At 32.3% G+C, this 72,089-nt stretch overlaps 1 protein-coding gene and 2 long non-coding RNA genes across 4 annotated transcripts; 1 reads left to right on the forward strand and 2 right to left on the reverse strand.

The window, feature by feature from the left end:
- Nucleotides 1-24,479: 24,479 nt before the first annotated feature.
- On the reverse strand, nucleotides 24,480-26,122 carry LOC128032405 (uncharacterized). The gene is made up of 3 exons (XR_008188502.1): nucleotides 26,051-26,122; nucleotides 25,496-25,582; nucleotides 24,480-24,705 (listed from the first exon to the last, which is right to left on the reverse strand). It is a non-coding gene; the product is annotated as an uncharacterized LOC128032405 (long non-coding RNA).
- A 7,507-nt stretch (nucleotides 26,123-33,629) lies between these two features.
- On the forward strand, nucleotides 33,630-42,315 carry LOC105798703 (uncharacterized). 2 transcript variants are annotated; one of them, XM_012628869.2, is made up of 14 exons: nucleotides 33,630-34,026; nucleotides 35,024-35,114; nucleotides 35,264-35,348; nucleotides 35,823-35,907; nucleotides 37,393-37,462; nucleotides 38,323-38,392; nucleotides 39,443-39,488; nucleotides 39,617-39,866; nucleotides 39,942-40,147; nucleotides 40,231-40,305; nucleotides 41,176-41,265; nucleotides 41,476-41,556; nucleotides 41,691-41,770; nucleotides 41,896-42,315. In XM_012628869.2, exons 1-14 carry the CDS (start codon nucleotides 33,905-33,907, stop codon nucleotides 42,000-42,002), a joined length of 1,458 nt encoding a protein of 485 aa, XP_012484323.1. In that variant the 5' UTR covers nucleotides 33,630-33,904; the 3' UTR covers nucleotides 42,003-42,315. The 2 variants fall into 2 exon arrangements, with proteins under 2 accessions (XP_012484323.1, XP_012484325.1); XM_012628871.2 differs by having other exon boundaries at nucleotides 33,632-34,026; nucleotides 41,176-41,245.
- Nucleotides 42,316-43,917: 1,602 nt separating this feature from the next.
- Nucleotides 43,918-45,999, reverse strand: LOC128032441 (uncharacterized). Its single transcript, XR_008188589.1, has 2 exons — nucleotides 45,775-45,999; nucleotides 43,918-44,222 (listed from the first exon to the last, which is right to left on the reverse strand). It is a non-coding gene; the product is annotated as an uncharacterized LOC128032441 (long non-coding RNA).
- Between the last annotated feature and the right edge of the window lie 26,090 nt (nucleotides 46,000-72,089).

Here is a 72,089-nt window from a genome sequence, read left to right on the forward strand (position 1 = left end):
AATACCCATAGGTGAAATATGTTTATTTTGATGTTTTATGGTAGAATATGAAGCTAGAAATTATGTTAAACAACTTTTGCTAGTCGATTTTAAGTGAAAACGAGTATATTGACATAATCGGCAAAAATACATAATGTTCATAAGTAAGTGTTAGAGTAAGAATTTGATGTTGTCATAGAAGGAAAAAATGTTTAGCATGTTATAAAAAGAATTTTACCGTAATTTTGTCAAAGTTAGAGTTGAGGACTGTTTTGATGAATGTGGGTATTAAATAAGCTAAATTTGCAATTATAGATCATGAAGAATGAAATCTGGAGCTAGACCGGGGAAAGAAAAAGATTGAGGACTAAAGTGCTAGATTTGATCACATTTTTGTACTGAGGTAAGTTTACGGTAAATAAGTGCAATATTTTGATAATTATTATTAATGCTGTAATTTTTCAGCAATTATGTATTTATTTCATGAAAATATCTAATGTTGACTTAAGTATGAGATGATAGAGAATCAGTGATAAAAGCCCCGTTGAAACATTAAGAATGTATCAGATACAAATGTCATGACATTTGGGTAAAGAGATCCCATGTAAGACCATGTCTGGGACATGGCATTGGCATCATTGAGATTATGAGAAGTCCCGTGTAAGACCATGTCTGGGACATGGCGTTGGCACCGAGATGAGAGGTCCCATGTAAGACCATGTCTGGGACATAGCGTTGGCACCAAAATGAGAGGTCCCCCGTAAGATTATGTCTGGGACATGACATGGGCACCGATATGTAATTCCCATGTAAGACCATATCTGGGATATGGCATTGGCAGTACAAGAAACATTCCATGTAAGACCATGTCTGGGATATGGCTTTGGCATGTTATTATCAGAAAAGAGACCCAAGTATCCTTATTATTCCAATGTGGCTCAAAGGGCTAGTAAACAAATTATGTTCCATGAAAGTTCAAGTAAAAGCATAAATAGCAAATTTAGGTGAGTTATAAGAGTTAAGAACATATTATGTTATCAATTGAGAACCAACATTTCAGCAAGAGAAGAGTAAGTTATAATCCTGAGTTATCTAAGTAAACAAGTAAGTGAACGAGTAAGAGATTAAGTAAAGAGGAAATTAGAGATCATGACACTTGAGTATATTTATTTGTGTTAAATGTTGTTATTTATTTGCTTGTAAACTTACTAAGCTTTATGCTTACTTCCTTTATTTTCCTTCTTTTATATTATTTCAAAGCTAATTCGGGGATCTTAAAGACGTCGGAGAACGCTCACACTATCAACAACAACTCGGTATTTTATGATGATCAATGTTTGAGCTATGGCATGTGTAGGGACTTAGTCATTTTGAATGTATGTCCTTATGATATTGCTAAAGGATGATGTGTAAATATTTGATAATGTTTAGCTATTAAAATGGCTAAGTAAGAATATGTTTGGTATTATGAATGCCTAGGTGATAGTTTATACCTAGAAATTATGAAAGAGTAAAAATTTGCAATGAAACAGTTTTGGGACAGCAGCAGTGACGTGACTTTGAAAAATCACCAAGGATAGTATAAAATGAATTAAAGAGTGAATGATATATATAATTAAATCTTATCGAGTCTATTTTCATAGAAAAATAACGGTGTGGGTAAAGGAATTTTATATTCTGAGATATTTGAATTTTAGTGAGACAGGGTCAGAATGGATTCTGAAGTCCCCTGTTCTGACTTTAGAAAATCATTAAAACTTGTAAAAAAAATAGTTATGAGTTGTAATTTATATGTCTAGATTCTTTATTGAGTCTATTTTCTGTAGAAACAAGTGAGAACACTATATGAAGTCTGTACAATGAGATAATTGAATTTTAGTGATGAGAGGTCAGGACAGTCGATCAGTGAAACAGGGGAGACTTTAACTAATAAACTGTACTAATTGGCTAAACCAAAAATTCTGAAAATTTTATGGTAAAAAGATATATGAGTCTAGTTTCAGGAAAAAATTACAGATCTAAATTTCAAGTTTCGTAGCTCGAGTTATAATTAATTTAGTAACTACTGCACAAGTGGACAGCCTTATTATGAACAGTGAAATAACTTTTAAAAGTAAATTTTTATGCCCCGAACTTTTAAGTTAAGTCAAGTAACGCCTCATGCTTGACTCTGGCAACGGCCTCGGGTAAGGGGTGTTACAATTATTATACCTTATATAGACACCAAACTTTGATAGAGAGACTGTTTTGCTCACTCATCTAATGCAATACATGGTATAGTATAGATTTTTTTTTTTTGCCCAAAGTATAATATAAGGAGTTTTGTGGTATTTTTATTTAGATATTTCATACATCCTACAAAGAATTTTGACAATGGTGCATGCCTCTGCTTCGTCCTTAGCTTTTCTAAAGCCCAAAACCCGTTTCGGATTGTTGTTCTCTAGAATCTTTATGCTTAAGTAACAAATCGTATCTATATTATTTATAAAGTCCTTTATCGAGTTTGTGCCACCCATTAACCAAGTCTCAATTCAGTCCAAAGTTTTATTTTAAATATTTTTATACATTTTAATTTTATTATGTACGTTTTATTACCCCCATCAATTAAACATAAATTTTTGTTGTAAATACGTAGTTTCCACATGTATACGAGTGTGATAGAGTTTCTTATTAATAATGTTGTTGATTGAGATGGTGCCACAAATTAACTCGGCACCAGCTTAGGATCAATGACAACATCATGATAAATAATTGTATTCATTTAGTAATCGTAATATGATGTATTCATCTGTTTAAATTTAGTTTTACTTACAATTTATTCTAATTTTCTATTTTAATATCGTACATCTTTCATGTATTATTATTATTATTATATTTTATTATTTATTGTATGCTATTTTTAAACACATATTTTGTATTCTAAATACGTGGTTTTCACTCGCATATGTGTGTGATAGAGTTTCTATTATTTATAATTTTATAATATTCAAAGTTAAATTTATAAATCTATTTTAAAATTTGATTATGTTTATTATTAGTATTAAAGTTATATTACTATCCAAATTCAAATAAAAGAACATTTGATTTTAACAAGTAAAAGAATTTAAATTAAAAAATTAAAAGAAGTTGACTGAGTTTTAATTTAGTTGGTATCGACATTGTTGCCAATGCAGGAGAATATGTGTTTAAACGCACTGAAACATGTTTATTATTCTATTTAAGGGTTGAAAAAGAGTTATGAGTAATTCACTAATTCTAAACATTGTATCAAAAACTTTTAAAAAGTAAAATTTATGGGACGTGGATTTAAATATCCACCTTCCATTACCATCTTGACACCCATCAACTAACTATTAAATATTCTGAATTTTAGAAAAAAAATTGCATTTTAATAATAATAAAATATTATTAAAATAAAAAATATATATACTTATTAATCAATTAGCCAACAATCAATTAATGTATAATATGTTAGTAAAATTGTGCAGATACATAGGGGTGTTCAAATTTCGGTTAAAATTGAATTAACCGACTGAACGGATCTAATTCGGTTAATCGGTCAGTTAATCGATTTAATTAGGTCAAAGGTCGGTTAATGATTTTTTAGAAGTTCGATTATCAGTTAATTCGGTTTAAAATATGGTAATTAACCGAAATAATCAAACTTAATAATTAATAATACAAATTGTATGTAGTTTTAATTCGATTAATTCAGTTAATTCGGTCAAATGAACATTATCATTTCTTTTATATGTTTTATACTTGTTTTAACCAAAAAACAAAAACATATAAATTTCGGTTAATTCTATTAACCGACCGAATTAATTGAAATATTTAAGTTTGGTTACTTTTTAAAAAAATTTAGTTCAGTTAACAATTAAAAATTAAAAATTCTATTAATTTAATTAATACTAGTTCAATTTGATTAACCCAATAATTAACCATTTTAATACCTTTATATATACATATAAATCTTTCAGTGCCAAGCCACGATATTTTCAATCTCCACTTAATGTGGCCAATACAGATAATGGTCATAAAAGGTATTTTGAAATATGATTTTTTTCCTCTTCTTTTATTATCAATACCATTTGGATGCTTATAGAAAAGAGGAAACAAAAATATCTCTCATCATGCTATTTAGTGTTATAAAACACAAATCCATCTGTAAAGATACACTAAATTCTTTATAAGATATTGTTTCAACTTTGAAGAAGGAAAGAAGATTTCCTTATCCTAAGAAAAGATATTTTTCCCTTTTGTTTTGAAAAGATTGTTATTTGAATAATAATTAAAAGTCACTAAACTATTACTAAATTTACATTTTGATCATTCTATTTTAAACAGTTATAAAATAGTCATTGAACTATTTAAAAGTTTTTATTTAAGTCATTGGGTTGTCAAAATCGTTATTGTATGGTCTTCTCTGCTTATACCGTTTGCATCAATTGAAAGCTCTTTTCTTCCTCTTTTATAGTTTAATTTTTTTCATGAAACAATTTTCTTCTCCGAAACTAACTATCAGATCGACTTGGAACTAAGTTATGTTTTTCTACTCATCAATGAGTACTGATCCACTATATCAATCGTCGATTGTTGCTTGGAGCTTGTTAGTCAGACTTTTAAAAAAAAAACTTAACAACCTAGTGATTTAAATAAAAATTTCGAATAGTTCAATGACTTTAATAAAAACTTTTGAATAATTCAATGACCATTTTGTAAATTTTTTAAGTTGAGTGATCAAAATGTAAATTTACTAATTAATTTAGGGATCTTAAGTATAATTTACCCTATATACATATAAGAAATAAATGGAGGGACAAATATTGAATCAAATGATTAATTGATTATCAAGTGGGAACTGTTTGACTTTGACTTTGGGTGACGTGTTCAAACTTCAAATAATTTGGAATCCAAAATACCATTCTAATTAAGGTCTAAACTTTTTTTACTTTTATATATTAAAAGTATACAACTAAAATATATTTTATTGAATGTTTGTAATATTAAATATTATTTTAAGGAGTTTATACAAACACAACATAAATATAAATGCATATTTGAGTAATTATAATTAAAATGAAGTCAAAATAAAGTATAATTGAATTGAAATCGAAAATATATTTAGACAATGTATATAATAATAAACTTAAACCTAGAGTAATTTTAAAAAACCATAAATAATGATAGCGTAATGTTAAATTTAAATTTTAATATTTACATATTTTGTCAATTTAATTTTCAACCTTTTAAAAAAGTCAAATTTAATCATCAATTTGTTGTTTTTAACGAAAATTTTGACTAAAACATTAAATTTTAAATTTAACAGCCATATAGCAAAACCACATGTATGTCATGCTATTTTTGAAACTTTTTTATAATTTTATAATATATATTGAATATTTTATAATTTTAAATTATTTATTAATGTGACATAAGATGAATAATATTATTTCAGTAAAATACATGTGGACTGGCACACAAGATAATTAAAAAAACTGATGTTTTTGTCTGCATCTCTATTTAAAAAGGTAATTTGACATTTTTAAAAAAATTGAAGTCAAATTTAGCTCAAAAAAGGAAAAAGTTAAATTGACAAAATAAGTAAATGTTGAGTGCTAAATTTAACATCATGCCAATAATAATTAGGGGAAACTACACCATAGGTACCCAACTATGGGTCATTTTCTTTTTTTTGGTCACCCAACTATGATTTTTTTAAATTGATCACCCAACTATAATTTTTTGTAAATTGGTCACTTAACTAATCGATATTTTTGTTTCCATTTTCGTTAATTGCACTAACGGGAGGGTGACATGTTAGTTAAAAAATCGATATAATAACAAATTTAGCCCTCAAATTTAATATTATATATTTTCTTGAAAATATTTATGTATTTTATATTTTTTAATTTTTAGAATAAAGATCAAATTGAGATTATTTATAAATTTTGAGGATTAATTTTTTAATTGCTAAATTGATAAAATACGTAAAATTGAGGACTGAATTTGTTATTATACCAATTCTTTAATTATCACATCAACCCTCTCATTAGACATTTAACAACAATTAACAAAAATAGGAAAAAACTCAATTAATTAAGTGATTAATTTTAAAAATCATAATTAAAAATATATTTAATAATTAAATTATATCTGGTGTAATTTAATGAGACTACAAACGCAATGCCTCAATATTGTCAACATATTATTTATTTTAAATGGAATTATAGATGTGGACAAGAATAGTGCCTCTCGTTCGGTTCAACTACCTTCTGCCTACTTGCCAACTTGTCTTGGAATTTTATTTTGGAGCAAATAGTGCTTTTGGATTCCATAGAAAAATCACTTCAATAATTTTCTTTTATGAAAAAAATATTGAATATCATGCATTCCATTAATTTTATTTTAAAAAAAATGTTTTAAATTATTAGCTAATCTTATTTCAAAACTTCAATTATGTGTTTATCTCTTACAAAAATTTAGTCAATTTGTATTTAAAATAGATTTACATATATTAATACTAAATTACAATTTGCAATTACTTGATTTACAAGTTTTATTAAATTTTTTATTCCAAACACTTTAGAATGTTTGAACCCACATTCTCCTGTACTAACAACAATATTGATATTAACCAAGCTAAAAGTGAGGTTTCTTTTGTTAATTTTTTATCTCACCCCAATCTTTAAATAAAAAGGATAACGCGCTTTAGAGTGTTCGAACCCACATTTTTCTCGTACTAACAATAATATTGATATTAACCAAGCTAAAAGTTAGGTATTCTTCAATAACCCATTGTAAAAATTAAATCAACTAAAATTAATAGTTCCAGTGATTAAATATATTAAAGCATGTTTGGTAATTCAAAATAAAAACAAATTATAAAATTTTTTCAATGAAAAGTGTGGAAAATGACAAGTAGATAATGACCTACTTATCACTTAATGTGGAAAATTTTCAATTCTTTTATTTTATTTTATATTTTAATTATTTTACCTTTAAAATTTTAAAAATTACATTTATCAAACAATCTAATCATATTCTGCATTTCATTTTAATAAATATACCAAACAAATTTTATAAATTAAATTCAAGACTTAATATTTCAATTTATCAAACAACACCTTAGTCGGTTTTATTAGATTTTCTTATACAATAATAAGAGTAAGAGATGAGAGTAATATGATTTGAACCGCGTCAAACATGTTTCGAACAAAAACTTTAACCACCGCTTCATACAAAAGATCAATTTTTATTAGATTTAGTTATATGTTATTTTTTCAAAATAAATAGGGAATTTATTTGGTCTGCTACAAGTGTTTTCAGAAAACTCCACAAGCAGGTGAAATAATGTCATGTGTTCCAAAAAAATATTTTAAAAATAAAATAGACACTAAGCCATAGTTATTATTCATTGAGTTTATGATTAGCATTTAGTGCGTGAGGGGCAGGGCCGCCCAGGTGCTTGATTCGGGCAAATTACCAAAAAAAGCTATTTTTTTCAAAATTTACCGAAATAGGCCGATTTTTTTATTATTTACCGGAATGGTCCATTTTCTGGAAAATCGCGTCCACGTCAGCGCGATGTCAGGGTACATGTCAGGACATCGCACCTACGTCAGCGTGACCTGCTGACGTAGAAGGAGATCGCACCCTCAAGGACGTGATCTCCTTCCACGTCAGCAGGTCGCGCTGACGTGGGCGCGATGTCCTGCCACGTAGCGCGTTCCTGGGGACGCGATTTTGACGTATTTTTCACGTTTGGTTTTTTTGGCTTTTAGGGTTTAGGGTTCAGGCTTTTTAGGGTTTTTAGGTCCCGGAATAAATTATTTCGAGTTGACGTTTCTGGTCAAATTGTATAAAATCGCTTCTACCAGGATGCTATTTGAGAAGAAATTGTGAAATCGTGCCCTCGTGGACGCGATTTTGCTACAGTAGGTCATGTAACAAATAATTTTTTTGACGTTTCTGAGCAAATAGTATAAAATTGCTTCTACGAGGATGCTATTTGAGTAGAAATTGTCAAATCGTGCCCTCGTGGATGCAATTTTGCTACAGTAGGTCATGTAAGAAATAATTTTTTTGACATTTTTGAGCAAATAGTATAAAATCGCTTCTACCAGGATGCTATTTAAGAAGAAATTGTGAAATCGCGCCCTCGTGGACGCGATTTTGCTACAGTAGCAAGTTTGGGCTGAGGCTATAAATTAGGTAGAAAATGTTCTTAGAATGCATAAGTCATAGCAGAAACAATTTAGAGAGGCTAAGAAAGTTAGAGTTTCAAAATGAGTGAACGTATTAGTGCTGTTATTTACTACGATTGTGAGGTTTGCCACACCGAGAATGGTGTTGTTTTTTTGTCGGAGAATACGGTGCGACTGTCATTTAACCAAAACATAGATTTGACAGAACTTCGTAAAAGAATTAGGCGTAAAATCTTCGAAACGACGCCAATGAAAGTTCTGTCAATCACGTATCGATTTTGTTCTTGTGTTGATCCGGTGACATATGACTCGTTCGACATAAAAGGTGCTCGTAGCTTGGAGGCAATGATGCAGACTCACCTTGCTAGTGGAGTAACTTATATTGAGTTATATGTACAATTTACGTCGCCAACTGATGTACTTCCGTCCGGTGTTCGAGATGTATACACGACCCCTGGCCGACACTCGGTTAGCGGGTTACAAAATACGGAACAGCCCATGTTCGGTAGCAGTGTTGAATGCACATCCCCCGCAAGACACTCTGTCGGTGGATGGGACATGTACGTCGGTGGCTCGACGTTTGATGCTAGAAATACGTAATGAGGAACTGCATCAAGTTTTAGTGGATGGCAATCTACATCCAATTGGGGACGTTATCAAATAACCAGAAGAAGGGATGACGTACTACCTACGACGTCAACCGGTGAGGGGACGTCGTACGCTGCAGATGATTGTGGGTTAGAAGATGACTCCGATGTGGATCCACCTCGAGAACCCGGGCCGGATGGTGCAGAAGTGGGATTATTTTCTAAACTGGAGCCTATTCCAACAGAAGGTGAAGATGCTGAAAGGAGTCCAGATGATGAAGAAAATCCACGATTTAGAGCATACTCACCTCCAGCCACATGCATAATGTCGATCTGTCAACAGATGATGCGTTAGAGTTTCCAAATCTACCACACTGGTTGTGCGATCGTACAAGTTCGGGGGTAGATTTCGGTGAACTTGAAGTTGGTAATCAATTTACCAATAAGGATAGTTTTATTGGTGCTTTGAAACAGCACATCATAAAAAATAGCGTTAATTACCACGTCGTTAAATCAAAATCTAATAAGTTTGAGGCGAAGTGTGCGGTGCAAGACGGCACATGTTCATGGAAAATTGTCGCCTCGTTAAGGAAAAGGACAGGGTTGTGGGAGATAAAAAAGTACAAAGGTCCACATACATGTGCTGCGGGTACATGATTGAATTTATCTGAATAATAATTTTATTTTGCAATGTTGCATTATTTAATGTACTCCCTCTGTAGGTGTTTCACAAGATCATCCCAAAATGGATTCAGCTATGTTAGCTAGCTTGATACTGCCCATGATAAAAACAGATCCTAGGACTTCAGTGCCGGTGATAATTTCCAATATCCGTAGCCAAATGGGGTACACGCCCTCTTACCGCAAGGCTTGGATAGCTAAGCAAAAGACGTTGGAGAAGATGCATAGTGGGTGGGACGCCTCATATAATGAAATATGGCAGTGGTGTCAGGTGCTAGAGAGATACGTCCCAGGTGCCATCACAGACCTTGAAACGGAACATGTGTACTACAACGGCCGATTGTTACATGGATGTCAAGTGTTCAAACGCCTATTTTAGACCTTTAAGCAATACCGAGACGTATTTCCATACTGCAAGCCGTTGGTACAAATTGACGGTACCTTCATGTTCGGTAGGTATACTCATCGGCTATTGGTTGCAGTGGCACGGGACGACGGTGGGAGAATTCTTCCAATTGCATTTGCAATAACACCGGAGAAGTCGTCTGATGACTGGGATTTCTTTCTCTCTAGGTTAAGGAGGCATGTCTGCCCCCAACCTGATATCTGTGTTATTTCAGATCGGGGCGTCGGTATACTAGCTGCATTTGATCGAGAGAGAAGCTTGTGGCAGCGCACACACCATAGATATTGCCTAAGACACGTTGTTTCGAACTACTACAGGCAATATCCATCTAAGAGCGAACGACGACAAGTGACCAACATGGGTATTTAGTTTATAACTGTATTATTTTATTTGTCAATTTGAATTAGTTTTATTGGTAGAAGTGGTATAAAATTTTTTCTATTATCTTATATTAGCAGGGTATGAAATAAATAAAGATCATTTTCAGGAGATGTTTGCAATTTTACGATCCCAAAACGGAGAAGGGGCGGACTACCTTTGTAACATACGCTTCGAACAGTGGACACAAGCATACGACGGAGGCCTACGATATGGCCATATGATGTCGAACCTGGCTGAATGTATAAATTCTGTTCTGAAAGGAACGCGCCATCTACCGATAACATCGGTTGTGCGAGAGACATATTTCCGTTTGGCGGCGCTATTTCCAAAGTGAGCAGCAACTTATGCAGGCCAGATGCAGGGTGGCCATGTATGGTGCAGTAAGGTAGTTCAAGAAATTAACAAGGCGAAGGCGAGGGCAAACATCATGCACGCAATGTGTCACGATCGAGACAATTTATGATTTCGCATGACGGAGTTTGACAGACCGCACCAATGTGTTGTTGGCGGGCAGTATCGTGTACACTTGCGAAACAAGACTTGTGACTGTGGGAAGTTTGACGCACTTCATTATCCATGCGCTCATGTTATTGTAGCTTGTTAGAAACTCCGGCTGGATCCGATGAGTTATGTGGACGAAGTGTATAAACTAGAAAACATGTACAACGTATGGAGACACGTTTTCCCACCGGTCCCAGATGAACGTAAGTGGTCACCCGTATCTCTTGCTCCTTTTAAGCTATTACCGGATAGAGAATTGCGTCGCAAACCAAAGGGTCGACCTTGCTCCACTAGAATACGGAACAATATGGATATCCGAGAAACAGCCAGTCAACAGAAGTTGTGCGGATGGTGTAGGAACCCAGGCCATACAAGTCGATCATGCCCTAATCGCAATAGCTGAATGTAATTTTAGAAAAAATAATATTTTCTTCAATTATTAATTGATAATTGTATTAATTGTTAGTAAAATTATCAAATTATGTAAAATTATTTAATTGCTAGTTCCAGACAAAACATTTTACCAAATCTAACATTATGTAAAAGTATGTAAAATTATTAAGCCAAAACATTTTACCAAATCTAACATTATGTAAAAGTATGTAAAATTATTAAGCCAAAACATTTTACCAAATCTAACATTATGTAAAAGTATGTAAAATTATTAAGCCAAAAATTTTTGTTAATGGTTAGTAATTATATTATCAAAATATGTAAAATTATTTAATTGTTAGTTCGGACAAAACATTTTACCAAATCTAACATTATGTAAAATTATGTAAAATTATTAAGCCAAAAATTTTTGTTAATGGTTAGTAATATTATCAAAATATGTAAAATTATTAAGTCCTAAAATTGTGTTAATGGTTAGTAAAATTATCAAATTATGTAAAATTATTAAGTCCAAAAATTGTGTTAATGGTTAGGGTTTTAATTAAATTAGTTTAGGGTTAGGGTTTTTAATTAAGTTAGTTTAGGGTTAGGGTTTTAATTAAATTAGGCTAGGTTAGGGTTTTTAATTAAGTTAGTTAATTGTTAGTAAAATTAAATTAGGGTTTTTAATTAAATTAGTTTAGGGTTAGGGTTTTAATTAAATTAGGTTAGGTTTAGGGTTTTAATTAAATTAGGTTAGGGTTAGGGGTTTTAATTAAATTAGGTTGGGTTAGAGTTTTTAATTAAATTAGGTTAGGTTAGGTTTTTAATTAAATTAGGTTAGGGTTAGGGTTTTTAATTAAGTTAGTTAATTGTTAGTAAGATTAAATTAGGGTTTTAATTAAATTAGTTTAGGATTAGGGTTTTAATTAAATTAGGTTAAGGTTAGGGTTTTAATTAAATTAGGTTAGGGTTAGGGTTTTTAATTAAATTAGGTTAGGTTAGGGTTTTTAATTAAGTTAGTTAATTGTTAGTAAAATTAAATTAGGGTTTTAATTAAATTAGGTTAGGGTTAGGGTTAGGGTTTTAATTAAATAATTAGGTTAGGGTAGGGTTTTAATTAAATTAGGTTAGGGTTAGGGTTTTTAATTAAATTAGTTAATTGTTAGTAAAATTAAATTAGAGTTTTAATTAAATTAGTTTAGGGTTAGGGTTTTAATTAACTTAGGTTAGGGTTAGGGTTTTTAATTAAGTTAGTTAATTGTTAGTAAAATTAAATTAGGGTTTTTATGACATCAAATAGAACTTCTCTTTTATTATATAAAATAATATCAAAATAACTCGAGAAAATTTATATACCTATTATATCAATGTCATGGTCGGGATTGATTTTGCATTGTATCGCCACGTGATTCTGCTACCGGATTCCTCCTTCCTCTAGCTTCTGGCGGCGGTTGTTCTTCCTCCGGTGGTGATTGTGGTTCTTCCGGTTCGGCATCTGGTTGTCGGACTTGGGACGATGATCCACCTTCAAAGAATAGTGTATGTGGAGGTGTTTGCATCATGAACAGCGACGGTGTTTGAAAGCTATACGTTGCTGGTGATTGGTAAAAATGAGAGCTCCCCGAAGGCATGTGCGATCCCTCCTGCGCCGCTGGCCTAGATATCGACGGTCCGCTCGGCATCACAGGAAATGGTCCTGAACCGAGCATTTGGCTCCAACCTGCCATAGTATTTGGAAAAGGATACATGTAAGGGTTAAGGTACATATAAGGGCTAGGAAACACACCTGACATCATAGGGAAAGTCAGTTGCGTGGGTATCATCTATTGAATTGCTGCGTCAGGTGACTGCGTCGGTGCTCTCTCGTTGGGGCCGTTGATTGCATGGCCGCTGATGATGAGCCGGGTGACCGTCTAGGCCTCGTTGAGGGGCTGCCTTCGTAGTCTTCTCGTCTTGGATTTAGAGGCCCGCGCCTTTCCCTTCCGACACGTATTTACCGCTGCATCTCCTCTGGCGTAAGTAAATACGGCTTGCCATGGATCCTAAACCATGACATGTATTCTGGAATGCACGCTAACTCCAGAACGATGATTTGTTCCCGAGTAGGTAGATATTAATGCTGATTTTCCCACATTTCCATGTACTCGGACCAGTATCTAGGCCAATCCGTACCTAATAGCCGAAGGTCAATTTTGTGGTGCTCGTCAAACTCCTCAGGGTCCGCAGGAATCGGTTGTCTACATCCAAACTATCGTAGCACTCTGTCTGTCTGGTGGGGCTCCACGGTTGCATAGTTGATCAACACCACTTTCACGTGCCAAATGTTCGGATTTTGTAAAAACTCTTCCGGGATTACTGTCCGAATTGCCGGATCCTCGTATGGTGTCCATTGAAACTATATGAACATGATAGAAATATTAGTTATATACATAATACTAAATACTAAATACTAAATACTAAATATCAATCGACTAGCGAATGTATGGAAATATCTATTTGCAATAATACTAACTTCTGCTTCCGACCGTTGGTCCAATAGAAGTCGTATATCTTCAAGTTCAGACGATAATCCACGATAACTTGCTGGATAGTTCCACCTAATTAAATAAATTTTTAGCAAACTTTTATTCTTACAAAATCTACATAATAATTCCAAAATGTAATATAAAATTTACCTCGTTACGAGTGGGAATGTATATGGGTGGTTCACTCGAGGACGTAAAAATGGAAAGCGAAACCGTGCCCATGATTACAGTAGTGACAGGCAACCTCCGATGTTTGCTCTCCTCGGTCGCGTCGCCCCGCACATCTCCCGATATAATGTTGCCAAGACGGCAGACCCCCAACTAAATTCATCGGCTCTTCTAAAATCAACTAGTTTTAGCAGCCACCTTAGATGTACACGGCTCCGTGACGTGTCGGGCATCAGATAACCTCTAATTACTTGAAGAATATATGATCGAGCATATCGAATTCTTTTAATTTCGGTTGAATTTACATTCAGATCGGGGAAGGTGGCACATAACCAGCCCATCTCGACCTTACCTCCATCAAATTTTTTCCGGAATAGCACCCAATAGCTCGTAGCACACCGCCTCCCGATTGCTAGATTGGGCAGACCCGGTGACTGGGTCCCCGTCCACTGGCAATCCCAACTGCATGCTGACATCTTCTAGAGTGATAGTGCACTCTCCACATGGAAGATGAAATGTGTGCGTCTCGGGTCTCCACCTCTCGATCAACGCACTAATCAGTTTTGGGTCCAACTTGCATCCCCGGCCTACCGTCGCCACTGCCAAAAACCCGCTTCCCGCAGGTAGTTCTCTACTAACGGTGATGGAGGAGCATGCATATTCCGGATATTGCATTCCAATACCCGATCTTCAGACTTTTATAACAAATAATAAATTAATAATTATCTAAAAATACATAAATAAAAAAATCTTAAATAATAATTAAAAATTAAATTTAATACTTACCATTTTCATTTGCTCCATCGATATGTGATTTCTATCAAGACGAATCAATGATTCGGCCATTGATGAAAATATAAAAAAAATTAAAATTATTTTAAAAAAATATAAAAAAATTTAAAATTATTTTAAAAAATGAAATTGAGGGAAATTGAAATTAAATATGGATTTGAGAGAATTTTAAAAGAAAATTGAGAGGAAATTGAAATTAAATATGGGTTTCAGAGAATTTTGGAAGGAAATTGAGAGGATTAGAGAGGAAATATTAGATAGGGTTTGTTTGTGAAAAAAATAAAGGGGTGGGGGTATTTATAGTTTGTTTTTGACCGTTGGGGGGCAACGGTCAAATTTTTGACCGTTGGGGTACTGTTCACGCGCGGAGGACTTCGCGGACGCGATTTCCTTCCACGTCAGCAGGTCGCGCTGACGTGGACGCGATGTCCTGACATCGCGCTGACGTGGACGCGATTTCCCGAAAAATAGACCGTTCTGGTAAATAATCAAAAAATCGACCCATTTCGGTAAATTTTAAAAAAAATAAGCTTTTATTGGTAATTTCCCCGCTTCATTCCTTTTAAGGAAATTAATTTTTTAACATTTTACACTTAAGACTAATAATAAAAAATAGAAAAGAAGAGTCGTTTCTCCATAATGGGTTTTTTATTCCTGATTTTTGTTCAAAATATTATCAAATTATATTTCAAGTCTTAAATTCTTTTTGTACGACTTAGTTTGAACCAAAAACTAAGATATTGATTGAAAAAATCAAGAAATTCCAATCCAACGGCCGTGTTTGGTCCTTGGTTGACACCTGACGGAAATCTAACTCAATTGTTCCTTTTCTGACAGCTCTGTGACTTTCATCAATAAGTAACCACTCTCTCTGCGCCACGTATTTACGGAAAAACATATAGCAATACTGCGTTGCACATGCACTTTCCTAAAACAGCTCACAACTATAATAACCGAATTAACAATTGACACATCTCTTTTTCCAACCTTGTCCTTGTCCTGGAATTTCATTGTCGCGAGTAATTTCGTAAATACGTGTAATTTGTAGCTATTATTTTAATACTGAAATGTTATAAGTGTAATTATTTATAATTACATAAATGTAACATTTTGAGAAATTATTATAATTGACGGGTCTCATCAAATTTGGTGTAATTAGAATACCTCAATTACACTTTTCAATTATTAAGAGAGAAAAAATTGAAGAAAATACACCCAAATCTAATTTTAAAAATTATTTCTATACAAGTTATAAAAATTATATTATGAGCATAAACACACGAGTGTTTATTATGGTTATGACCAAAATTTTCTTATATTATAAATCCTAAAAAATATTTTTTGATGAAGTTATAACAAAATTTATATATTATTTAAATCTTAAAAATTTGACCAAAAATTTTACTATAAAAATAATTTACATGTTATAAAAGTATTATAATATACTTATTTATAAAAATTTGTGTCCAATAACTATTAATATAACTTTTATGTCTCCATTGTATATATTATAAAAATAATATATTTATTCATAAGAAAGATATTATAGTTTTTTATCATAATTTATTTATAAAAATAATTTTTAAAGTTATGGAAAATTATCTTATTTATAAGATGTTTTATGAAAGTTATTAGACAATTTACTTATCATAGAAATGGTTATAACCAGGCATAAGTCTTTCTCTAAATTAAGTTTATTTAAATTTTTAATAATAAAAGCTACATACCCTTTCGACTGTGAACTCAAATATTATAAGGTCGACACTAATTATGTAAATACAAAATATTTTCATGCATCATATCATAGAGGTATGATACAAATTGAAAGAATGGCGACAGTTACAAGCACAATAAATAGCTCACAAACTTTTTAATTAAATATATTCAAGATTTTGAAATGTGGTTGAAAAGACACTCGTTGTTCTAAAAAGTATTGCCTATATTAACAACATCACCTTAGTATAGCATAAAAAGTAAGGTTGAATTGTATTAGCATGTTGCATATTTCATAACTTTAATATTGGTGAAATTGAGACGATACATTCTTCAAGAGTACATGGAAGAAATAGATTTTGATAATTTTAACGATGCAGATTTAAATTCAGATGATGATGTCAAGGACCAACAGATGATGATAATGAGCATATGTTAAATATTAAAATGAAATAACCTAATAAATGTGCACTTAAAGCAGTTAGATAAAATTGCATATGATGTTTCTTTTCTTGTTATTTTTATTAGTAATTATATTATCAACTTTTTAGACTAACATAATATATACGATTATTTGAATTTAATTTTGTTAGTTGTTTAGAAAATATTATTATCATACTAATAATTTTTATAGTAATTAATGTTTTAAAATATATAAATTATGTAATTGTGTAATTACAATTTGTACTACCAAACATAACATGAGAAATTACTATGTAACTACAACTCGTTAATCAAACACGCCTAGAAAATTACAATTCTTTGTAATTACAATAGAATGTAATCACTACCCTATTAATTAATTACACTTTCATTTAATTACTTTGTACTATCAAAATGCAACCTTAATCTTTTCTCATTAAAAAAACTCAAATATAAAACTTCGCTCAAGTTATACCACTTTCTTCACTTAGGTATTTAAAAGTTTTTTTGGGTAAAATTTGAATTATAATTAAACCCATTAAAAGGACTTTCATTAATTACAACGACGAACTAAGAAATTTATTAGGAGCCAAAATTGAATTATAATTTTTTAAGATGTCAAATATAAAATTTATCATATATCAATTTATTATATATTTTTAAAGAACTAAATAGATTTTTCACTTTTTAAGAGCTAAAGTGTATTTTTCCCTATATTAATTTATAATTTGATAAATTATTAGGGACTATAATTGTAATTTTCAATTTGGGGAACCAATACCCTTGCTTGCCCTCTTTAATTAATGCTTAAATCTCAAGTAAAATTTTAAAGTTGAAATCTACTTTAAGAATTATTGTACTCTTCGTGCATTTGAAATTAATTTTTTATTTTCAAAATTTTAATCTCTTTATTTTCTAGATTTGAAAATACAAACTCAACTGCTAAAACAATTAAATTTCTTGTTAAATTTAGATCTATTACAATATTTTTTGTTACATAACTATCAAGTGATTTTTTTCATTTTAAAATGTCACATCAATAAATTTAATAGAAAGAATTTAACAAGTATTAATAATTAGACTTGAATCTCAAAATCTGAAAAGTATTAAGATTAAATTCTTAAAAATAAAAAACTTAAATTCTAAAAAGTATGAAAAGTAGAATAAGTTAGAGTAGATTTTAATTAATAACCCAACACATCAGCAAGTAGGTTTTCTCTTAGCAATTTTTTTAATTATTTATTTTACCACCGAACCCTTAAGAAAAAAATAGTTGATGGTCGTTTATAGTTGTCTATATGGTATACATTGATTTGGTTGATTATAAAGTGTAAAATTGGTTTAGATATTTAAAAATCATATGAATATGGATATGATTGAGACATACATGTCGATCTATTATTCTGTTATTATATATATAAATAAATTTGTCCTAAGGCTTAAAGTTAATCTCGTACTTTTCGCAAGTTAATTAAGAACGACAAAAGTAAGAAGCCATGCGAGAAAAGTATACAACAAAACAGTTTACACATTATAGAGTAATAAATATATTATTTTAATACAAAATTTTCAAATTTAAATTGTTTTTGAGACAAAATCCTAATAACAACGCAACAAACGCAACTTGAATTCAAGGTCACACTTGGAACAATTAATACTTTAACCATCAAGCCAAAACACAATGTTCTTTTTGTATATTACTTTGAATCTTTATATATATACACTTATATTTTCTTTTCTTAGAATAATAATATATATAATTGATATAGTCTTGGTTTAATGGTAATATTAAAGTTTAGGAATTGTGTGATCTCATGTTTGAGTCTCACATTCTATAACTCATGTGTGAGTTTTAGTCCATATTTAAAAGTTTCATAATATGTTGGTCTTATCTGAATTTATTATGGTTTATTTTAGTTATCAATCTGGTTTTGCTTTCTATGCAAGATTTTAGCCTGAACTTATAGGTCAAAATAAGTCTAAAATTAAATCACAACTTAAGGTGATTGATCATAGCCTATTTTAAAGTGATTAAGTTATTACTTTAATAGCAATTAAATCTTCATTCAATTACTTGAAGGACATTACCAATTAAAAGTTGATAATATATAAGTTGTTTAAGAGTTAGGTGTAACACAAGGAAAATGTCAAGAGAAATCTATCTATTGTGATATTTTTCTTTGATGATTCCAATGAAAATTATATTATTCTAAAGATCCTATAATTATTATTCATGATATATTAAGTTTTGGTTTGCATAGCCTTATGATCTTTAATTTCACAAATGGTATCAAGAGCAAGGTTAAAGAATATAGGTAAAAAGACTTTTCTAGTCCCTCTCAATTTTGAAATTGAGCAAATTGGTTCCTTTTCTAACCCCTATCAATTTTGAAAGTAAGCAACTAATGACATTTAATCATGACGTTAATGTTTTCCATCAATTGTACATGATTTTGATTAGCATAATAAAAAAATTGGCTAAACTACACCAATTGTCCCTAACTTTTGATTAAAATGACATTTCAGTCACCCAACTTTCAAAAGTTACATAATCGTTAACCGAGCACCGTGATTGAGCGAGAATCAACATTAAAACAAAAAATCAAACCCAAATAGTTACATGCAGTGTCTACAAGTCTGACATGTCAATTGTAATATAATTTGTACAATGGGGTACATGAGTACTCTGAGGATCGAACCTACAAGATTCTGTGATTAAGTGAATTCTACCTACAAACATGCAAATAAATAGTCTAAACAACTACTTGCTAGATACTATAGTACAGAAAGCCATTCAAGAGTTTGATTATACCAATTAATTAACTAAAATTTGAAAAGGACTAAATTGTTAAGAAAACAAACTACATGACTATCAAATACAAGCAAATACGATAATAGGGAGCAGTTGGTTGATTTCCATGTGGTTGGTTGACTTTCGAATTAGGTATCTAAATTGCTATTACTCTTAAATTGGCTCCATTTTACTTCTCAACCTCAACTTTACCAATTTAGACAAATTAGTCTGATTTATCTCTCGACCTCACAAATTAACCTGAGACTTGTCAAATTGGTGTCCAATAAGATCTCCTCTCGATCTCACTTATCTTGATTTTCCCTTAGGGTCGTCAATCCTAAGTTTTTAAGTCTATTCGATTTAGTCTAGTTTTACAATTTAGTCCCCAAATCCAAAAATCAATTACCCAACATTTCCATCACCAACCCCTAAATATTTAGCCATTCATACTCATATTGAAACCCGTAATCAACAAGAAATTAAATGAGAATAATATTAACTTAAACCCTGAGCAAATCAATAAAAACCCAAGCTTTCTTGCAAAAGCTTGGATATACCAACAATGATAGAAAGAAAAGAAAACAAGAACACTAAAGAAATTATTTTTAACAGATAAAATGTAATAAAGCTAAATGAAATTCAATTAATGGATTAGATTGTAACTACAAGAGAGTTTTAAGGACTAGATAAATAAATAGATCTTAGCTATAGTAGTAACTAACTTAACTAACTATAAGAAACTAAGAAACACTAGAAAAATAAGCAAGAAATGAAACCCTAGACTATGGAGAACAAAACTAAACCCTAAAAGATGAAGAAAATAGTCCTAAAAACTTAAAAATGTGAAACGTGTCATTTGTTTCAACCAATTTGGCATATTTTAATAGAGTTCACATACAAAAATATTGACCAAATTGTCCCTAAATGTCTAATTTTGGTTGGGGGACATGTTGCATAAGGACTGCTCCAATGGTCATTTTTTGTCTCCTTCGACAGTGATGTCACGATACCCAGAGTTAGGTTTCACGATATCAGCTCTAGTTTTGAAATGGGGATCCTTGGGAGTCTTGGGTATCGCGATACCCTATGGTCGGTATCTCAATACCACTATAAGTGGCTCGAGCTTTCTTGTTTCAACATTGTTAGGGTTATCACAACTTAAATGCTTCGGTATCACAATACCCCTTTTCTTGGTGATATTCTCACTCCATATGGGCCATCGTGGGCTTCCTACATCATCCACCAACCTTGTTAGATGCTCCGGATGCCAATTGATTATCTTGGGTCTCAAAATAACATAAAATACACATTAATCACTTATTTGTGCAAAGAACTGAATCTAAGTAAAAGCATGATAAAAATATATAAATTGATCAGAAACAAGCTCTTTAAACGTACTAGGGAGCCTAATATGATATATCAAATTATGACGTATCAATCGTCACTAAATTTATCGAAATATTACATTTTGGTCATGCTTACACTAACTTCCATTAAGAGGATAATGTGGCACGTTAATTTAAAATGTTAATAGCCAATTTAACCCCTAAACTATAACTAAAATATCAATTTGATACTTTTAAAACTTTCTTAATAATAATTCTAAAAAATTAAAGGATAAACTACTTAGATAATCACCTAAGTTTTAATGTGTTCCTATTTTGGTTGTCAAATTTTTTTGTGTTAATGTAGTCACTTCCGTTAGATTAATTGTCGTTTTTAGCCACTCCACTATTAAAAGGCCTTGGTCATTGAACAAAATGATGATATGGTAATCTTTTGATTGATATAATAACAAATTTAGCCCTTAAAACTTTACATATTTTATTGATTTAGTCCAAATTCAAAAAAATTAAAAATTTAAAAACTCTAAACATATAATTTATTATAAAAAGACATATAAATATAAAATATTAAAAAAAATATATAAAATTACTAGGTTGCGCTTTGATTGCGGATGAAGCAATTTATACTTTTCTTTTGGAGATGCAAACTTGGTTTATAGCAATGGAGAAACGAGCTCTACAAGTGATGCTTATTGATCAAAACAATGCCATAAAAGCAGTTATAATTGTCGTGTTTCTTGCTACACTCCATTGTTTCTATTTATGGCATGTGTTGGAAAAACTTCCCAAGCATCTTGTATATATTTATATATTTTTTAATATTTAATATTTTTATGTCTTTTTATAAAATATATATTTTCAAGTTTTTAAAATTATAAAATTTTGAATTTGGACTAAATTGAAAAATGTTCAAACATTGAGGTTAAATTTGTTGATTTTTAGAATTAGGACCAACTTGACTGAATGTGTAAAGTATGAAGGGTTAAATTTGTTATTATACCAATCAAAAGTTTGCCAAATCAACATTCCGTTAAGTGATCAAGGTATTTTAACAATTGAGTAATTAAAATGACAAGTAATTTAACGAAGTGACTAAATTAACAAACAAAAAATTTACCGACCAAAATAGAACAAATTAAAACTTAGGTGACTATTTGAGTAGTTTATCCTTTAAATTTTTTAAAATTATTATTAAGAAAGTTTTAAAAGTATCAAATTGATATTTTAGTTATAGTTTAGGGGTTAAATTGGTTATTAAACTTCTAAACTAACGTGCCACATCATCCTCTTAACGGAAGACTTTAGTGAAAATTATGTAACTTTTGAAAGTTGGGTAACTGAAATGTAATTTTAATCAAAGGTTAGGGACAATTGGTGTAGTTTACCCTAACAAATTTAGCCCTCAAAGTTTACACATTCTATTAATTTTGTCCTAATTTAACAAATTTATCCTACAACATTTGTGTACATGTGTGAATGTTGAAGTTGAATTTGTTTATTTTTTTTAGAATTAAGGTCAAAATTCGTAAGGAACTTTTGAAGTCATATTACTTCTATTGTTGCCTTAGAAACAATCACATATTCAACCTTCATAGTGGAGTCAATAGTTCACCCTTGCTTTACATTTCCACATATTATAGACCCGCCACCTAGGACAAAGATATAGTCTGATGTCGATTTTCTTGAATCCCGACATGTTTGAAAGTTAGAATCAGTATAGTCAATAGGAGTAAGATCACCTTCGGAGTACACAAGCATATAACCCGTTATTCTCCATAAATACTTGAGTATATGCTTAACTACTTGCCAGTGTCTTAGACTGGGATTTGTCTAATATCGACTAACCAACTCTATTACAGAATAAATATCTGGATGTATGGATAACATAGCATACATGAGACTTCCTACTACTGAAGCATAAGAAACATTTCTTATGTATTTTGTTTCTTTCGCTATCTTAGGACATTCCTCCAAAGAAAGATGAAATTCTGATATAGAGGATTGAGTTCTCTTTTTTGAATTGGTTATTACATAACGTTCCAATATCTTGCCTATATATAAAGCTTTTGATAATGCTATCATTTTGTTCTTTCGATCTCTTAGAATCCAAATACCTAGAACAAAATTAGTTTCACCCAGGTCCTTCATGCTAAACTATTGAGATAACCACAGTTTAACTGATGATAATGTCCTTACATGATTTCTAATAAGTAGAATGTCATCGACATATTGAACAAAAAAAGATCACCTTTATATCATTAATACGTTTATAAACACAAGGTTCATCAACATTTTGCTTAAATACAAAAGTTTTGGTTACTTGATCAAATCTTTGATTCCATGAGCGGGATACTTGTTTAATTCAATATATGAACCTAAGCAGTGTGCAAGCTTTATGCTCGTTTCCTTTAGTTATATATCCGGTGGGTTGCATCATACAGATGCTCTCTTCAAGATAGTCGTTCAAGAATGCCGTCTTTATATCCATTTGCCAGATCTCGTAATCGAGAGCCGTCATAATGGATAACAATATGTGGATTGACTTAAGTATGGCCACTAGAGAGAAAGTTTCTTCATAATCGATTTATTTTGTCTTTACATCTATGCTCTTCACTTACAAGAAGTATTTCTTTAGATAAGCTAGGGTGAGATCTATCGATTCTTTCTTATTGTGATTGAAAGGAAAATATTTCTTACCCCTAAGTTGGAACGCGTTTGGTGAAGTTCTTTGTATCCCTTAGCCAAATCTTTTGAAATTTAATGGTTTTGCATGTTAGGAAATTTTTCATTTGGCAGAGACATAGTTCATTTTCTAATTCATACTAATGATGCTAATTATTGATATGAGGTTTGAATATGAAGCTTGGAGTTGGTTTACATGTGTAACACCCCTTACCCGAGACCGTTTCCGGAGTCGAGCACGAGGCATTACTTAGCTTATCTTACCAATTCGGAGCATAAAAACTAGGTTTGAAAATTTATTTCACTATTTACAGCAAATCTGTCCAATCGCGCAGCAGTTACTAAATTAATTATAACTTGAGCTACAGAACTCGAAATTTAATTCCGTAAATTTTCCCTGAAACTAGACTCATATATCTACTCACCATAAAATTTTTAGAATTTTGGTTCAGCCAATTAGTACAGTTTATTAGTTAAAGTCTCCCTGTTTCACCATTCGACTATTCTGACCTCTTGTTACTAAAAATAACTTTTCTCGTTATAGGATTTTCATATGCTATTCCACTTGTTCCTACAGAAAATAGACTCATTAAGGAATATAAGCATGTAAATTTCAACTCATAACCATTTTTGTACAATTTGTAATTATTTTCTAAACTCAGAACAGGGACTCCAAAACTGTTCTGACCCTGTCTCACGAAAATTCACATATCTTAAAATATAAATTTCCTTTTTCTACACCGTTATTTTATATGAAAATAGACTCAACAAGCTTCAATTCCATATATCATTCACCCTCTAATTCATTTTATACTATCTTGGGTGATTTTTCAAATTCACGTCACTGTGCTGCCTGAATTCTGTTTCTTTGCAAAATTTTATCCTTTCATGATTTCCATGCATAATTTATCACCTAATCTTTCATAACAACAAACACCTTCATCCTTAACCATTTTAATGACCATACATCATCAAATACTTACACATCACTCATTAGCAAAATCATCATTACAAACATACAAAAAAACTAAATCCCTATACATGCCATAACTCAAACGTGTTTCGATATAAAATACCGAGCAGTTGTAGTTGATAGTGTGGACGATCTCCGACTTCTTTAGGATCCTTGAAGTAGCTTTGCAATACTATAAGAGAAAGAGAAATAAAAGAAGTAAGCATAAAGCTTAGTAAGTTTACTAGCAAATAAATAACAATATTTAACTTAAATAATTAAACTCAATGTCTATATCTCTAGTTTACTCTTTAGTTAATCTCATACTAGTTCTCTTACTTGTTTACTTAGAATACTTGTGTGCATAACTTACTCAATCCTTGCTGCATCGTTGAACATCAATTGATAGTATAATAAGTTCTTAAGTCTTACAACTTACGAGCTTGCCATTTATGCTTTAAACCGAACTTTCATGAACATGATTCATTTACAAGCCCGTTGAGCTACATTGGAATAATAAGGATACTCGGGTCTCTTCGATAATAACATGCCAAAGCCATGTCCCAGACATGGTCTTACATGGGATGTTCTCATGTTGGTGCCCATGCCATGTCCAGACATGGTCTTATAGGGACCTCTCATCTGAGTGCCAACGCCATGTCCTGACATGGTCTTACATGGGACCTCTCGTCTCGGTGCCCATGCCATGTCCCGCACATGGTCTTACAGGGACCTCTTATGATTAAGGATGCCAATGCCATGTCCCGGACATGGTCTTACATGGGATCTCTTTACCCAAATGTCATGACATTCGTATCCGATTACCATCCTTATGTATCAACGGGACTTTTAAATTTTAATTCTCTATCATTTCATGCTTAGATCATCATCAAATAAATTCATAAAATAAATTCATAGTTGCTGGAAAATAACAGCATTGATAATAAATATGGAAATATTGCATTTATTTACCGTAAACTTACCTCGGTACCAATTATAGCCAAATTCACCAACTTAGTCTTCAACTTTATTCTTCCCTTTGTCTAACCTCGAGTTTCGTACTTCTTGATCTAAAATAGTAAATTTAACTTATTTAATACTCACATTCAACAAAACAGCCCTTGACTCTAACTTTTTCAAAATTACAATTTTGCCCTAAACTTTTACATAATTACATTTTTGCCCCAAGGCTCGGAAATTAAACTTCATCTCTTATTCTTATGTTTTATAACATTATGAACATTTTTCCCTTCTATGGCAACATCAAATTCCCACTCTAACATGTACTTATGAACATTAGGTATTTTTACCGATTATGTCGTTTTACTCGTTTTCACTTAAAATCGCTTAGCAAAAGTTGTTTAACATAATTTCTAGCTTCATGTTCTATCATAAAACATCAAAATAAACACTTTTCACCTATGGGTATTTTTCCAAATATAAACCCTAGGTTAAATTATTGCTAGAATAAGCTAAATTAAGCTACCGGGATCTCAAAAACGTAAAGAACATTAAAAACGGGGTTTGGGATCACTTACTATGGAGCTTGGAAGCTTGAAAACCCTAACTATGGCTTCCCCCCTTGCTGATTTCGTTCATATGAAGAAGATGATGATTTTGCCATCTTTTTCCTTTTAATTCATTTTAATTACTAGATTACCAAATTGCCCCTAACTTAAAAATTTTCTATTTCACTTATCTCATGTCCATTTTTGTCTACCAAGTTACCAATGGTATAATTACCATATAAGGACCTCCAATTTAAATTTTCATAACAATTGGACACCTCTAACATGTAGAACTCAACTTTTGCACTTTTACAATTTAGTCCTTTTGACTAAATTGAGTGCCCAAACGTCGAAATTTTCGAACGAAATTTTCACGAAATCATTTTGTGAAATTGTAGACCATAAAAATATAAGAAAAATAAAATTTTTCTCATCGGATTTGTGGTCCCGAAACCACTGTTCCGATAACCTCAAATTTGGGCCATTACAACATGATTGTGCCAAAAGTCACTAGTGGTGTTCAGGAGTCTCTATGGAAGGCTATGACAGGATTTGGAGGGATATGAAAGTTGGAGAGATTTTTAGTAAAGGAGAAAAACTTAAAGCTTTCTTGGTGATGAGAGGAACTTATATAAAAGGCTTGTAACTTAGAGTTTTCTTTGTGATGAGAGGAGCTTATATAGAGAGATTTCTAAATGAGTGCCTTATTATGTAGAGTTGGTAAGAGGGTCCTAGATAGCATTGATAGGATTTGTGTTAGAAAGTGACTTAATGGTAAAATTTAAAATTAGCCTAAGTTTGTTTTATTAAAAATAACTTTAAGAAAATGGATCAATTTTCTAAAAAATGGATTGATTTTCTAGAAAATATGATGTTAACCTGAACCTACATCTAATAATTGCTTAAGAAAAATAGAGTGCGTAAATAATGACCAAAGTGGTAGTGGGAGTGGAAACTTCTGATGGCACTACGTAAAATAGAACAAAAACAAGTTTGGTTTCCTTATGCTTGTAAAGCCTAGCTTAGTGAGTAAATACATTATCTTTAATACCAATACAAGTGATTTAAGTCCTATCACACATTGGTATAGCAGTCTCACTTTTGTAGCTAAAGATATAGATCATATTGGAAAAATCAGTTTAGAAAATAGTGTTTTTAGGCACAAAGGAAATTTAAATTTTTTATTTAAAATTGAGTCTTTTGTAGCAATAAACTTTAACCAAAATTATTTCTATGCTTTATATAAGGCAATTAAGTCGATCCCGACTTTTTGCCAAACGTTTTTCTCCACTATTCTTAAACCATGAATTGTTTTAAGTGTAGGCTCAAAGTATCACGAACCAATAGCATAGAATAAAAACTTTATTAACTTTTAGTAAGAAAATTAATTCTCTCTTTAATCAGAAACTATGTGGTTTTCCCATAAAATATAATTTATTTTGTAAAATAAATTACCACTATTTTTTGACAGAATAACAATGCTAATAATATGTGTAAATAGTTCAACACATAATTCCTATTTGTAGAGAATCAATACAAGAGTTCTATTCGAATAATGTCTAATTAAATAATATTTTAATAAAAAATACAATGTTCCAGTAAAACTTGAACACAAGGGGCGGTGACAACCTTAGTAAAATACTAGTTTTTGTCACCCTATCAAGTAACAAGGCCAAATTGGGTCTTTCATGTATTGAATCCAATTATATGTGCTATCTAGACTTTTAGCCAACATTTATAAATTATCCAACCCAATATTTATTTTCTATTTCTCAAATATTTATTTAATCAATCAATTAAATTAACTAAATTAATTTCTAAATTAAATTACTTTCTTAACCCAAATATAATTTCATTAAAGTCATGAAAACTTTATCGTGTTAGAATCCATAAGGAAAATATATGTAATTGGCTTATTCAACAAATCTATGATGACTAATTAATTTAATTCTCACTTGAACTTCAATTATTTAATTAAAATTAATTAAATAATAATTTGAAGAATTTAAATTAATTCTTAAGTCAATTATTGTACTTTAGCGAGAAAATATATTCATTACAGATAGTGATACATACAATTTATTTATCTTACTTCATCGTTTTCATTCATTTCATATTATTGGTTCTACATGCAATTTGTTTTGGTTATCTCAAGCTAGTGAATGGACCGTTTGGACATATATAATTAAGACTCAAATAATTTGTAATTAAGTTTCAGCTCTTCTCCTATTAATTACAACATTATTAAGTCATGAAGTCGTTCCCCTAAAGTATCATGAATGAATTCTCCCTTATTAAATACCATTGCAAAAGCTACTTAATAATTGCTTATCCAATGACCTTGTCATAAGTGTTTTACACTCATAGGATATCCTTACTCTTTTTGGGATATATCCGTTCTCCCAATATGATCTTATTTTATCTCATTTTAATTATTGCATCTTTCTTCATGAAAAGTTAATTACTATAGTAATTGAATCATTTATTGATAACTTTAAATTATATAGACATTTGTAGCACCTTCTGACTAGTAATTTATGCAAATTCTAAGTGCTTGATAGCAAATTCTATAGTTTTTATTACAAATTTTTCAAGTTGGATAAATTTAAAATAAAATTCTATTTTTACTTAATGACAAGCTAATTTTACATGCTTTTGCCAATTTGGAGCACTAGAAGAGAATACAGTCTTGAAGCTCACTTATTGATGCTCAATGCTGTAGCATTTCTACAGCATAAGCCATGAAAACATGGGTTGATAAATAATTAGCATGGGATGACCCAAATGAAGTATTGGACTCTCAAATTCACCTTGACTCAACTCTTAAATAGGTCACTGAAGCTGGACAAGCCTGCTGCAAAAAATGAAGCCTAAACTGTCCATTAAGGAAGGAAAAAGCTCAATTTGGCCATGGGGATGTCAAGCCATTCAAGGGGGACTTGGTAAACCACCAAATCAGCTTCTAAAATAAGCAACCAACCTCTCTTTCCAAAAAATATGCAAATGGTCCACTCCCTCCAACTTTTCTCCCTTGAATCAAGCTAACATCCTTCCCAAAATAGCAAACCGTCCACCCACATTCCTAAACTCAAAGGCTGATCACCTTTAAGAGAAATTCAAGGGATGTCAAATGCTAAAAATAACAAAGACTCAAGTGGACTCTCAAGTATAAATAAGGGAGCTACATTCACTTCTCAAAATCAACTCATTCTTCATCTCTCATTTCTTCTACACATATCCATCTTTTCTCAATTCTTTTATCTCATTTTCCATTCATCCATTCCCACTTGAGAGAGTATTTTCAAGGTTTTAAGAGCATTCCCATTTGGAAATATTGAGAGATTTTAAGCTTAGTAGTCATAGCAAGAAGAGAAGAACAAATGAGGAGCAAAGTGAGCAGTGCCACGGAGATCCACCAGAAATGACTTAGCAATTCTCTTTCCCTTCAATCTTTTATTTTTGTTAAATTCAAGAAACATGATTGCGACTAAGTTTTCTGCTTTGAATATAATCATGATTGCTTAATTTTTTTGGTGTTAGAATGATTTAAATTCTTTATCCTAGATTATTTAGCTCTGGTAAAGATGTTCTGTGCATTTGATCTATTTATTCATTCAAGATAAATTATGAACATGTTTCTCATGCATTGTGAATGAAGGGAAGCAATTGAATTAGTTATTTAATCCGATCAATATTATAATTATTTGACATAATACTTGGATGGTGTATAATATTAAAATATTACTACCTTACATAACCTTTGTATGATGTTTGCTTGTGGAATTTTGAGTTGGTTGAACATAGAAATATGCTAGATGAACTTATTAATTAAATAATTACAATATTATAACTTAATTTAATAGGGCTAATAAATTGTCAACTTGCCATGAAAACTTCGTAACATCTTTTAACATTGTTTAAATAATTCCAAGTTAGGAAGGATAATTATTCTAACACATGCATGCTATCGTGATTAACTCTTAAAACTTGTATAATTTTGTGTTTATTTTATTTGTGAGCACACTTAGATTAATAATTAGGAAATTCATCACACTTTTATTTATCTCATCACCAACCAACTTGCTAAGTGTTAATTTGCAACTCTTGATTTACATTTACAGTCCCTGTGGAGACGATAAATCTTACTTACTACTTTATTACTTGTCAACAATAGTGTACACTTCCACATCATTCGAATTATTTTGAGACATTTATCACTAAGAAAAATCACCCATGACCTTGGTACTTTTCATTTATAATGTAATGCCAATGACATGATATCATTTACCCTTTATTTAGGCTATGAATTCCACTGTTGTGGAATGATGCTACATCATGCAAAAGTCTTATACCCAACATATCAGTTTTCGATTCCTTATCTATTTGAACTTAGACTTTCATTTACATTAAAGTATACGAGTCACACATATATAGTCCATCAACCACTCAAGATTAAGGTGCCTAATGAATGTCACAAGTGAATAAACCCATAAATGAATCTAGGGTCTATTTGACTTGGGTCTTGTTCGATGTATTGTTAATCTAGTCAATGACATCCATGTCTCTATCTTCTGTGAGACATATGCTCCGATACTTAAGACAATGTATCTCCCCAATTGGACTTGATAGATGACACATTAGTCTTTCAATTGAATTTTCAATTTCGATTAGACTAAGGATACATTTAAATTATCTACTATATAAGTTTGTATTTCCATATTACGATTGAACCACGTAATATTGCTTAGTATTAGTTAAACGTTAGATAATCAATGAGCAAATATTTGCTTTCATTTTACTTTAACTGTAAAAATCGTTGAGGACAATATACCAAGATTTAATGATACTGATGGATATTTTATTAAATTAATTTGTTCAAAAAATTACAAGTATATATAGACGAAATCACTAAACTAAGGGCACTAGATCTCTCATCTCTAAGTTCTCCCCTGAGAATTTAGGCTGTAAAACCAAACAACAAACTTGTTTTACACTCTTAATGCACTCTCAAATACAAGTTCCTCAATGAACATATAAGTGATAACAACTCTCCTTCTTTCTAATTTACACAAGCCTCTAATATATTAGAGTTTAAGAATTGCTAAGATAAAGATAAATTACAAGCATGATCCTGCAAAAATAGCCTCATAGAAAAGCTTTACAAAATATCTTCATAAGTTCCAGGATAAATAAAAGATTTCCAAGATAAGTCTTTAATGTAGTCATGATCCAATCTACTTATTCCAAGGTATTCAATTGTTGATCCAATACGATACAATTTTCAAAAATTTGTTGCTCTACAAGATGGATATTCAAATACGGGCCAACACACGTCCACAAAATCATTTAAGTCATTTCACAATTGATTACATTAAAAAATATTTCCATCTCAACAAGGCAAATTATGTTGCCGTTGAAGTGCTAGCCGAAGTGGCCACTTCTGTTGGCACTTAGATAGCCACTTAAAACAAATTGCCCCAACAATAAAACATCTATTAAGGTTGAACAAGCCTTCCTTATTTAAAGCACAAATCTATCTTCACAAAGTAACCTTTAATCCTACTTGATTTGTCCAAATTTCATCAAATCAATTATCCTTAATATAAGATACAAAAGATCATAAAGTTGGACCATATCTTCTTGGATTGCATATCTCAATATATAAGGTAAGTAAATCACATAAGGATCCTTGAAAAGTAACATTTCTTGATTCAATCTCTTTTCCAATGATAAATACGAGATTAGCTACACAAAATCCTCAAAAGGATGCAAGCAAATCAACAAAAATATTTTGGTCGAACATGCCAACAAATCAGGTAAGTTATGTGCTTGATGTAGTGATAGATGACCACTTCCATAAGCACATAGATAGCCACTTCAAAAACTTGTCTCAACACCTGATATTTTTCTAGTATTTAGATTTTTTTCTTAAAATATTTTTCGTTGTTGGGTAAATTTTCTTGAAATTAATTTCCGAAACTTGTTTATAGTGAAACCAGCATTACATAAATTAGATTTGTTTCAAAATATTATAAAAACATTTTTCTTTGATAATCCAAATTTATTTTATAATAAATAATATATCTTATAGACTTAATAATAACCAATATCTAATTAAAACTTAATTTGAAGTTATATATATTATATATAAGAGTAGATATTGACACTTTGGAATTAAAAGAGAAATAAAATAAAATAGGATTTAAAAATTCTCATATTTATATTATTAAAATATTCATAATTTATTTTTTAAAGGAATATTCAAAGTTATACTGTAAAACAATTATCGCTACATATTTTGAAATTGTAATATATAGTATTAAATTATTAGTATAAAATTTTCAATAAAATAATAAGAATATTACTTAAAATGTAAAATTATTATCAATGTTAAAACTTATTATTAAATAAGTTTAATAAAATAATAAAATAATAAATAATATTAATAATTTATTGCATAATTAAATATAAATATGTATGTAAATAATATTAAAAATATTAATTGATATTAATATTTTAAAAATTAAAATTAAAATTTTATATTAATATAATATTTAATTTTATTCAAATTAATGTTTATATAAAAATCAAGTTACCCATAACAAACTATTCATCAATAAATCATTTTCACGAAACAAATATAAAAAAATGCAGAAGCTATCTTTATCATGAAACAAATATGCCTTAATCTAGTAGTAAAATTATTGAAAACCTTGTATGTGATAAGAACATTCAAATGAATCCTAATATGATTAGGTGTAACAATAATTATTAAAGTGGGTCTTCCTCATTATTTAACAACAACTTTGTTAATAACAAGGCACGTCACTAATATAGAATCTACAGACGGATTGTGTTAAAGTTGTTAATGAACGCTATTGCGTCATAAAAGGGCAAAATAGACAAGTCACTAATGAAGAATTTACAAATGATTATAAAATAAATAATATTACATTATTATTAAGAGTTAATTACACCAAATACTCGAAACTATAACCCTCATTTTAAATTAATCTTTAAATTTTAAAATATTTTAATTACATCCCGAATTATCATTATTATATCAATAATATCTTTTATTACTAAAATTGTTAATTTAACTATTAAATATGATAATATTCATTTTATTAGAATTTTTATTTTAAATTGTTTCACATAAAATTTCAATAATAGAAAGACCTGCTTGATATAACACCGATAATTTAAATATATAATTAGAATACTTTAAAATTTAGAAACTCATTCAAAATAAACATCAGAGTTTGAGGACATTAACTGTATTATTAATTATAAGCGAGATGATAAAAGAAGTTGTAAATAATTAAAAAAGGCGCATTATAGAGGGGCAAAATAGGCAAATCAATAAGAAAGAATCTACGAAGGATTATAGTATTGTAGAGGGGCAAAATAGTAATACAAGAAAAGATGAAAAAAAGGCAATACGATGTGGTTAGCATTAAAATATTGAATATTTTTAAAAAATGGAACAAAATCCAGCTGGAGAGCGTAGTGAAGTAATAAAAGATTAAAAAATAGAAAATGAAAAAGTAAGGCATTGGTGTGAAAGCGAAGGTTTTTTTTTTTCTTTTCAAAAACAAATGAAAGAGAGAGAGAGAGATAGAGGGAGAGATAATTTAGAGAGTAAATGCGTTTTGTTTTGTACTCATTAATCATCGGGGTGAATTGAATAAAGAAATGAAAGTAGAATAAGAATAGGATTATTGGCGCTCACTAAAATCTCCAAAAGAATTTATTTCCTTTTTACGTTTTCCACTACAGAAATCCCCCCCCAAAAGTAAAAACTAGGGCTCTTCTTCTAAAAAAAGTAATTGCTTTTTGTAGAAGAAGAAGAAGAAGAAGAAGAAGAAGAAGAAGAAGAAGAAGATGATTATGAGTTGGAGAAGAGTTTTGAAGTCAGCTCAGGCTTTGGCAGCCCATAGCTTGCTTTTTTGTTTCACGCTTTTGCTTCTTCTTAAGCTAGATCATCTTGTTTCTTACTCTTGGTGGTCAGTTCTCTCTATTTCCTTCCAATTTGATTTTGCTTGCTGTCGTTTATAAACAAAGGTTCTTCTTGTAAGTTACAAACACTGTTTTATTACTGTTGTTTTTAAAATTTTGGTTGTGCGGGGATTAATACAAGTTTAAATGATTAATTACCAACGCTTGCTGTTGCTGAAGAAAGTCTTAATCTTTTTTTTTTGTCTGTTTTTAATTTTATATTTTCAGGAGAGAAAAATGTTTTTGCTTGTTTAGTTTGTTTTTTGTAGCAGTTTCGTAGAAAATAGGGAAGGATTGTCGTCAAACATGATTCTCTTTTTGGTGTCTTCAAATTGGCGGGGTTGTGATATAGTTTTGATAAAGTAATGATTTTGCAATAAGATAGAACGTGAAGCAATCAATATTGTTATGTTAATCGAGATAAATTGTATGCCAAATCTTTAATATAATCCAAAGATGTTAAAAGGAATCTGGGGTTAATGTTGAAATCAAAGCAATAAAAAACTTGGAAGACCAATATCAGAAAAGTTGCTTAAAACCATTATAGGGTACTTATGTTAAGGTAATTGTACTATAGGGTACTCATGTTAAGGTAATTGTACATGATGGCTATCTCCTCAAATGAAACCTGAAATGTGGAGGGTTGCCATGATCTGCTATAAATCTGGCTTTTCAGCAGAATGCTTAAAATTATCTCTATTTTTCTTTCTTTTCTTTCCTCTTTTGATCCTTTGGATCTATTCACAGTGACCAATGTTCTTAAAGAGCAAAGAGCTAAATATTTTATGAATAAAATAGATGCATTTTCTTCTAGTGTGGTTGTTCTGAGGAGAGGAGAACACAGGTTTCTTGAATATGCGGATCTGTATGCTGTAGTTTTCAATTTAAATGCAAATAAATATGACATGCCTCTGAGCCTGTGATTATGAAATTTTGTCGATTAGCATCGAATCCTTTCATTGATTTTGGGGTTTAGTAGCTTTATTTAATGACATTCGATTGCAGGACAATATTTTTCCCACTTTGGATGTTTCATGGAGTTGTTGCACGTGGAAGGTTTTCCTTTCCTGCCCCTTCAGTTCCCCATAATCGCCAAGTATGTCTGTCTGTTACTATGACATTTTACTTGAATTACGCTTTGACTATCGAAAACTTAAATTCTATCTGGTTTCTTCTGGTTGTGAATGTTTCAAATTCATAATCAGTTTTATGACCATAATTATTTTCCTTTTTTTGCTTGGACAGTGGGCACCATGTCATGCCATTGTAGCAGTACCACTACTAATTGCTTTTGAGCTGCTTCTCTGTATATATCTTGAGAGTGTAAATGGTATAGAACCAACGTTCTTTTCATTGTTTTTGTGTCATTTCGTTTAAATTTTTTCATCTCTTAGGTTATTTTTATTATCATTATTTCTAATTTTAAATTCTTAGTCATAGTTGAAGTAAAACAGAACCTCTGGTGCTCCAGTTCTTCAATTTTCTTGAAGCACCCGTGTCTAACACCCGTGTCTGACATATATCTAGATATGAGTAAGGGGGTATGGCCCTCTAAGGACCCTCCTAATACATTATAAAAATTAGAAAAAAGTTGAATACACATGTGCAGGACACATATCTGTACTCACACCTGAGTTTGAGTGACATAGCAGTAAACCATTTTAGTGCTTACATTATTTCTTTTATGGGCATGTTCATGAACCTTTTTTAATTATTTTTTTGTCACAGTTAAACCATTTTAGTGCTTACATTATTTCTTTTATGGGCATGTTCATGAACCTTTTTTAATTATTTTTTGTCACAGTTTATGGATTTCCTGCTGTAAGCTTGAAGGTCGTCTTCCTTCCACTATTGGTGTTTGAAATAATTATTCTAATTGACAATTTCAGGTATCTTAAAGTTAAAAACTTACATTAAACTTTCATTCATTGTCTGTTAAAATCGTGTACTTTACATAATCATACAGTTTTTTTCATAATTACTTAATCGGACAATATTGCTTATTAAATCTTCCTTATGCGTTTTGTTGTTTTTGTGGAACGATATAGGTTCTGATAAATTGATTCAGGGGTTAGATGGTGTTCTCTGTCTGTGGATATGTAGCAGATCGGGTTCACCATTTTGAAATTTTGGATTTTTGTCTGCCCTTGTCAAGAGTTGATTTGGGCATTTAGGATTCAGCCCATATGTGGCTTCACTCACCCACTCATTGAGAAACAATGCTTAATGGCATTTGCCATGTTATTAGACTTGTTTATTTTAAAACTTGAGTGCATGTAAGGAAATAAAGATATCCAAGTTTTTATTGTATTATCATACTATTTTATTTTATTCAGTGATGACCAACAGATATAGAAGGTTGAGAAAGGATAGCATTCTCATCTTATAAGGCATAGACAAATATCCATATTCACCTGTACCTTGTTGGATACTATAATCATGGGAATAAGTGGGCCATTAGAATGCCCTGTCATTCCCTTCCTCTTAATTGCATTAGCTCAGATGATCAGTAGTGTCGGCAAAAAGCCTTAGGCAGGATGGTGATTTCTAATGCAAACTTTTCACGGTAAAGAAAACAAACTATTGAGCTAGCTCAATTGTCTGTAGCTTCTAAAGTTAAAAGAACTTGGCCAAGAGGGTGACTTATAAAGTAAACTTCAGAAATTCGCGTTATAAATTGCAGTATATAAATTTGTGATAAATAGAAAAAAATATTTGTTCATAAGTAGCATCTGATGAACTTTATCTTGTTAGTTAGGTAGAGATTATGATAGCCAAGCCTGAAACTAGAGTAATTGGCAAATGGTTAATAATTTCCCTGAGAGTCATATAAGGAAGAAGGTTAACCAATCTATTCACTGTTTATTCTAGGCATCTCAGCTTTCGCCATTTTGTGTCTGGTTTTACTTTTATTTAAGGACCTAAAAGTTTAATATGTTCTGATGATTAGGGTTGAAGCCTGCTTAACTGAATTGTTTGTTGACTCCCTGGTAGAATCAATGCATTATATTTCAAAGAAAATGTAAAGCCAGGCAACCATAAGTTTCTGTGGCGTCGTGACTTCAAAATAAATGGATTTAGCTAGTTATTATTATTATTATTATTATTATTATTATTATTTCCTTTTTGGTAACAAGTACTATGTAGCATGTGAGTCTTAGGTATGTGCCTCAGAAATATGTCAGATTTGCTTTTCTCCTCTTTCTGAAGCTACTTACTTTACCACTGCTTGCTAGAAATGTGGATTAGGATAAATAAGCTTCTGCTAAATTATTGAAATTTTGAGCTGTATTTTTTACATCCTTTCCTAGTAATTCTATACTCTGCAGGTTTTAAGCACTTATCATAATTATTGTTTTCATTTTCTTCTTCAGAATGTGTAGAGCTCTGATGCCAGGGGATGATGAAAGCATTAGTGATGAAGCAATATGGGAGACTCTACCTGTAAGTTCTACTGAACTTGGCAATTTGATGGCCCTGTCTTTCATGGTTTTCTTTTAGATATTAACCTGAGAGAATATAAAATTCAAAAATTGATGATTTTCTTCAAATATTTGATTTTGCGTGTTTGTTCTTCTAGACCTTAAGCACTTTCAAGTTTCAATCTATCCATGATATTTAGATTTAAGCTTTTACATGGAGGAAAATGGATAACATTGTTATTTATTAATATCTTGCAAACTACAAAAAAAAAAAAAAAAATTATAGAAGGCTCCTCATGAGTATATGAACTAGTAAAAGATTGGAGCATGCAATACTTTAGTGCCTTTGCTGTTATTGTTTTTCTCATATTGACGAAGAAAGAATTAAGACATATGGTTCCTTTGATGTGTGGAGATTCTATGTTATTTTGATATAGAAAGAGTTAAAGCATCTTGAGCATTTTGAGAAAGGCTAAAATGCTAAAAGGGTCCCTTGTTCTTTTCTAAATATCCTACATAAGCCCTTATCATATATTGTATTCGATTAAGCTCTTAAAGTACTTTGTCTAATCAATCCCTTAAATTACTCTCTGTTTCTAGTTAAGCTCATAAAGTACCATATTTTTGAATTAATCCCTTATTCTTCCAACAGTTTTTAGTGCTTTTCATGCAAAAAAAGGGTAATTAAACAAAAATAATATTAATAGCTCAATTCGGTGCAATAGAAGGTAAGTGTTTATTTGAGAAGGTATAGGAATGTTTTCGGTGTTCTAGCCTTTGAGAAACTTGGTTCTTGTAATAAAATATTTACTGTTATTGGGAAGTAAGCCTGTCAGGTTTTTATAGAATTGACTGTTAATTAGCTCTTATTTCAATTTGCAGCACTTTTGGGTTGCAATTTCAATGGTCTTCTTTGTTGCTGCTACAGTCTTCACCCTTCTGAAGTTATGTGGTAATTTCTTTACTCAACTAACTATAATACAATTTGAGCAGTTGCAAAGTAGGCATATTCTTCTTCTCTACATAGGCTTTATATTGTAGTTCTTGATCCAATTATCTTTATCATTCCACGAAGACATATCACTCTTATATAGACAAAGTGGCACATGGTAGTTGGTACCAATTTCTGGTACTTTGAAGGTCTATGGATTGGTGAATTTGTATGCGGCTCATGACTGCTTCCAGATAAACCAGAGTGAACTGTGGTTTTAGCTTCCTATAAAATAAATAAATAAAGAACATTTTAGTCCTTTTGAGTTCTCAGAAGCTTGAATTTTTACTCCTTTTGTAGATTAATAGAGGATTCTTGCTTGAGACCAAATGAAATTCACAACCCTGTAAGACATTTTGATTTTTAGTACTGGAGATCATTAGTGTGATTTTCAGTTCCAGAAGCTGTTAATTTTGGTACCTTCATCAAGAGCTGGTTTGCTGTGTTGTCACCTTAGGAGTCATTCAGTCCATTATTATTATCAAAGTTTTTGATGTCTCTTTTGCTGAGTTAGTGTTACTTGGCACTTAAAATGACTAGCTGTCTATTTGTTCATAAGCAGATTAAGGAATAATGATTTTGGTATCATAAAGGTCTTTAATTGGCAGTATTTACTGTAGTAATGAATATTGCAACCATTTATAGGAACGTCCTTATCACATCATCATCCCTGAATATCATAGTAAGGTAGAGTAGGCATGGGTTATTGGCTTTGTATCATATCAATAAAACGGTATAGTCAAACTTCCATATAGAATGTTCTTCCCAGCATACCTATCCCAGAATTGCAGCTCAGAATGTGAATCACTTCTTGAGCACCAAAATTTGAAATATAATTGCATTGGTGCTTCAGTTTTTACTTTTAAATCTTTTCCTGTTAATGACCATCGCAAGAATTTATGCTAACTTGCAGTTTGATTTCACTGCACTTTTGAAGCAATAAATTGATACATCTAACTTCAGTTTTTGGTTAACATTTGTGATTATTGTGTTCCTCTACAAATATCGCAGGTGATGTAGGTGCTCTTGGCTGGTGGGACTTGTTCATAAATTTTGGGTACAGCTTTGTTGCTTTTAATTTTGTTGATTTGTTTTTTTGTGTTTCCTGGAATTAGCACTATGATAGTCCGTTTGAGTTGAGTGACTAGAAAAATCTGATAGATTCTAATTCATTTTTTCATGCAGTATTGCTGAGTGCTTTGCTTTTCTTGTGTGTACAAAGTGGTCCAATCCTGTAATTCATAGAAATTCCCCAGCAATAGAAGCTGGTCCATCTACTGCAACTATTAGATATCTTGACTGGAACAGTGGCTTAGTAGTTGCTCCCGAGGAAGACCAGCAGCAGGATACAATGTGTGGCCTGCAAGATATTGGTGGTCACCTCATGAAAATTCCAATAATTGGTTTCCAAGTCCTCCTCTGCATGTATTTAGAGGTATGCATATTACTGATGGTCTTGGCTCTCATTGAGGTATGTTGTCAGCAAATATATGATTGTTTCAAATTTCAGGGAACACCTCCTGGTGCTAGAGATATACCACTTCCAGTTTTGTTCTCTCCTCTTTTCCTATTGCAAGGGGTTGGTGTGTTGTTTGCTGCCTCAATATTAATAGAGAGAATTGTACTTTTACTACGGAGTGGGGCTGGCACAGGATTTTACTTCAGATTCTCATCCCGAGCTCATGATTGCTTGGGATTCTTGCACCATGGTTCTAGGTATTGACCATTTAGTTTGTAGATAGGGCTGGATTGTGCAGTTTATGAATGACAACTGATACTCTGTCTATCTCGAAAATCAGGTTATTAGGTTGGTGGTCAATTGATGAAGGAAGTAGAGAGGAACAGGCACGCCTTTATCATGATGGGGCCTCTGGGTACGTATGGTTTTAGCTTCTTCTACTTTGTATAGATGCAATCTATCCATCTACTGCTTGTATATGATTCTTCTTGTTGCTTGCTTTTTGTTCACTTCACATGAGTGGTGTGTCTGGCTGTGTCAAAAAAATGTGAATTATGTTGCCTAATATTGAAGAAGGTGAAATTGATTAGACTATAGTAGTAATTAAGGAAAAAAATGAGTACCTTTTTATGAAGTTTGATTGTATTGCTATTTTAGCTGTTTTTTATGTCAAAGAATATAAGTATCATTAAACATAAATATGACGCACAGAAGACCTAAGATTTTTGGTGTTTAAACAAGGAAAGAAGATTCAAGTCAATAGGTGAAGTCCACTCAAAGCCTTTGGTCCTTTTGACATGGTTGAACTGTATGAATAAAAACTGAAATGCACTCAACTGCATTCAAATAATGGATTTTGGTATTCTGTTTTTGTTTTGATCTTCCTTTTTCGGGTGGTTCTGGTTTGAGTTTGTTTTGCACCTTGATTGAGGGAGGAATCCAAGATGACACTAGTATCTTTTCATTTGAGTTTTATTTGCTTTATTTCATGTTATTTTTTCAAACTTCGGGCTGTGGAGGTTGCAAAAGAGGCTTATGGTTTAAAGAAACTGAAGTTCAAGAAAAGATTGTAAGAGAGCCGTTTGGATGATGTAATTTCATGATGTTACAAGATTTCTATTGCCGACTTTCATTGATGTTATTTGTTTATTTTTTTCCATTTTTAACTGATTGTGTATTCTGATTACTTCCTTGAGCTTACTCTTGGCAGTCAGGCCATCGGATTATTCTTAACACTCTCTCGCTACCTTATTTCCTAACTTTTTTATTTGACTGCTCCATGCAGGTATAACACCTTCTCTGGCTATCCACCTGAGATAGTTAAGAAAATGCCTAAAAAGGATCTAGCTGAGGAGGTGATTATGGTTCTCCTAACGTTCGTTTCTGTTTTTGACTTGGTTACTGTATCTCTTTTCTTTTATTTTCTAGTTTGTACCACATTTCTTACATTTTCTTCCTCCTCTTCAATGTGGTGCTATGGTTTTATGTTTGGCACTGTCTCAGTGCGATATACTGGCAATTCCAAGATTTTTTAATGACTGTTTCTGCATGTAAATATAATTTATACGGTTACCTTTTATCTCAGGTTTGGAGGCTTCAGGCAGCTCTTGGTGAGCAATCAGAAATCACCAAATATAGTCAGCAGGAGTTTGAGAGGCTTCAAAATGTAATTTTCAACTTTACCACTGCAGCTTTATTGGGTCAAATAATTAATTGTTAAACCCTGCATTACGAGCCTAATGAAGGTGGGTTGAGATATATTCTTGTTGCTGACATGCGTGTTTTTTATGTAATGTCCAGGAAAAAGTGTTATGTAGGGTTTGCTTTGAGAGAGAGATACGTGTGGTTTTGCTCCCTTGTAGGCATCGTATTCTTTGCAGGTATAAGGTCCTTTTGATGTGATTGCATTTAAAGATGTATCCAAATGAAATTCAATCCTTTTCACTCTTAATCAGAAATTATTTTATTATTCTATGTTAAGCTCATCAGTTCCTTTGCATTTCAGTACCTGCTGCGAGAAGTGTAGAAAATGCCCTATCTGTCGGGTCTCCATCGAAGAACGCTTACCTGTATACGATGTTTAAATGGAAGTGCAGAGCAAATATCAAATAACCTAACAGGTCAGATGTTTTTATAAAGTTCTCATACGAGAGTGTTGCCGGTTTTAATTGACGTGAGCTAGTATAAAGATATAGAATATACATGCTATAATTACAAAAAGATTTTTCTCCGTTATTTTATATCTAATTACAGGAAATGTAAATATAGTTTCATGATAGGAATGAGATTCTGACATGGGGTTGTAAGGTTTTGCTAGCTTGTTAACTGGATCAGTAGTGCAGAATGACATGTTACGGTCCCTTTTTAAAAAAAAAAAAATTGTAAAACTGTAGAATTAATACTACTTGCCAGTTTATTCTGTGTATTCATTTATTCCTTTATTGGCTTTTTCTCAAAACTTTTTTTTAACTTGTTACTTTTTGAGTTGGGATGAATGAAATAGTAATTGTGCCCAAGACCAGACCTGAAGTTGGTTAATAGATAAATTTATGGAGGAGAGAAGTAAAAAGAATTATTGGGTGATGTGAAAAATATGTGATGCTTCTTGGTGTAGCAGTGGCTTTGGCATTTATTGGTGGATAGTGTAATAGAGATGAGCAGAGTTGAACATCCGTCGTCTCCTACTGAAAGCCAATGCCTTGTCGGATTCTGGGTTATGTTTGAAAATGGACTTTGGTCGACTGTTTTTTAGATTCGGCCTCATCATCTATTTAAATCGGACATTAACAATTTTTCTATTTAAAAAGTAACATTTGTATCAAGGCGTTTTATATTAAAGCTTCATTTGGTTTATAAGGAGTTGAGCTTAATTTTATTTTTACCCATGTCTTGAATGTACCATAATGATCACATTTTCTTTTTCTTCCATGTAATAGAAAGATAATCATGAGTGTAATATGAACTCCCAAGAAACAACTCCGGAAAGATAAAGAGCTTTGCATAAATCCTAATGGGAGGTTTCTCAAAATGTTACAATGTTTTTTTTAAATCAGATTGGTGGTTAAACCGATCAAATTATTGGTTCATTGGTTGATCTTGTTTGGTTTAATGATTTAGTCAGTTTGATTAAAAAAATTAAAGGAATTTGATTCAACTGTCGGTTCAATTAGTTTTCAAGTCGTCAATCTATTTATATTGATTTTTGATCTAATTGGTTCAAAATTATTTTTTAGATTTATCTTTTGGTCAATTTTTAGTTCAATCATATCGACTTATAGATCTGGTGTCGTTCAAACTCTGAAAACGAAAATAAGCATAATGCCATGAAAAGAAAAAAGATCTACACATATTGGTGGCAGGGAAGGGAACACAGGCCTCATGGGCCAAACTAATATTCCCAACTGCCTGGATTGAGACAAGGACATCATTTGCCTAACCTACTGCATATTTCCAATCTATACGAGATGAAGCCAAAACCTACATTATTATTACCCAAAGGCAAATATGCAGACATAATAAAACCTTAACCTCATCAGACGTCACTTCAAACACTGCCCTCAATATTTAATAACCTCGAATCCCATGCCCACCTAATCACCTCTTCCTTACTACCTTACAGCTACAAATAACCCACACTTCCTTTCTTTTTCTTTTAAACTCAATATATTAATAAATCATCTTTCATAATTAAATCAAAATACAAGACGATCAAAATCACAAAAGAACCCCAAATTCAAAGCCGCAAAGAGGGATGAATTCAGAGGAAACAAGCCCTTCACGTCGTTTCTTCCACATTTCTTGCAGCCTCGAGTACACTTTGTATATTTCAAAAAAAAAAAAAAAGTGTACACTTCGTAAACCATAAAACTACCATAAATGAGCCCAAGAACCAAAATAAAATAAAATAAAGCAAGAACCTAAAAAGGTGGCAGCACATGGTTTATATCTACATCATTCGTATATGTTCTATGTGACCATGCATACCTATTGTTTTCCTCTAACTACATTTTCAATGCCTCCACCAATCTGGGAAGAATGTGCCACAAACCGAATGGCTCCGACTTATATATATATAGAAGTATCTGGTTCATATTTAACATATGTACAAATTTAATTTTCAAGAATCCATCAAATACATGAATGTTTTTTTTAAAAAATCTAACGATTGCCATTCTGACATATATGGCATTCACATCTATGTTGAAGTAATATAGCTCTTAGAAAATAAGCATTGCTTGTGATTTTCTTGTAGCTTTCTTTCTGGCATGCGTGTTGACATAAAGGTGAGACTAAATCCTCTCACCACTACCTTCTTTTATACAATCATGTCTCCTGCAATTTCACAAAATTTTCTTCACTTGATGATTTTAAATGACAAATTGTTAGTATCCACCATGTTTTTTTTCAAGCATATTAGCACAAGCTAGAAAAAAGGTAGAAAAATTTTCGTGGATTTTGCTATATATTTCGCTTCTAATAGGTAGTTGAAGATTCATGTTGCTTTGGATATATACTAGGGAACAATGTGTCTTTTGGCTTCTTCAAATCCCATTACAGTTTTCTTTTTGTAGCCTTTATGGTTGCAATTCAGTGTTTTTTAGTGTCTTTTTGGTTAAAAGATACAAGCTTTCATTATTTTTATTTATTTAGTTTTGTGAATAATTATTTATTTTGAAAAGTCTTTATTCAAATTTAAGAGGTAGAGTTTGAGAAAGCTAATGATAGATGAAAGGTGAAATCCCTGATTTCTTGGATATTTATGATTTGAAAGTTATGTTATTCAGATTTGAATGTAAGTGTTAGATATAAGCATGTATGTTGATTTTTATTTTTATTTGTTGTTGTTTTTGTTAAGTTTTTCCATGTGTTTGGAGGTATTATATCTCTTTACCCACATTTGATTTTTGAATAGGTGTTGGACATGAATGCTCAAATAGATAATTTTAAAGAAAATGAAAAATAGAAATAACATTAATTTAGTGTGCGTTTGTTTTACAGAAAATAATTTATGGAAAATATTTTCGTATTTTCTGTATTGTTTCATGGAAAATAGCTTGATCAATGAAAATAACTCATAGGAGGACGAAAAATAAGCCCATTTTCCTTCAAATTGATAATATTTTGAAAAGGGTAAGTCATTTTCATAAAAGAGCATAATTTTATATAAAATTAACTTAATCAAGCTTAATATTATTATATTAATAATATTTTTTAAAAATATTTAAAAGTATTAGAATATTACTATTCAATATTATTAAACACATATGCTTAATTATTTAATATTAATGTTTTATTTTAATAATAAATTTTAACAATAATAATTCTAAATTTAAAATAATTTTCTTAATATATTATTGAAAATATTTATCTTAATATTTTAATAATAAATATATATTACAATTTATAAATATTTAATTGTAAATGTTTTATGGTATAAAATTTGAATATTTTAATTATATAAATATGATTATTTGTTTAAATCATACTTAATTTTAATTGCATATGAAATATTCCAACATTAACTTGTCTTTATCCAATCTCAAATATTTCATATGCAATTTAAATTAAGTTTTAGTTAGACATTGTTTATTATTAATTTTATATGATATTAATTATTATAAAATATCATCTTATTATAAAATAAATTTTTATTGTCAAAAGAAATGTTACTATCATATTTTATAATAAATATTTGTATTTGTTTCAATAAAATAATTTTTAAAAAATCTCAAATTTTTTATCAATCAATAAAAATATTTTAGATAGAATCATCCAAATATAAAAAAATATCAATTTTTCCAAAAAATCAATCAATTTTCCAAATATCATTTTATGAAAGCTTAGATTTAAACTAATAAATGTTGCAGAAAAAAAATGCACTTACAATCGCAAATTCATTGGTGTTTTTGCAGTTTTGTTGCCTTTCATCAGCTGCAAGGGTTGGGTGCCCTTGAGAGAGCGAGGGACAGTGAATGATAAGTGAATGTAAAGTATGAAAGAAATTTATGCAGAAATGAAGACTCTCAGCTTTGGGTCTGATGATTGCTATGTGTGTGATGGAAGCTGAGACATTCATTAGGGGAAACAAAAATGCAAAATTTAGCAGCAAATATGGTTTGCTTTTTGTGGTCAGTCAATAAACATCAATGGCAATTGACATTGAGACACTGAGAGGCATGTTTTAAAGTGGACCACTCCACAACCAACCTTTCTCTTTTTTTATTTTTAACTCTAAATTGTGAATAACGGTGGAAGTTGATTTGATGGTTTGATTATGACGTTCACTCAACTTTGTAATGCTTCAATGTTAGAAATAGTGACTCAATTACTGTGTGTTAATTTCAAAAGAATGATCTAAGTTAAGTCTAGAGATATCAAATTAAAGGAAATTTTTTTAAAGAAAAAACTATTTTTTTGGGAGATTTGTTGTATGTTCAAAAAAGGTATCGATAAAATTCTTTTTAGTGTTTATAAAAAAATATAATTTTGTTAGCTAAAGCAGTATTAGCAGTTATGCTATGTGATCGACGATAATCTCAAAAGGAGTTTGAGTTGAAATGGAGAGGATCATTCGTAGTTTTGTCTGGGTCATACTGAGAAAAAAGGGATAAGTCTTGTGAAATGGGAAGAAATCTATAAACATAGAAAGAAAGGAGGTCTCAGTTTCAAGAAGATTGGTTGTCATAATGATGCGTTCCTCATGAAGGTTGGTTTAAACATTATTAGGAAGCTGAACCAATTATGGGTGCAGGTGCTTAGAGCGAAATATAAATGGGTGGGTAAGCTTCCTTCGGTGTTGAATGATAGTAATGCATCTCATTTGTGGAAGGGCATCTGCAGAGTTTGGAGCAAAGCACAGGAAGGCATAGTTTGGAACATAGGAAAGGGGCTAAACGCGGATTTTTGGAGAGATAATTGGGTGAAGGAGTGGGGTATCCTTGTGGGATGTCTGTACACAACCCGGGATTATACCTGAAAATCACGTTCTAGTGTCAAACATGATATCGCCGTGTGGGGATTGGAATTGAGATTTCTTCAAATATGTCTTGTTGAGTGTAAAATTGAACGTCAATAATGACAATGAATCGCAAAGAAAGAGAGAAAAATAAATCACATAGAATTTTACGTGGAAACCCTTTTGGGAAAAACCACGAGTAGAGGAGAAAAAAATTTACTATGTCGAATTTGAATGATACAAGAGGAGAGACGATTACGTCTATTTATAGGTTTAATAACCTTATTCTAATCAAAGTCAAATAGAAGTAATGTAGTAAGATTAAAACACCTTATTCTAATCAACATCAAATAGAGGAAGTAAACTTCTATACGGATTTTAATTGTGCAGCTTGTACCGTATTGTGGGGGCCAAAGACTTTTTTCCTGCTCAGACGCCACCATACTAGGTGCATAGCGGCTCAACCTTAGAAATTCCACCTCATACTTAGAAATTGTCTTGTCTCTCCGTTTAAGTTCAATAAATTCCAACCGTCGGGCCTCCACATAGTAAGGGCCAACATATTTACCTTGAAAGACGTCTTGAAAATAAGCCCAATCAATACGCTCTGGCAGCGTACCCCTAACCATTGATTGCCACCATTGATATGCCTTATCCCTTAATAGAGACACGACACCCTTAAGTTTTTGCTCAGGAGTGCAGCCCAAATCCTCCAAAATTCGTTCAGTGGCCTCTATCCAATACTCAGCAATACCTCAGCAATTTGCATACTTTATGCTCGTTTCCTTTAGCTATATATCCGATGAGTTGTATCATGTAGACAAGATGCTCCCTTTAAGATAGCTGTTTAAAAATGCTGTCTTGAAAATCCATTTTCCAAATCTTGTAATCGTGAGCTGCCACAATGGATAGTAATATGCCAATTGACTGGAGCATGGCAATTAGAGAGAAGATTTCTTCGTAATTGATACCTTCTTTCTGAGTATAACCTTTTGCTATAAGTCTAACCTTATCAGTTTCTATTTTTTCATCTGCATTTCTTTTCCTTTTGTAGATCCACTTACACCCTATGATCCAGTAAGTCTTCAAGTTCCCACACTGATTTGGAATACATAGAGTCCATCTTAGCTTTCATAGTTATTTCCCAGAGCTTGGAATTAACACTCTGCATCGCTTCGTCATATGTGAGTGGGTCATCATCTTCTTGTTCGACAGACTCAGTGTTAAAAACACTTCTGCCATATTGGAAGATCTCAGGCCTATGAGAGACCCTCCCACTACGTTGAAGCTCCCTATACTGTTGATCGTTTGCATATATATTATTAGGAGTTGGTTTTGGAAGCTTTTTTTGTAACGTTTTAGATATTTCATGAAAGCTCCTTAAGTACCTCTTTACTCCGAAGTTTGAAGTCATTCATGTAACTTTCTTTAAGGAAAGTGGCATGAATTGACACTATATAGTTTGCTCTTTCGGGTTATAAAACAAACCACCCTTTTTTCTCTTTGGATATCTTACAAACATGCACAATTCTATTCGTGAGTCCAACTTCCTCTCATCTTTATCCAATACATGGGCTGGGCATCCCCAAATCCTAAAATGATTAAGATTTGACTTCTTGCCATGCCTAAATTTGTATGGGGTTTTTGATGTTGCCATAGTTGGCATGTAATTCAGAATATCCATTTATACAATGTATCTCCAAAAAGAGATTGGTAACTTCGAATAACTTAACATCGAACGTAACATGTTTAACAACATTCAATTTCTTCTATTTTCCATGCCATTTTGTTGTGGAGTATTTAACGCGGTTAACTGGGATAGAATCCCATTCTCAATGAGGTACCCAAAGAACTTACTAGATAAATATTCTCTAACTCGATCAGATCAAAGTGCCTTTATGGGTAAACCTAGTTGTTTCTCTACTTCTGCAAGAAACTCTTTAAATTTATCAAATGTTTCACTCTTGCAGTGCATTAAGTATACATACCCATATCTGGAATAGTTATCAATAAAGGTTACATAATACTTGTAATCACCTCTTGCACTAATGCTCATGGGGCCACATATGTCAGGGTGCACAAGTTCTAGGGGTTTTTCGACCCTCGTTCCTTTTGTATTAAAATGTCGCTTAGTCATTTTACCTTTCAAGCAAGATTCACATTGTGGAAGATCAACTTTTTTAAAAGAACTTAGGATGCTATCTTTCACAAGTCTAGTGATTCTTTCTCGGTTAATATGACCAAGTCTCAAATGCCAAAGGTACGCCTCATTAGAGTGAGAAGTTTTAAGTCTTTTATTCGATATTTTAGTCTCAAGCAGTGTGTACATCTAGGGGTGAGAATTCGATCGAATCGAATCGAATCGAATCAAAAATTTTCGAGTTAATCGAGTTTTCGAATCTCATTTTATCATCCTAACTTTATTTGAAGTTTTCTCGAATCGAATCGAGTGAGATGGAATTCGAATCGAATCGAATCGAATATATTTTTCGAGTTAAATTTTAAAAAATAATTTTGGGTCCTTGTAACCATTGTCACCCATCGTAATAAAATTTGTCCACCTTAATTAATTTTTTTATTAACTTTCATCACTTCATAATTTATTTATTAATTTTTTATATACTGGTTAGCTTCTTTGCTTGCTTAGTTGTTTCAATTATCTTCAGATTCTTGTCACTATGTATTTTAGAATTGAAAAATATATTAAATGTAAAAATATAATTTTTTAATAAAAGTTATTTTAAAAATAAAATGTGAAATTGATACCAATATAAAATTTTAACACGAATATTTTATGGCATAATTAATAATTCAATTTTAATATAAATATTCAATATGACTAAACAATTCAATAATATAAATAATATAAAATGTGAAATTTAATTTAATAATATAAATAGTAGATATAAATAAAATTATTACTATTTATGTTTAGTGATTTTTTGGATAATTTTAATTTTTATTTGAGAGTTAAGGGTGATAAGTAAAAGTTTAGGGAAAAATAAAAGTTTTGGGGAATAAAAGTTTGAGGAAAGTAAATAGGGGAGTAAAATTTTGGAGGAAAATATTAAAAAAATTGGAGGGAGGGTTTGGGATAGATGGGAGGTGGGATGGGACGTGAATAAAAGTTTTAGGGAAAAGTGGGAGGGTAAAATTTTGGGTAAAATAAAAGGTTTTGAGGGTTTTGGGAGTAAAATTTTGAGAAAAATAAATGGGAGAGTAAAATTTTGGTGGGAAATGGATTTTAGGTAGATTGGGGGGTTGGGAGGGGAGGAGAGTAAAGGTTTTGGGGGGAAAGTGGGAAGGAGTAAAAGTTTTGAGGGAAAAGTAAAAAGATTTGGGAGTTTGGGGTAAAAATGTAAAATATTATAGTTTGATATTCGAATTATTCGAGTTATTCGAATTCGAAAACTCAACTCGATTCGAACTCGAAATTTGAAAAAAATTCGAGTTGATTCGAATAACTCGATTAACTCGAATAACTCGATTCGTTTAACTCGAAATTCGAATTTGTTTTCGATTTTTTCGAGTCGAATCGAGTTTTGCTCACCTCTATGTACATCGTTGGTTTGATAAAATAGATATTATTTGACATCCATCAATTACAAATAATATTGCGACTTCTAAATATTGCAATTCTATTATTAAAAGTCATAGTCAAGCCGTCTTTACATAAACATGCAACAAAAATTAAGTTTCTTTTGAAACTTGGTATGTAGAAAAAGTCTCTTAAAATAATCTTTCTAAAATTATCAAAGTAAAGATGTACTTCTCCCACTGCTTCAACCACCACACTTGTCTCGTTCTCGGTCTTCAATAATAAGTTCTTATCTTTAAGATCTTTATTCTTTTTGAACCTCTGTGGAGAAACACAAACATGATTAGTGGCTCTAGAATCGATGGCCTTTATCATCAAGAGTTCAATACCTTTTCCTTTGGCAGCTAAGTATTCCTTCCACTCTTTACAATTTGCCTTGAAGTGCCCTTTCTTGCTGCAGAAAAAACATTTAGATATAGATAAGTCTTTAAGCTTTCTGGTTGTCTTCCTTTCCACTTGTTGTGGCCTAGAGATCTTAGCCTTGCCTTTCTTAGTGCATTTTCCCTTCCCTTTTGAGGAAGAAGTGACAACTATATTCGTTTTTGCTTTTTGGATTGGCTGAACACTGTTCAAAATCAACTCATGTAATTCCTTCATGAGTTGTGTAAGCATTAGGTTTTTGTTGCCAAGGTTATATGTGGCCTGAAAACCAAAAAAATCCATTGACAAGCTTTTGAACACCATCTCAATTTAAGTGTCCTGGTCTAGATTGGCCTCATTGTTCGCAGTCTCGACAAAGTAGCCATAAGAGTGATCATATGATTTGTGACTAGAGTGTTGGGCTTTTGTTGGGCATTCATCAAACTAGTTATGACAGATTGTCAAGCTAAGGCAGTTTGGCCTCCGAACATGTCTTCTAGCTTATCTAGAATCACTATAGTAGTTTTACAGCTCTCCAGTTGCTTAGAAAGAGTAGCTTGCAAGCATATAGCAACAAGCTATCTCATCAGACTCTTCCCAGCATTTTTTAGCCTCAGCTTGAGTGGCCAGTGGACATTTATTATCAAGAACTATTTTATGTTTCTCACAACTCAGGACAATTATCAAGTTCATTTTCCATTCCTTATAGTTATTTTTGTTTAGTTTGTTTTCAGTGAGTATGTTCAATAAGGGAGTTGATTCCATTTTTAAATTGAAAATAAAACATTCATATATTGATATCTTTGTATTAAGCAAATGTTTGGAAACATTTTCCAACATTATGATATGCAATAAGATGATGCATGTGTCTTATATTAAACCTTGAAAACAATTGTAAGCTGTTACAACGATAAATACCACACCCATTGAATTTAGCCACCATTGGGTGATCACAATCAACTAGTAAGAACATGAACTTCAATCCAATTAGTACATGAACCTAATTCCTTAGGCATTCACACATACTAATAATCATGTAATGTTTGACCATCATTCTAACTCAAGCAGAGCTCGTAGGGAGTTACTTAACTAGAAGATCTTGAGTGTATAACCATCAACTCAACACCTATCGCGTCATACACCACAAATGAGTCATTGCAGGACAATCACATCGAGTAGCATGCTAAGACTAGTTGTCCTCTTTGAAGATAAAATTTCTTAATGTATCGTATGATAATACCTACTACTGGTCCAACTATCATATGATTATAAGAAAATTTTGCTTAATTTCAAGAAGTCTCCTTAGTGAAATCCACATGCCAACGCATGCGAACGTCTACCTTGGGGCAAGTCCATTTAATGCCATTACAAGAGACCATTGATAGAGGTCATAGGCTATGTTTAGGGACCTTCTCCCACTTAATATTTTAAAAAACATGTAAGGTTTTTAATTTTCGATTTCAATCATGTATGATCAATATATGCATGACAGGTACATGTGACATTCTTTCCTAAACTATATGGCATGCTTATCTCATGTATGCATCACATGCTATGTCAATTTTATAATATTCACATTCAATTATTCACAAGATTCAATCAAACAATTTTGATTCTCCACAAATTTTCTTTTAAGGGAAAAACCGAATAGGTGAATGTGAACCATGCACCAGTAGGTTATTAGGAAAGGGAGGTGAGCCATATTTGACCACTTATGATACGAGTTGCAAGGTCCAAAATCAGGCTCATGAATACGATGGCCTCAATTTTCCTCAAGGCCTAATAACGAGGTCGAAGGCCAAACAAATCCGAGCAAGATTGAATAGGACCGTCCAAGACTTCATTACCAAGGCCCTAGATGTGCACATGACCAAAAAAGAAAATCAAGATTCACTTTCTTGTTTTCGAGAAAATCAATAAACTGAATCTTGGTCCAATTTTGCTGTTTTAGAAAATTTCAAGAATCAAGAAAATCAAGATTTCAAATCTTGGTCCAAAAAATCGAATCTTGTAGCCAAGGCACATTAGATTTCATGTACGAGCTTGAACGAGCCAATTTCAAGAGAAAATGGATATAAGACCAAGTTTTTGAAAAAACGGCCCATTAAGATGTCTACAAGCCCATCCTAAAGTTTGGAAAGTGATTTAATTGAATATCAGACCAAATTATCAAAATGACCCAAATTGTAAAATATTTAAACTTTAGGTCCAATTTTTTTAATAGGTGGTGATCATGTAAAGAATTCAGCCTAAGATTCAACCCACGGAGCCCATTTAATTCCTTTGGCCGAATTCCCATTAAAAGTCCACAGTTAGAATTGTTTTGATTTTTTTTATTTGTTGAGTTGTCCTGTTAGTTATTCCATTAGGGTTAGGAAAACTTATTTTGGGGGCCTATAAGTACCATGGACATCCACCCTTATACATATAATTGATTTTTTTTAAGTTAATAATAATTCTTTTTGAGTTTTTCTTCAAGAATTGCTCTTGAGTTTCTTTTAGAAGCTATTTTAACAATATTTTAGGTTGTGGAAATCATCTTCAACCTTTTTTCTTGGCAAGATCTCTTTCTTGGAGGGGGAACTAGAGCCATATAAAAGAGTTGTGGTTTTCCAATGTTTCCAAGGCTTTTTAGGACATTATCTTCTCTTTCCTAGCCTTAATTATTGTTTCTTGTTTATTTTAATTTAGTTCTTGCTGTTTTGGCTTGCTTATTTTATTGATTTTTGTTCTAGGTTAAAATTACTTCAAGAGAGACGTTCTCTTATCTTGTTCCATCAAGAAACACACCAAAAATATAATTTTTAATCTTTTCTTGCTGTTTCAAATATTCTTGCGCAGAACAATTTGCTTTTGTCTTTAAAATCACTTCTAACAAATATGTTTTGTGTTTTGTTTTCTAGACCTGGTTGGGCATTTTCTTGAGGTCCAAGGACGATTTCTTTCCATCCAAGAAACCCTAATTCTTTCTCTATTGGACTCTTTACCAGCCAAATCATCTTTCTTTTGTTTTAATTTCGTTTGACTCCCCTTTGTGACAACAATTATGTTTTCGTTGTTTCTCATTTTAGTTTACGTTCTTTTAGAGATCTAGGATAAATCTGCAACTTGGAAAAGCTAAAATCCTATTCTGCATGTGTGCCGTATCATTTTGTATCAGATTTGGGCGTTTTGGGTGTTCATGGTTGACTTCTAAATTGATTTCCATTACAAAACAACCTATAAGCAATTTTTACCTAGAATTTTGTTCGGAAAAAAATATTTTTGAGTGGGTAAACATTTTTAAATTGATCAAAAATTTTAAATACTGATTCTTGGCACTATATTACAATATAAAAAATATTTTCCATAAAAAAGCGATCGAAAAAGTACATAAAAAAGAAAATAAGAAAAAAATGAAAAATAAAAAAATATTCTGTGGGTTGAATTTTCTGCCGAAATTTTCTAGATCGAATACACATTATTTGAGGAGGCTCCAATTTAAATTTTGTGATTTTTGGAAATTGGGAACACCTAAAGCTTAGTTTTTCAAGTTGTTTCGCAATTTTTTGGGTTTTCGGGTTTCAACAATTTTCATTGACTCTTAGCCTTAGGTTTTCATTTGTGTTTTCTTTTTATTTTTCCTTTACGCATTCTAGCACTTTATTGTTTCTTGTGTTAGTAGGTTAAAGCACATTGCACATTCCTTCCTCCATGCAACATAATTCGTTGGTGTCTAGCCGATTTTAGACTCATAGTGCTATTAGGTTTGCTTTGTTATTTGATTCTAATAAATTCTGATTGATTGATATTGACACTTTTAAAAGACTCACAATATTAATTCTTACCTTATTGAGAATTCCTTTTTATTTTTGAGTGCATAACAGTGAGATTTGTTTAATTTTTTTCTTTTTGAATGCTATGTTTTTTATTTTTCATATTTGTCACAATGTCTCGTAGTGGTGAAAGAAGATGACCAGGGTGACACACCACTAGTGACCATAAAAAATCTTGTTGGTTTTGTAACAAAATTACAACGTGACCTCAATCATGTCAATGAAAAGTTTGAACACATGTTCGTTAGGTTGCAACAAAATTTAGAGGACCAAGATGCAACAGAAAGACAAAGGGATGTTATACTTCAGACAATGAGCAATACCTTGAATCAGTTGTAGACTGAGCAAATGACTCAAAATTGGGGTGCTAATGATGATGTTGAGGTTGAACAGCCTCGTGCTCATAGATATAATGCTAGGCGTAATCTCAATTTTGTGGAAAGAATGATCTCGAGGCATACTGTGGTGAGAATAAAAAATAGAGCTTATGTTTCGTTACTATGGATGCCCAGAAGATGAGAAAGTCCCATTGGCAACCCTTGAATTCTCATACTATGCATTGAGTTGGTGGACTCAATTTGGAATAAGTCATCAATAAAACTATAAGAGAGAAATTACCACATGGGAGGAGTCGAAACAAGTCATGCAAAAATGCATTTTTTCTTCTCATTATTATAGGGAGGTCCAAACGAAACTTCGATGACTTGTTCAAGGTAGTAGATCAATTGATAAGTACTTCAAAGAGATGGAGATGCTCATGCAATAAGCAATATGGAAGAGGATGATGAGACCTGTATGATATGTTTTATTGATGGCTTGAACAAACCTATATCCAACTATTTACGATTACAAACTTACATAGATCTAGAGGAGGCAGTTCACAAAGCCATTGATATTGAACAACAATTGAAGGAACAAAGTTCTTGTTTGTTGTCTACTTCACAATATTACAAAGGTAACAGTTCCAATTCTGACTTTAAGAATTCAAAACCACTTTTTAATACTAACAATTTCCCAAGTGGTGATATTAAGAAATCAAATTAGAAGAGTAGGGCTACTATGAAAATGCAAATACCTTCTAAGCAGCCCAATTCAGATGGTTCAAACATGAAAAAAACTCGTGAGATAGAGTGTTTCAAATATAAATGGTGTGGGCACTATAGTAGAGATTGCCCTAACATTAGATTTCTCCTTATAAAAGAAAATGGTGGGTATACTTTTGATTCGGACAATCCAGATATGACAAAATTTATGGAGAATATGATCCTTGCTAGTGATATGAATGAAGGGGTTGTAGAACCACCAAATGAAGAGGATGATTTTAGCTGAATCCCATTGCCTACCTTCAACATCCAAATGAGGGATGATCTTGACAGGTCAAAAGACTAATATATTCCATTCTTGGCATTTCATTAAAGGTAAACTGTGTTCACTTATTATGGATAGTGGGAGTTGTGCTAATGTTGTTAGTAGCTATCCTGTGGACTCTTTGAAATTACCTTGCTCAAAACACCCTAATCCATACCACCTTCAATGTCTTAATGAATGTTCCAAAGTACAATTGCAAAATAGTCCTTGATTACATTTAAACTTGGCAATTATGAGGATGAGGTATGGTGCGATGTCGTCCCCATGCATGCCACACATTTACTTCTTGGAAGGTTGTGGCAATTTGATCATGATGTAATACACCATGGCAGAAAAAATCAATATTCCTTTATCTTTAAAGGGAGGAAATTTACTCTAGCCCCTTTGAATACCAACAATGTGTATAAAGATCAAATGAAAATGATTAAATTTTGTGAGGGAGTTAAGGGGATAGGGCAAACAAAAAGACAGAGAGAAAAGAAGCCATTAGTGCTAAAATTAAAAATTCAAACGACCCAATGGTGAGTGAATCTTCTAGTGGTAAAAACAGAGTGCAAAGTCTATTTGCAAGTGTAAAAGATCTGCAGAGAGCCTTGTAACTAATAGCCTTGTATCCTTGTAAGGTTTTGGTAAAATTATTTATCTTTAACTGACCTTAACCAATCTTTGCCTAGTGTGTTTAAATCTCTTTTTTACGATTATACGAATGTTTGTAATGAGACTATTAAAGGTTTACCACCTTTATGAGGAATTGAGCACCAAATTGAGTTAGTACCCGAAGCATCCATTGCAAACCGCCTAGCTTACCGAAGCAATCCCTAGTAGACAAAGGAGTTGCAAAGACAAGTAGATGAACTATTAGACAAGGGATACATTAGAGAAAGTTTAAGTCATTGTGCCATCCCTGTTCTGTTGGTGCCTAAGGAAGATGGTTCATTTCAAATGTGTGTTGATTTCTGCCCAATCAACATAATAACAGTAAAGTATAAGCATCCAATCCCTAGACTTGATGACATGTTTGATGAGTTACATGGTTCAATAAATTTCAATAAAATTATCATCAAATTCGTATGAGGGAAGGGGAAGAACGAAAAACAACCTTTAAAACTGGGGATGAATGGAAAACAACCTTTAAAACTAAGTTCAGATTGTATGGGTGGCTTGTTATGCCTTTCAGTCTAACTAATGTTGTAACAACCCGTTTTTAGTGAAATCAAAATAGTGGTTTTGAAACAACAAACTCGATGAGTAAATTATTCTTTTATTATTATTTTAATGTCTATGGGATGTTAGTAAGGTCGTATTAAAATTTTGTTAAGAAAATTTGATGTTTGCTTGATAATTAAGTGAAAAGGGCTTAATCCTAATAAGTGAAAAAGTAGAGTTCCATTTGTGAAAAGGGCTAAATGGCTATGAATTTTAAAAGTGCATAGACTTAGATGGTAATTAGACCACTCAAATAGTTAGTGGACTTTTATGGACACAAATTAAGTGATTTTTAAGTTAAAATGTAAGGTTAAAATAGTAAATTAATAAACAAACTTAAAACAAAAGTAAAGAAAAGATGTCATCTTTTATTTTTACTAATGGTTGACTGAAATTTTGGAGAAGAGGACTCCATTGTTGATAGCTTGTTTGTCCATGCTTAATTTACTTGCATGTAAGTGTTCTTAACCCTGTTTTCAATGATTTATATGTTTTTGAAGTCGTTGTAGCTTAATCTAGCTTGCCCGAGAGTTAATTTGTAAAACTGTCAAAGGTTGAGGATTATGCCATGAATGAATATTGAATGGTCTTGATGTTATGGTTGATTATGAGTTCTTGTTGATAAATAAACAAGTTTTGTAAAGTGATTTTTGTTGAAAATTGTATTTAGGGACTTATTTGAGGAAATGATTAAAGTTTATGGTAAATTTATGAAATGATGGTTTGTATGGATTGATTTAGATCCCTAAATAATGCGGCTAGCATGAGAAGAGGATTAAAATGTTTAAATTTTATGTTATGAGCTTGAGGACTAAAATGTGAAAAGTTAAAATGTTTGGGGTAAAATAATAATTTTGCAAAAATGAAATATGGATTGAATTGTGTAATAGAAGTATTAAATAGACTGAATTTTTCTATTTAGATCAAGATAGACCACGTTCAAATTTAGATCGAGGAAAAGCTAAAGCGTCGGATTAATTGATCTCATTCCTAAGCGTTAATCGTCGTGGTAAGTTTATATGTATGAAGTACTATGTTTATGTTATTTAATTATGCGCTATTATGTATTTATAATGTTAATAATCCATGTATGTACAAAGAAATGTCATGACGGTTATCGAGTCCCAGTTAAACCTTAGGAATTTGTACGATGCAAATGGAATGTCATTAGGGATTTCATGTTTCGGGTGTTGGTCTTGAATGTCCTACCGATGGCTGAGGTCCTGCATTTGTTACGGATACTCCACAGCTTGTGTGAGCAGCATCATGTTGCTTACATTTCGACCTACAACTCGTGCGAGCAGGCCCGTTGCGCTGCTTGTGTGAGCAATGATGTAAAGGAAAGGTTACGATTATATGTTTACACACACTTCGTGTGAGCTTTCTTGAGTATCCGATGATATGCTATATAGTTCAATGGGAAATGGAAAGGATTAAAAAGGTAAGTTTTCATATGGTAATATGCATATGATCATGGAAATGTTAAATGATTCAAATGATATATGTTCACATGGAAATGAATCATCATATGTTTAATTCTAGTGAATTATGTACTAATGCACTAACTTGTGTATTTGATGATAGTGCTTAGGCTTGTGCCAAGCTTATGGTTGGATTATATTATGCTTATTCTTAATGTTTTATAATGAATGGTAAGTTATGTTTCATGTTTATGAACTTACTAAGCATTACGTGCTTACATAGTTTTGTTTCCTATGTTTTATAGATTATCAGAAGGTCGATCGGTTGGAAAGATCGTCAGAGATCTATCACACCATCCAACATAAATTTCGGTAGCTAGTTGTTTTAGTGGACTTGTATAAGTGGACTTGTGCTGGTATCTAGTTGAATGTTTGTTGATGATTTTGGCATGTATAAGTTGTTTTAGTACCATTTGATGTTGGTTGGATTATGTCATGTTGGTACTTGTGATGCATGAATGGTATGGCTCAAATGGTAAGTTTATGTTGAAGTGTTAACGGTCATAATTGTTGTATGGTTTGTTATAAGTTGAATTATGTGTGAATTATGGAAATGTGACCTAATATGCATGTTTAGGCAAGTTTTGATGTTTGCATTTGAGTTGCCTTGTATGACATATTGGTTGATTGATTTTTGTGTATTGAATTAGTCATTACATGTACGTTTTGGTCATGTTTTGATGCTTTGATTATGTCTACAAAAGTATTTTAGGTATATGCATGATTTGGTGATGGAATTGGTCTGATTTTTGGCAAATTCATATGTGGCTCGGCCGTGTGTGACACACAGACTGAGACATGGGCGTGTGACTTAATCGTGTGTGACACACGGCCTAAGACACGGGCATATGACTTAGCCATGTGTGACACACGGCCTGACGACACGGTCGTGTATCCCTTGTAGGTTTTATTGCATGCAAGTCAGACAGTTACACGGCCTAACACATGGCCTGGGACACGAGCATGTGACACGGGCGTGTGACACTATTTAGTGAGTTACACGGGTTAGGACACGACTATGTGTCCCTTGTAGGTTTTATTGCATGCAAGTCAGACAGTTACACAACCTAACACATAGCCTAGCACATGGGTCTGTGGGGCTTTTTCGAGAGTTACAAAGCCTGGCACACGGGCGTGTGACACCGTCTTGTGACCCTACTTAGTGAGTTGTACGGGTTGAGACACGATCGTGTATCCTTTTTTTGATTCTTACACGGCTTGAGACACGGGTGTGTGTCTCAGCCATGTGAGGCACATGGCCTGACCAAATGGCAGTGTGACCCCTGTTTCTAAAATTTTTGAAATTTTCCTAAATTTTCCAAATGTTTTTGATTTAGTCCTGAATCATTTCTAAGGTATTTCTAGGGCTTTGAAGGCTCGATGTACGGATGATATGTATTTGAGTGAATATATTATAATATGTTTTGGATGTTGTTTGAAATGTTTGTATTAATGTTCCAAATGTACAGTAATGCTCCGTAATCCTAATCCGGTGACTAATACGGTTTAGGGTTGTTACATTTAGTGGTATCAGAGCCAGGTTTAGTCTGTTGTCAGATTAATGTAGCATGTATGAGTCTAGAAATACATGCCATTATATAATCTGCGATAGTGTGATAAGTTCTGACCTTAATTGGATTATATTTTCATTTAGATAAGATGTCATCCAACTGAGCCGATTCTAATGAAGTAGAAAGTATTGCACAAGCCTCTGTACACGGGGAAACTTCTAGTGGTAGTAGGCCCGTATTTGAGGGCCGAAAAAAAGAGGCTAAGGAAGCCTTTTTCCAGATGATGACTGAATGGTTCTCCGAGTTTGTGCGAACAAAGTCTATGGCTCAACAACCTCCACCCCCACCCCCACCTGTACCCCAATCAGTTCCTGTAATTCCTCAGGGTTTGGAACCAGTACGAGCGAGCAAGCTTCCAATTGATATAATTCAGAAGTATGGGGCTGAAAAGTTTTGAGGTATAGCTGAAGATGACCCAAGGAGAGCCGAGTTCTGGTTAGAAAATATGGTGAGAGTTTTCGATAAATCATCATGTACTCCTGTAGAATGCTTGAAATGTGCTGTTTCTTTATTGAAAGATTCGACTTATCAGTGGTGGAACACCTTAGTTGCTATTGTACCAAGAGATTGAGTAAATTGGGAGTTCTTTCAGACTGAATTTTGAAAGAAATATATGAGTTAGAGGTTTCTAGTCAAGAAACATAAAGAATTTCTTGAATTGAAGTAAGACTGTATGTTAGTAACGGAATATGAGAGGAATTTTTTTTGAACTCAGTAAGTATGCCCGGAGTGTGTGCCTACAGAGGCTACTATGTTTACTCGATTTAAAGACGGACTAAACAAATACATTAAGTTACTAGTCAGGATTCTTGAGTTGAAAGAATTTGTAGTTTTTGTTGATAGAGCACACAAAGCAAATGAACTTAGCAAAGCAAAGAGAAAAGCTGATTTTGAGTTGCGTGATTCAAGAAAGCGAAATTTGGGAAAATCAAACTCATCACCATCGAAGAAGTAAAAAGATTATCATCGTTGTTCATCAGCTTCAGTGGGTTATTCTGAGAAAGACCGAAGAAAACAATATTTGAGCTCGAAACCTTAGGCTACGTTTGTAGCGAGTGTAGGCAGTGTTAGAAACAACAAGCCCGAATGTCAGCAATGTAATAGACGACACTACAGTAAATATAGGTTGAAAGCCGGGTCATGTTTTAAATGTGGTTTGTATGAACATTCTTAATGATTTCTCGAAAAGGGTAGATAAAGAAAAGGCTCAGACTACTCGACATAGTAATACATTTATGAGAGGGAGACCACCCCAAAATGCTGGAAACGCGGGCTGTAGTGGGATGAAAGACTCTACTGTGAAATTTGAGGCATGAGCACCAGTAAGAGCTTACACGATCCGTGCTCGAGAGGAAGCTTCAGTGCCTTATGTTATCACTTGTACATTTTCTATCATTGATACTAATGTTAATGCTTTGATTGACCAGGGGCCAACGCACTCATATGTATGCATGTCTTTAGTGTCAGATAAGAAGTTGCCTTTTGAATCTCCTGAGTTTGTGGTTAAAGTAATGGACCCCTTAGGTCAGTATGTGTTAGTGGACAAAGTCTGTAAAAACTATCCTTTGATGATTCAGGGTTGTAACTTTTAGGTTGCTTTAATGTTACTAGCCTTTGGTGAGTTTGATGTGATTCTGGGTATGGACTGGTTAACTCTACATGAAGCTGTTGTGAACTGTAGACAAAAGCATATTGTGTTAAAGTGTCAGAATGGTGAAAAACTTCAAATTGAATCAGATAGGCAGGATAACGCGTCTAATATTATTTCAGCTATGTCGGCTCAGAAAAATGTTAGAAAAGGCTGTGAAGCGTATCTTGCTTATATACTTGATTCTAGAGTTTCAAAATTAAAGTTAGAATCGGTTTCAATCGTATGTGAGTTTGCAGATGTGTTTCTAGAAGAGTTACCGGAATTATCGTCGACCAAAGAGGTTGAGTTTGCTATTGAGCTAATGCCAGGAACATTTTCAATATCGATAGCTCTGTATAGAATGACACCTACAGAATTGAAAGAGTTCAAAGCTCAGTTGTAAGAGTTGACAGATAGGGGTTTTGCTCGGCCCAATTTTTCTCCTTGAAGTTCTCATGTGTTATTTTTTAAGAAAAAGGATGGATCCATGCGATTATTTATCGATGATTAAGAACAAGTATCCATTGCCACGTATTGATGATCTGTTTGACCAATTAAAAGGTGCGTTAGTATTCTCCAAGACTGTTCCTTGTTCTGGTTATTACCAATTACAGGTTAAAGACTCTAATATGTCGAAAACTGTTCAGAACTAGGTAAGGACATTATGAATTTCTTGTGATGCCATTTGGTTTGACTAATGCACCTACGATATTTATGGATTTGATGAATATAATTTTTTAGACTGTACTTAGACAGATTTGTTGTTGTGTTCATTGATGATGTTATGATCTATTCAAGAGATGAGACGGAGCATGCCCAACATTTTAGAATTGTTTTCCAAACTTTACGTGAAAAACAACTATTTGCTAAGTTCAGCAAATGTGAGTTCTAGCATTGAGAATTTGGATTTTTGGAACATGTGGTATCGGCAAATGGCCTTAGAGTTGATCCGAGCAAAATTTTAGCTGTTGTAGATTGGAAACCTCTGAGAAATGTATTTGAGGTTAGAAGTTTTCTGGGTTTAGCTAGATATTATAGAAGATTCGTTAAGGGATTTTTGATGATTGCTACTCTATTGATAAGATTTTTGCAAAAAGATGTTAAATTTGAATGGTTCGAGAAATGTCAGTAAAGTTTTAATAAGTTGAAAGCTTTGTTAACTGAGACACCTGTGTTAGTTCAACCAGAGTCCGGTAAAGAATTTGTGATTTACAGAGAAGCTTCATTGAATGGTTTGGGCTGTGTTTTAATGCAAGAAGGCAAAGTGACAGCGTGTTCTTCTCGATAGTTGAAACTGTATGAAAAGAATTATTCGACTTACGATTTAGAGCTTGCAACTATTGTTTTTTCTTTGAAAATTTGGCGGCACTATTCATATGGAGAAAAATGTCACATCTTCACGGATCACAAAAGCTTGAAGTATTTGATGTCGCAAAATGAATTGAGTTTAAGATAGGGCAGATGGCTCGAGTTATTGAAAGATTACGATTTGATAATTGACTTTAGCTAGGAAAGGCTAATGTTGTTGCTGATGCTTTGTGTAGAAAATATCTATTTGCTTTACAAGCATTGAACACGCGATTTACATTGATTTATGATGATTCGATTTTAGCTAAATTTAAAGCTAAACCAACGTTTTTGGATTAGATTTCCAAAGCTTAGAAATGGGATGATGTTTTGATTGCTAAATAGAAGCAGATTGAGACGACACCTGATTCAGATTTTCATGTTGGTTCCGATGAAAATTTATACTTCAAAAGCAGAATTTATGTACCAAGAAATTCTAATCTCGTTCAAAAGATTTTACACGAAGCTCATAGTAGTAGCTTGTCGACTCATCTTAGTAGTAATAAAATGTATGACGATTTGAAACAGATGTACTGGTGGCTAGGTATGAAATGAGGGATTTTAGAGTTTGTATCGAGATGTTTGGTTTGTCAACAAGTAAAAGCCAAACATCAGGTACCTTCTGGTTTGTTACAACTAGTGATGATTCTAGAGTGGAAATGGGAACGTGTCACGATGGATTTTGTATCGAGATTGCCTCTATCTCCGAGAAAGAAAGATGCTGTGTGGGTTATTATAGATCGTTTGATGATGTCTGTGCATTTCATTCCAATGCGTACGGATTTCTCACTCGAGAGGTTAGCAGAGTTGTATGTTGCTGGGATTGTTAGGTACATTGTGTGCCAATTTCTATTATTTTTGACAGAGAGCCACGGTTTACGTTTAGATTTTAGAGCAAGTTACATGAAGCTCTAGGTACTCGGTTGTATTTTAGCATAGCATTTCATCCACAGACCGATAGTTAATCTGAGTGAGTAATCCAGATAGTCGAAGACATGCTTCGATCTTGTGTTTTAGAGTTCGAAGGTAATTGGGAGAGATTTTTGCTGTTGGTTGAATTTGCATAGAACTACAATTATCAAGTGATCTTAAAAATGGCACCGTACGAGGCTTTGTATGGTCGAAAGTGTCGAACTCCGTTATATTGGACTGAGCTTAGTGAGAATAAGTTATTCAGTTTGAATTGATACAGGAAATCGAAGAAAATGTTAGAGTGATTTGAGACTGCTTGAAAGCGGCTTCAGATCGAAAGAAATCTTACACGGATTTGAAAAGAAAAGACATTAAATTTCAAGTCAGTGACAAATTATTTCTGAATGTATCACCTTGGAAGAAAGTTCTTCGATTTGGCCGAAAAGGAAAGCTTAGTCCACAATTTATCGGGCTGTATGAGATCATTGAGAGATGGGCCAATAACTTATAGATTGGCTTTGCTGTTAGTGTTAGAAAAGATTCATAATGTTTTCCTTGTATTGATGTTACGACGGTATTGATCAAATCCTTCACGTGTGATTTCACCTGTTGATGTTGAGATACAGTCAGATATGATGTACAGTGAAGAACTGATCAGAATTCTAGCTCGAGAAGTTAAAGAATTGAGAAATAAAAACATAACTGTAGTAAAAGTTCTCGGGCAATGTCACGGTATAGAAGAGGCTACCTTGGAATTGGAAGAAGCTATGAAAGTGCAATAGCTGAACTTATTCTTTGGTAAGATTTTTGGGGACGAAAATTCCTTTAGGGGGACAGTTGTAACAACCCGTTTTTAGTGAAATCAGAATAGTGGTTTTGGGACCACAAATCTGATAAGTAAATTATTATTTTATTATTATTTTAATTTCTATGGGATGTCAGTAAGGTCGTATTAAAATTTCATTGAGAAATTTTGATGTTTGCTTGATTAATTAAGTGAAAAGGGCTTAATCGTAACAAGTGAAATAATAGAGTTCCATTTGTTAAAAGGGCTAAATGGCTATGAATTTTAAAAGTGAGTGGACTTAGATGGTAATTAAACGACTGAAATAGTTAGTGGACTTTTATGGACACAAGTTAAGTGATTTTTAAGTCAAAATGTAAGGTTAAAATAGTAAATTAATAATTAAACTTAAAACAAAAGTAATAAAAAGATGTCATATTTTATTTTTACTCATGGTTGACCGAATTTTTGGAAAAGAAGATTACATTGTTCTTAGCTTGTTCGACCAAGCTTAATTTGCTTGCATGTAAGTGCTTTTAACCCCGTTTTTAATGATTTCTATGTTTTTAAAGTCGTTGTAGCTTAATCTAGCTAGGCCGGGGGTCAATTGGTAAAATTGTCAAAGGTTGAGGATTATTTGAATGGTCTTGATGCTTAATGGTTGATTATGACTCCTTTCTGATAAATAAACAAGTTTTGTAAAGTGATTTTTGTTGAAAATTTTATTTAGGGACTTATTTGAGAAAATGATAAAAGTTTATGGTAAATTTATGAAATGATTGTTTGTATGGATTGATTTAGATCCCTAAATAATTTGGCTTTGCTGTTAGCGTTAGAAAAGATTCATAATATTTTCCATGTATTGATGTTACGACGGTATTGAATAGATCCTTCGCGTGTGATTTCACCTGTTGATGTTGAGATACAGTCAGATATGATGTACAGTGAAGAACCGATCAGAATTCTAGCTCGAGAAGCTAAAGAATTGAGAAATAAAAGCATAACTTTCGTAAAAGTTCTCCGGTAATGTCACGATATAGAAGAGGCTACTTGGGAACCTAAAGAAGCTATGAAAGTGCAATAGCCGAACTTATTTTCTGGTAGGATTTTTGGGGATGAAAATTCCTTTAGGGGGACAGTTGTAACGACCCATTTTTAGTGAAATTAGAATAGTGGTTTTGGGGCCACAAATCCGATAAGTAAATTATTCTTTTATTATTATTTTAATGTCTATGGGATGTTAGTAAGGTCGTATTAAAATTTCGTTAAGAAATTTTAATGTTTGCTTGATTAATTAAGTGAAAAGGGCTTAACCGTAACGAGTGAAAAAGTAGAGTTCCATTTGTTAAAAGGGCCAAATGGCTATTAAACGACTCAAATAGTTAGTGGACTTTTATGGACACAAGTTAAGTGATTTTTAAGTCAAAATGTAATGTTAAAATAGTAAATTAATTAATAAACTTAAAACAAAAGTAAAGAAAAGATGTCATCTTTTATTTTTACTCATGGTTGACCGAATTTTTTGAGAAAAAGACTACATTGTTCATAGCTTGTTCGACCAAGCTTAATTTGCTTGCATGTAAGTACTTTTAACCCCGTTTTTAATGATTTCTATGTTTTTAAAGTCGTTGTAGCTTAATCTAGCTAGGCCGAGGGTCAATTTGTAAAATTGTCAATGGTTGAGGATTATGCCATGAATGATTTTTGAATGGTCTTGATGTTTAATGGTTGATTATGAGTCCTTGTTGATAAATAAACAAGTTTTGTAAAGTGATTTTTGTTGAAAATTTTATTTAGGAACTTATTTGAGAAAATGATAAAAGTTTGTGGTAAATTTATGAAATGATGGTTTGTATGGATTGATTTAGATCCCTAAATAATTTGGCTAGCATGAGAAGAGGATTAAAATGTTTAAATTTTAATTTATGAGCTTGAGGACTAAAATGTGAAAAGTTAAAATATTAGGGGTAAAATAATAATTTTGCAAAAAATATGAAATATGGATTGAATTCAATAATAGAAGTATTAAACGGATTGAATTTGTCTATTTAGATCAAGATAAACCACATTCAGATTTAGATCGAGGAAAAACTAAAACCTCGGATTAGTTGATCTCGTTCCTACGCGTTAATCGTCGAGGTAAGTTTGTATGTACGAATTACTATGTTATGTTATTTAATTATGTGTTATTATTTATTTATAATGTTAATAATCCATTTATATCCAAAGAAATATCATGACGGTTATCGAGTCCCGATTGAACCTTAGGAATTCATAGGATACAAATGGCATGTCATTAGGGACTTCATGTTTCGAGTGCTGGTCTTGCATTTGATGCGGATACTCCCCAGTTCATGTGAACAGCATCGTGTAGTTTACATTCTGACCCACAGCTTGTGTGAGTAAGCCCATTTAACAGCTCGTGTGAGCAGTGATGTAAAGGAAATGTTACGATTATATGTTTAAGCACACTTCGTGTGAGCTTTGTCGAGTATCCGATGATATTTTATATGGTTCAATGAGAAATGCAAAGGATTAAAAAGGTATGTTTTCATATGGTAATATGCTTATGATCATGGAAAGTTTAAATGATTCAAATTTTATATGTTCACATGGAATTGAATTATCATATGTTTAATTCTAGTGAATTATGTATGAATTCACTAACTTGTGTATTTGATGATGGTGCTTAGGCTTGTGCCATGCTTCTGATTGGATTACATTATGCTTATTCTTAATGTTTTATAACGAATGGTAAGTTATGTTTCATGTTTACGAACTTACTAAGCATTACGTGCTTACGTAGTTTTCTTTCCTATGTTTTATAGATTATCGGAAGCTTAATCGGTTGGAAAGCTCGTCGGAGATCTATCACACTATCCAACATAAATTTCGGTAGTTTTTGATGTTTTGGCCAAGTGATAAGGAATAATACGGTTGAATGTAGAAGTGGATCGTAAAGTTTGTCAAAGTCGCAGATTTATCTAGATCTCTAGACGAACGTTAACTGATACAACGAAAACACAAGGAGAATCAAATGACATTGAAACAAAAAAAGATGAACCGGTTGGTGAAGAGTCCAAAAGAGAACGAGTTAGGGTTTCTTGGATGAAAAGAAATTGTACTTGGACCTCAAGAAAATGCCCCAACTAGATCTAAAAAAAGAAAACACAAACAAATTTGTTAGAAGTGATTTTAAAGACAAAAGCAAATTGTTTTGTGCAAGAATGTTTCAAACAACAAGAAAAGATTAAAACTCCTAATTTTTGATGTGTTTCTTGACGGAACAAGATAGGAGAAAATCTTTCTTGAATCAACTTAACCTAGAACGAAAGTCAATAAAATCAGCAAGCCAAAACAGCAAGAACTAACTTAAATAAGCAAGAAAAGATAAATTAAGAATAGAAAAGAGGAGATGATGTTCTAAGAAGCCTTGGAAATATTAAGAATCCACAAATCCTTTCAATGGCTCTAATTCCCCTTCCAAGAAAGAGATCTTGGCAAGAAAAAGGTTGAAGATGATTCCGACAACCTAAAAGATTGTTAAAAGAACTTGTAACAGAAACTCAAGAGCAATTCTTGAAGAAAAACTCAAAAAGAACTATTATTAACTCAAAAAAAAATTAAATCAATTGTGTGTGTATAAGGGTGATCGTCCATGCTACTTATAGGCCCTCAAAATAAGTTTTCCTAACCCTAATGGAATAACTAACATGACAACTTATCAAATAAAAAAAACAAAATAATTCTAAGTGTGGACTTTTAATCAGAATTTAGCGAAATGAATTAAATGGGCTCCTTGGGCTGAATTCTTACATGAAGATCCACCTATTAAAATAAAATTGGACCTATAGTATAAATATTTTATAATTTGGGCCACTTTGATAATTTGGCTTGATATTTAATTAAACTACTTTCGAAACTTCAAGATGGGCTTGTCGACATCTTAATTGGTCATTTTTTCAAGAACTTGTTCTTGTGATTTGTTTACTATCGAAATTGGCTCGTTGAAGCTCGTACATGAAATCCAATGCACCTTATTTGCAAGATTCAGTTTCTTGGACCATGATTTCCAAGATTTGAAATATTGATTTTCTTAATTCTTGAAATTTTTTGAAACAACAAAATTGGACCAAGATTCGATTTCTTGATTTTCTTATAAACAAGAAAGTGAATCTCGATTTTATTTTGTGGCCGTATGCACATCTAGGGCCTTGGTAACGAGGTCTTGGATGGTCCCGTTCAATTTTACTCGGATTTGCTTGGGCCTTGAAAAAATTTGAGCCCATCACGTTCATGAGCATGATTTTAAGCCTTGAGACTCGCATCATTCCCCTCTTCCTCAAAAAGATTTGTTCTCGAATCTAAAACAGCAAAGGGAGATAAATCAACAATATTAAAAGTAGGACTCACATTGTACTGACAGGGCAGATCTATTTGATAGGCGTTGTTATTGATCCGTTTGTGTACTTGGAAAGGCCCATCTCTACTATGGTCTTTGAATTGGACCAATCTACTCGCATCACCAAGGTTATAATGGCATGTATAGGTGAACTTGTGTTGGTACCTAGTTGAATGTTTGTTGATGATTTTGGCATGTATAAGTTGTTTTGGTACCATTTGATGTTGGTTGGATTATGTCATGTGGGTAGTTGTGATGCATGAATGGTATGGCTCAAATGGTAAGTTTATGTTGAAGTGTTAATGGTCATAATTGTTGTTGGTTTTTTTATAAGTTGAAATATGTGTGAATGATGGAAATGTGGCCGTATATGCATGTTTAGGTAAGTTTTGATGTTTGCATTTGATGTGCCTTGTATGGCATATTGGTTGATTGATTTTGTTTTATTGAATTGGTCATTACATGTAAGTTTTGGTCATATTTTGATGCGTTGATTATGTATACAAAAGGCTTTTAGGTATATGCATGATTTGGTGTTGGAATTTTGTCTGATTTTTGGCAAAATCATGTCTACACGGCCTGAGACACAACCGTGTGACTCAATCGTGTATGACACACAACCTAAGACACGGGCGTGTGACTCAACCGTGTGTAACACACAGCCTGGCGAGACGACTGTGTGTCCCTTGTAGGTTTTTTTGCATGCAAGTCTGGCACTTACAGGGCTTAACACATGGCCTAGTACATGGGCGTGTGGGGTATTTTGAGAGTTACACAGCCTGGCACACGGGTGTGTGACAAGGCATTGTGAACTTATTTAATGAATTACACAGGTGAGGATAAGGGCAAATACATGGCCATGTGTCCCTATTTTGATTCTTACACGGCCTGAGGCATGGGCGTGTGTCTCAGCCGTGTGACCCCATTTTGTAAAATTTATGAATTATGCCTAAACTTTCCAAATGTTTTCGATTTAGTCTTGAATTGTTTCTAAGGTATTTCTAGGGCCTTGAAGGCTTTATTTAGGGACGAAATGTATGCGAGTGAATGTATTATAATATGGTTTAGATGATATTTGAAATGTTTGTATTAATGTTCCGTTTGTACAGTAATGCTCCGTAATCCTAATTCGGTGATGGATACGGGTTAGAGGTGTTACAAATGTACGTAGTAGTTTCATGAGATGAATGAATAATGTTTCAAGGTCTTATTTGGGAAAATTTGTGGTAGTATATTTTTGATGAAATTTTAATTTAATCAACTTCTTTAGATGCTCATGTTTTCCTTGTTAAATCTATTTTGGACATCCTGAGAACTGAAAAATTATTTGCCAACCTTGATAAATGCACTTTTTAGTTTGATAAACTAAGCTTTTTAGAGTTTATAATAATAGCTCAAGTTATTCATGTCGATAAGGATAAAGTAAAGGCAATAAGGGAGTGACCCACTCCCTAATCGATTATCGAGGTGAGATCTTTCCATGGTTTAACAAGTTTTTATAGACGTTTTGTAAAGGATTTCTCCACTATTGCCGCCCCATTAATTGAGGTTATAAAAAAAATAAATGGGTTTTAAGTGGGGTGAAGCTCAAGAAAAGGTATTGGAATTGGTGCCATGTTGATGCAAGATAAAAGGCCAATAGCATATTTCAGTGAAAAACTAAATAGGGCGTAATTGAACTATTTAACTTACGATAAATAATTATTGGCACTGGTGCGAGCTCTCCAAGTGTGCCGACATTACTTGTTACCCAAAGAGTTCGTTATACATATATATCATGAGTCCCTTAAATGGCTAAAGGGACAAGGTAAGTTTAGAAAAAGACATTCCCGATGGGTAGAATTTATAGAAACAATCCCATATGTAACTAAGTACAAAATAGGTAAAGAAAATGTGGTTGCTGACGCCTTATCTCGTAGATATTCTTTGATAATTACATTAAATACTAAAGTCTTAGGATTTGAGCATATAAAAGATTTGTACACAAATGATGCTGATTTTGCTCATATCTTTGCTAATTGTGGGAATAGTGCCTTTGACAAATTTTATCTTGTAGATGGGTTTCTTTTTGCCTTAACAGGTTATGTGTACCAGATTGCTCTATGAGAGAGTTACTAATTCATGAGGAACATTGTGGAGGCCTAATGGGTCACTTTTGTGTTGTCAAAACACTAAATATTCTACAAGAACACTTTTATTGGCCACACATGAAGAAGAATGTTGAAAAGGTATGTTTTAAGTGCATTGCTTGTAAACAAGCAAAATCTAAGGTAATGCCTCATGGACTCTATACTCCTTTCTGAATTCCTTCTTCACCATGGGTAGATTTATCCATGAATTTCATTCTTGGTTTTTCTTGAACTAAAAAGGGTCGAAATAGTATATTTGTTGTTGTTGACAGGTTTTGAAAAATGGCACACTTTATTCCTTGTCACAAAACAGATGATGCTACACATGTGGCAGACTTATTCTTTAAAGAGGTCGTGCGACTACATGGGATACCTTGTAAAAGTGTCTCTGAAGAGACGTAAAGTTCCTAAGCCACTTTTAGAAGGTATTATAGGGCAAGCTTGGTACTAAATTATTATATTCCACTACATGTCACCCCCAAGCCAATGGCCAAACTGAGGTAGTAAATTGTGTTTTAGACGCTTTACTATAAGCTATTGTGGGTAAGAAGTTTAAGAATTAGGAAGAATGTTTTCCATTTTTTGAATTTGCAAACAATTAATCTATTCACTTTACAACTGCTATTCACCATTTGAACTTT

Source organism: Gossypium raimondii, chromosome 9 (assembly GCF_025698545.1).
Source record: "Gossypium raimondii isolate GPD5lz chromosome 9, ASM2569854v1, whole genome shotgun sequence".
Lineage (NCBI taxonomy): Eukaryota > Viridiplantae > Streptophyta > Magnoliopsida > Malvales > Malvaceae > Gossypium > Gossypium raimondii.

Excerpts from the sequence above, each read along its gene's own strand:
- LOC105798703 (XM_012628869.2), top strand. The coding sequence starts at position 33,905 with ATGATTATGAGTTGGAGAAGAGTTTTGAAGTCAGCTCAGGCTTTGGCA. Across the intron at positions 34,027-35,023 it reads CTTGTTTCTTACTCTTGGTG|GACAATATTTTTCCCACTTT; the intron begins GTCAGTTCTCTC and ends ATTCGATTGCAG. Across the intron at positions 35,349-35,822 it reads ATATCTTGAGAGTGTAAATG|TTTATGGATTTCCTGCTGTA; the intron begins GTATAGAACCAA and ends TTTTTGTCACAG.